At 42.3% G+C, this 72,089-nt stretch overlaps 3 protein-coding genes across 4 annotated transcripts in view; all 3 read right to left on the reverse strand.

Annotated features, from left to right (window-relative positions):
* LOC138958792 (uncharacterized) overlaps positions 1 to 5,709 on the reverse strand; it is a 20,096-nt gene extending 14,387 nt beyond the window's left edge. The window contains exons 1-5 of one of the 2 annotated variants that reach the window (XM_070330082.1): positions 5,468 to 5,709; positions 3,555 to 3,617; positions 2,202 to 2,332; positions 1,026 to 1,235; positions 667 to 829 (exon numbers count right to left, since the gene is read on the reverse strand). In XM_070330082.1, coding sequence (XP_070186183.1) covers positions 667 to 829; positions 1,026 to 1,235; positions 2,202 to 2,332; positions 3,555 to 3,617; positions 5,468 to 5,585 — 685 coding nt within the window. In that variant the 5' untranslated portion in view covers positions 5,586 to 5,709. The remainder of the gene's footprint in view (positions 1 to 666; positions 830 to 1,025; positions 1,236 to 2,201; positions 2,333 to 3,554; positions 3,618 to 5,467) is intronic. The other variant, XM_070330080.1, reaches the window with a different exon arrangement.
* A 7,354-nt stretch (positions 5,710 to 13,063) lies between these two features.
* Positions 13,064 to 59,682, reverse strand: LOC138958785 (WD repeat-containing protein on Y chromosome-like). The gene is made up of 15 exons (XM_070330074.1): positions 58,156 to 59,682; positions 50,501 to 50,781; positions 45,614 to 45,839; positions 42,446 to 42,739; positions 38,389 to 38,707; positions 36,107 to 36,397; positions 35,460 to 35,717; positions 34,974 to 35,067; positions 32,785 to 33,095; positions 32,105 to 32,347; positions 29,483 to 29,668; positions 24,969 to 25,199; positions 21,963 to 22,199; positions 17,747 to 17,854; positions 13,064 to 17,303 (listed from the first exon to the last, which is right to left on the reverse strand). Exons 1-15 carry the CDS (start codon positions 58,551 to 58,553, stop codon positions 15,789 to 15,791), a joined length of 4,992 nt encoding a protein of 1,663 aa, XP_070186175.1. The 5' UTR covers positions 58,554 to 59,682; the 3' UTR covers positions 13,064 to 15,788.
* Positions 59,683 to 62,416: 2,734 nt separating this feature from the next.
* Positions 62,417 to 72,089, reverse strand: part of LOC138958788 (choline O-acetyltransferase-like) — a 72,943-nt gene continuing 63,270 nt past the window's right edge. The window contains exons 10-14 of the mRNA XM_070330076.1: positions 68,314 to 68,436; positions 67,621 to 67,759; positions 66,862 to 66,924; positions 64,777 to 64,917; positions 62,417 to 64,106 (exon numbers count right to left, since the gene is read on the reverse strand). Of these exons, the coding sequence (XP_070186177.1) occupies positions 63,888 to 64,106; positions 64,777 to 64,917; positions 66,862 to 66,924; positions 67,621 to 67,759; positions 68,314 to 68,436 (685 nt within the window). The 3' untranslated portion in view covers positions 62,417 to 63,887. The remainder of the gene's footprint in view (positions 64,107 to 64,776; positions 64,918 to 66,861; positions 66,925 to 67,620; positions 67,760 to 68,313; positions 68,437 to 72,089) is intronic.

Here is a 72,089-nt window from a genome sequence, read left to right on the forward strand (position 1 = left end):
AATATGAGCATTAAAGAATAATTTCCTGGCTTCCAAATTCAGAAAGTGCTTGATTCTAGATAATAGATAGACCTTCTTGGACACTTGTTTAGACAGTTGTTCGATGTGGTGTGACCAAGACAGGTTGTTATCAATGGTCACTCCCAAAACTTTATGATGGTCGACTTTTTCAACAAGTTTATTATTAACCGTTAGATCGTGAAATATTGTGGTTATGTTCTGGCGTTTTTGCCTAGTTGTTATTATCATGCTTTTTGTTTTTTGGGGGTTAAGGGACATGTGATTTAGCTCAGTCCATTCACTCAACTGGTTTAAACTTTCTTGCAGTGTTTCTGATAAACGACTTAAATTAGTGTTACTAGAATGTATGGTTGTGTCATCTGCAAAAAGTTCACAGAGAGAGAGAGAGAGAGAGAGAGAGAGAGAGAGAGAGAGAGAGAGAGAGAGAGAGAGAGAGAGAGAGAGAGAGAGAGAGAGAGAGAGAGAGAGAGAGAGAGAGAGGTTGGTTGGTTGGTTGGTTGTTAGTTTTTCATGTCCCTTCAATCTATATGGATATATTTGAGAACGGTTCAATTTTGTTTCCTTTCTCAGTTATACAGATAGACAGACACAAAACCAGAAAAAAAACTAGACATAAGCTACTATTTCTGATTCATTTTGTCTAACCTGAATCACACTGTTTTTCCCATTTCTGGCAAGGACAGGGGATAGCATACACAGTCTGTTTCACGTTGGGTTCGATGGTAGTGAAAGGGAAGGCGCCTGTCTTTGCCAGCTCCCGTCCCACTGCTGCGTTGAAAAAAGTACTTTTCCCTGCTGATGGCTTGCCCTGTACCAACAATGTCAGATTACTGTGGTCTTTACAGACAGGTAATTGACTGTAGTGTTTGTTAGGATGCTACTTTTGCTGGGCGCTTTGAAATTGTATAAGATTTGCATCATAAAAATACCTGTATTATAAAATGCACCATAAAATACCCTTATCATTAACTAAATTATGATTTAAATTAATGCGCTGAACACACCACAAGGCCAATGACAAAGTTCCACCTTCCACCACTGGCCTTGGTGTCTAGCACTGGTTTGAAAGGCTCCTGATCCACATCGGCTTCTTCCCCCCCCTGACATTCATCCTCTGCTGGCTGATCTTCGCTTAAGTGAGTGTGCTCGTTGATCCATGACTGAGCTTCCTCCACCAAGCTGTACACCATCGCCATGCCCACAAGGTCTTCAGCCTAGAGAAAACAATGTGATTATAAGATCAAAATATGAGCCTGATTTTAGTACAAGTTGAAAAACAATCTTGTTCATGAAAGGATAAAATGAATAGTCTTCTGTTTTCATCAACCAGAATTTCATTCACACACATGCATGCATGCACACAGGCACGCACGCATGCCATGCACACACACACACACACACAAACATATGCATGCACACATGCACGCATGCCACACACACACACACTTTAATACATATATGTATGTTTAATCATATGTGACCCGTTCTCACAAACGGGGGCCTAAGTCGCAGCGAGCCGTTCCGAGCTATCGGCTGGGAAAGGCAGTGAGAGCCTACTTGGGTGATTTTAATTTTTTTGCATTTCTGACCTCTTTTTACCCTAATCTTTCATATTCCGAAATATTTTGTTGAGTTTTATTATTTAAATGTGTTAATAAACTTAATTATGTCTTCAAAGACACAAATTCGCTCACAACACTATAATTAGGGAAGGAAAAAATCGCGATTTTCTCAAAATGGCATCCTTGAACATGGTCCGGTTGTAACTTACTTAACTTCCGCAATTTTTTTCACACAAACTTCTTTTTGGTATCAAATTAAAGCTTATTAAATGCAGTTTCCAGTGATATGCATAACTCCAAATATCCAAATTCCGACTTAGGCCCCCTTTTGTGAGAACGGGTCACATGCATGGCTTCTACTATAACATGATGAACTATCATAATGAGGGTATAGTCAATTGTTCATCATTATGATTTCAGCTAAAACATACACATTACAGCAATTTGCCAGCAGGATTATGATTTATGGGCTTGCGCCTCACCCCATGTACTCGTATTCTGACATAAAAACACACATTCGACCACCATAATGAACTTGCACTTTTTATGTACTGTAGTTAGAAACTGTATGGAAATGAAGCAGATTTATGAAAGCTAGCGTTTAAACATTTGAGTCACCTGCTCCTGAAGATGGTCAAGCAAAGCTTTGCACTGGGCGGGGGCCAAAGCCTGTGAGTTCATTGGAATCTCTATTACAGGGGACACAGCTGGGTACTCATCTGGAAATGTGAAGCGAAGCCAAATTGGACCTGTATAAAAATAGGTTAAGAAATAAGCAATACAAAAATCTAAGTGTACTGTACAGTGGTATCTGTGATGTGAGGCCCCACCAATGATCAACAGGCCACCTCTTTTTATTTAGAGGTATAAACGCATTAATTTCCCATTTGATTTTGAGATAATAAAGTTTTTTATTCTGTTTTTTTCTAATAAAGGTTATTTTCTGTTGTTCGTTGATTATTATCGTTACCAAAATATACCTAAAGACAAGGGCAGAGGTCTGCTACGGAGGGACACTTTGGGCCAGTCCAAAGTGTGTGTACCTTTAGACTGAGAGTGAGAGTGTACTTTTATCGCATACAATACAATACAATACAATACAATACAATAACTTTATTAATCTCTTAATATGAAAAAAAAGGCTAAGATGATTTGTTCGATCTGTACATCAATCTATCTCCCTCAATTCTTCTTCTTCGTTGATGGGCAGAAACTCCCACATTCACTCGATGTTTTTGCACGAGTGGGTTTTTATGTGCATGACCGTTTTGACCCCGCCACTCAGGCAGCCATACGCAGCTTTTGAATGAATCTCCCCTCGATCACTAATCAACATCTTAATTCCCTACCCAAAGAGTCTCAAGTATTTCCTTTTTGGGAATCAGACTAAAAAAATGATCAAGATAATGAATCCTAGCCATGGAGGAAAAATGGGAAGGAAGATGTCGACGTCAAACAACATTTTCTTTTAGTTTGACGGGAGCAATGGCTTGGTAGTAAGAAGCCTTCCTCCAAAGCAGAAGGTCGTGGGTTCGAATTCCGGAGGCTTCTGGTGGGTTAAGGTGGAGATTTTTCAAATCTCCCAGATCAACTTATATGCAGACCTGTTAGTGCTATATATAGTGCCTAGTATCCCCCTTCGTGTGTATACACGCAAGTACAAGACCAAGTGCTCACGGAAAAGATCCTGTAATCCACATCAGTTGGTGGGTTATACTTATAGAAACACGAAAATACCCAGCATGCTTCCTCCAAAAGCGGCGTATGGCTGCCTAAGTGGCGGGGTAAAAACAGTCATACAGTCACGTAAAAATCCACTCGTGCAAAAACACGAGCGTACGTGGGAGTTTTAGCTCGCAAACGCAGAAGATGAAGAAGAAGAAGTCTTTCAGTTTAAAAAAAATCACTTTAAGTACAATAACAAGTAAGTTTGCCACAAGAATGACAATAGAATAAAATATATATACGCACTTTTTCGTTCCACCTCCACATTGGCCAGCTTGACCATAAAGCAGGTTGGGTGCTTCTTGATATCTGGAGAAAAAGTCATGTTGTTACAAAGCAAAATGTCAAGATTTAGGGTAACAACAAATACACACACTGACACATCACTTACCACCGGCTCAGTTCCAGCTGACTGGAAGGACGCGCACGTCACTCCGATCTTCAAAAAGGGAGAGAAGTACAATCCAGCCAATTACAGGCCGGTGTCTCTCACCTGCGTGGCGTGCAAGCTCATGGAGCACATCGTGGTGAGCGCCATGCTGCAACATTTTGACAACAACGACGTCCTCGACGATAATCAACACGGCTTTCGTCGAAGTCGGTCCTGCGAGACTCAGCTCCTGGACTTCACCGAAGAGCTCACGAGCAACCTGGAGAGTGGGAAGCAGACGGACGTGTTGATCATGGATCTGGCGAAAGCATTTGATCGCGTCAACCACAGTCTGCTTACCCACAAACTCCGAAACTTCGGTGTCCGAGGAGCTGTACTTGCTTGGATCGAGAACTTTCTCCATCAAAGACGTCAGGCCGTGGTGGTGAACGGCAGTCGCTCCTCGTTTGGCAGCGTCCGCTCAGGGGTGCCGCAGGGCTCGGTGCTGGGGCCGACGCTATTCTTAGCGTACATTAACGACCTCCCGGAGAGACTGACGGCACTAGCGCGCCTGTTTGCGGATGACACTGCAGTGTACAGGGTGGTGACTAGCGTAAATAACCAGGCCCAGCTACAACAAGACCTCCATCGCCTAGCCGAGTGGGGGAAGAACTGGGACATGCAGTTCCACCCTGCAAAGTGCAACACCCTGCCTGTTACGAGGAGCAGACGCCCACTACAGCCCTCTTACCAGCTCCACGGGCATACGCTGGAGACAGTGAAGGCGGTCAAGTACCTGGGTGTGACCATTCAGAGTGACCTGTGCTGGGACGACCATATCAACAACATCGTCAGCAAGGCAAACAAGACCCTGGGGTTCCTGCGGCGCAATCTGAAGATCTCATCAAGATCCGTGAAAGAGCAGGCGTACAAGGCCTTTGTCAGGCCTATCCTGGAGTACGCCTCGTCAGTATGGGACCCGCACACCCAGAAGAACATCGACAAGCTGGAGGCCGTCCAGAGACGAGCTGCCCGATTCGTCTGCAACCGCTACCACAACACGTCAAGTGTCAGCCGGATGCTGGACTCCCTTGGGTGGCAGTCTCTGGGGGAGCGCAGGAAGCTTGCCCGCCTATCGATGCTCTACAAGATCACGAACAGCATCGTCCACTGTCCGGGCATCAAGTCGAAGCTGGCCCCCTTACCACCACGCCAGCGAAGAGGCCATTGCCAGCAGTTCGGCCTCATCACCTGCCGCACTCAGTATCGGAGTGCCGCTTTTCTACCCAGCACAGTGAAGGACTGGAACTCTCTACCAGCAGCTGTCGTCGAGGCCCGCACTGTCGACACCTTTGTGTCGCGCGCCTCGCACTAAACCAGCAGCCACTGTGACTCATGTCCCCTCCCCCCATACTCCCCAACCTGTGAATTTTAATGGACTTTTGGATGCTGGAGACGCTGCTTTATTGGACTTGCGCAACATCCCATCAAGTGCCGAAATAATCACTACTGTTGATTGTGGGCAGTAATGGAAAGACAAGACAAGACATTCGTAATGTTAAACACACACACACACACACGCACGCGTGCGCACACACACACACACACACACAAACACACACACATACACACACTCTCACACACACACTCACACAAACACACAGAGACAGAGTCTTCGATTTACCCTGTACGAGTAGTACTAGAGACAGGCACAAGGACTAACAGTAACAATAACACTAACAGAAGTACACACACACAATCTCCGACGAAGAACACCCGTCCATCTTACCTGCAAAATCTTCATCATATATGGCCTGCAATGCCTGAATCTCGTCTTCTTGTTCTTCAGAAGACATATTCCTCGATGTGCTAAACTGCTCCAATGCGTCCATGTCTCGATAACACATCAAAATTGTTCATCGCATCGACATCCAGTACATAAAAGAACCACGTCGAGATGTTTACATGATGATTGTGAAAGCGGAAATGCAACTCGAAATCGAGAGTTACCTCTCTTGGGCCGTAAAGTAACAACCTCTGATCAGGCATTCAAACTTCCCTCTTCTTCCTCTGCCTCCCTCAATCTAAGACAGTCATTCATGGCCAAACAGACAGAGAGACAGGCAGACAAACAGTCAGAGGCACACACACACATACAAACACTGGCGGCCGGTGTGACGTTTTCATCTTTCGCCGTGTTGATATTTCGCTTCTCGGCCTCGTTGATCTAGTATAAACTCTACACTGAACAAAAAAACACCCTTCGATAGTACTGATGAGCGACCTTGTGTAACTTTTATTTAACTTAGAAATTTGATTCATCCTATAATGTTTCCTTCTTACTCAAGGGACGTAACCACTCAGTACACGTTTTCGAAGAATTCGATTTTGGGGTTGAAATCTATTAAATTTTACATTTTCTTCACATGCAAGAATTAAACTGACATGCTTTTCGTCCTTAAATAATTTCACTTCTTAATTTTACCAGGAAACAACATTTCAGTCTTGAGTAGGCCCCCAAATGATATGTCGAGGGGGAAATATGTACACAGGCGAAAGATGAAATCGTGACAGGCCGGCACACACACGCAAACCGTATCGTGACACTGACAGTGACACACAATGATGCGCACAGGCACACTCAACACACACACCCACAACGTATAACAGACGGGGAATCGAGATGAGGCCGTGGTGTAGCCTGTGTATATATACCCATACTAGAGGATAGCGAGACAGAGACAGACAGCGTGGCCAAATGTAACCGAGTGCCAAAACACCACAATCATATTTGAAGCCGGCGAAGTCCACTCAAACGGGATTGAGACATAAATAACTGTTATGCCGGCGGCTTCTGGAAGGAGACCTGAATATTCAGTCACTCCAATGCTGCCACTGAGACCACATCACACACACTCGGAACTCTACAATCCACAGGTGTTGCCCACACGACACAAACACACACACACACACACGGCACACACACACACACACACACACACACACACACACACACACACACACACACACACACACACACACACACACACACACACAGAAGCCGTATATATATATATATATGTATATCTATATATATCTATAAATATAGTAGAGATAGGTGACTGTATTTTTCGCGTGGCTATAAATTGATTCGACCTTTTCACTTTGACAGTAAAAGAACAAGTTCCGGGTGCAAGGGAAGCGTTCTGGACAGCGCAGTGACATTCTAAAAATAGTAACGTAGTAACGGGAATATGGATTGACGCCACACGAAGGAAGGGAGATAAACGCTGAAAACTGACAGTGGAGAAGATAAAGAGAAAAACCCCTGAATCGGTTCAGCGCTGCGCGCTGCGGAGAGCACGTGTTGAAATATCTCATGTCGAGTCACATCGCTGTTGACGACGCCAAATGTAATCGAGTGCCGAAACACCACAAAGTTTGAAGGCGAAGTCCACTCAAACGGGATTGAGATTTAACTGTTATGCGGCTTCTGGAAGGAAGGCCTGAACATTTCAGACCCACACCAATGCCGCCAGACCACATCACAAACAGAACTCTACAATCCACAGGTGTTGCCCACACACACACACACACACAGAGAAGCCGTATATATATATATATATGTATATGTATATCTATAAATATATAGAGATAGGTGACAGTGTATTTTTCGCGTGGCTATAAATTGATTCGACCTTTTCACTTTGACAGTAAGAACAACTTCCGGGTGCAAGGGAAGCGTTCTGGACAGCGCAGTGACATTCTAAACTAGTAACGTAGTAACGGGAATATGGATTGAAGCCACACGAAGGAAGGGAGATAAACGCAAAACACTGGAGAAGATAAGGAAGAGTTACTGGGAATGGTGAAATGAAGAGAAAAACCAAAATCGGTTCAGCGCTGCGCGCTGAGAGCACGTGTTGAAATATTTCAGTCGGCGATGAGGTTGTGTCCGGGGTGTAGCTGAATACGGTGTCCAAATTTGAAAAAGATCCACCGAGAACTTTGGCGTTGTGATGTGGTCTAGCGGCTTTGGTGTGTCGGTATGGGGGCCCGGGTAGCTCAGGTGGAACCAAAATCGGTTCAGCGCTGCGCGCTGAGAGCACGTGTTGAAATATCTCATCGATGAGGTTGTGTCCGGGGTCTCTCTGAATAAGCCCACCAAATTTGAAGCTGATCCATCGAGAACTTTGGCCGTGCATCGCGCACAGACACACAGACACACAGACACTAATCGTATATATCTATATATATATACGACTAGTGTCTGTCTGTCTGTCTGTTCGCGATGCACGGCCAAAGTTCTCGGTGGATCTTTTTCAAATTTGGACACCGTATTCAGCTACATCCCGGACACAACCTCATCGATGAGATATTTCAACACGTGCTCTCAGCGCGCAGCGCTGTGCGCGCTGAACCGATTTTGTGTTTTTTTGTCCGGATCCACTACCAGTAACTCTTCCTTATCTTCTCCAGTGTTTTCAGCCGCGATTATCTCCCTTCCTCCGTGTGGCGTCAATCCATATTCCCGTTACTACGTTACTATTTTTAGAAGGTCACTGCACGTTATTATTTTTAGAAGATCTCCAGTGTTTTGCGCGTTTATCTCCTTTCCTTCGCGCGCCGGCGAAGCCTGGTATTCGGCTCTACTTCTTCCCGGCGAAGCGGGTAATCATCGAGTGTATAGATATATATATATATATATATAATACTCAGGACTAGATTACCTTGCGATACGTCCCCCACAAAGGGACTTTGCTCTGTAAATCTCGGTCCCCCTTGAGGAGGGTCTGATGCTCCCAATAGGCTGTCTGTGAAGGGATACTTACTTCTTTCTCTATCTCTGCTAAGAGATTTTAACAAATCTCGGAAGAAAGTCTCTGCTGACTTTCAATTGTTTCTTTCACAATTTCTGATGTTTTATAATGTGGTCACCGTGAAAGTTGCATCGCCTTTAAAGCGATCCAATTGAATAAAGCAGAAAACTTCTTCTTTACCAAGTCCTGTGTTGAACAGCAGTGAAAAGTTGACCGCTTTTCCTGTTTAACCTTTTCAAAATTAGATCTAACTTGTTCGCGTATCCATTTCTGGATCTGCAGGCTGGTACAGAGTTACCTCCCTTTAGGCTTTTTCAAATTTCCCTTGTTTTAACCTAATTTCTTGGTTAAAACTTGTCTAAATTTCTAAATTCTTTCTTAATAAGTATCAATTCTACACTTTGGCCTTAAATCAAAGTGTTTCCCTTCACAGATATCCTCTTGGGGTTGTCAGATGAGGGTAGTCTCCCATGCCAACAGAAGCTACCATTCAGAGAATGGTTTGCTTCTTAGTTGGATACCATGGGTTGACAACTCTCGCCATCAGTACCACCTAACCACTGATGAGACACAATAGTGTCGAAACACGTGTCTGGTCTAGGTACAAATACAATGGTCCTCCTCAGGACTAGATTACCTTGCGATACGTCCCCCACAAAGGGACTTTGCTCTGTAAATCTCGGTCCCCCTTGAGGAGGGTCTGATGCTCCCAATAGGCTGTCTGTGAAGGGATACTTACTTCTTTCTCTATCTCTGCTAAGAGATTTTAACAAATCTCGGAAGAAAGTCTCCAGGGGCGGACCTAGTTGTGGATAAGGGGGGGGTTCCAAATTGGAGCAGGGGTCCAGGGGCCGCTCAGGCCCCGGTGGGGTCCATGGGCAAAGCCCTGGTGGGGGGTCTGGGGGGCAAAGCCCCCCAGATGCTGAAGGAATTTTATTTGTGTAGGTCAATCGGAGGCCTCTCGTGGAAGATAACAAGGTAAAAAACAACAACGGATGGGGGGTGGGGGGGGGTTCCGGGCACCCAGGAACCCCCCCTAGGTCCGCCCCTGGTCTCTGCTGACTTTCAATTGTTTCTTTCACAATTTCTGATGTTTTATATATATATATATGTGTGTGTGTGTATGTGTGTGTGTGTGTGTATAGGGCGATTCAAAGAAAGAGCACACTGATGTTTGCCATTTGACCTCTTTCACAAACAAAAAATATCAAAGCAGATATCGTACCACTGCTGCCGCTTCGTCACCCCGCATTTTTAAAGCACAGCCCGCGTAACACGCACACAGAAAGCACACAGACGCCCGCCGCACACACGCACCGCGCCCGCCGGCACACACACACATACAACCGCACACCGTCACACACACACATTCACAAACACACTCCGGCACAAACACACAAACAAACACTCTGAGGCACACAAACTTGAACGAACAGGCACTCTGTGCCGGACACACACACACACACACACGCACACACACACACACACACACACACACACACACACACGGACACAATTACTTGAAATAATTCTTTTTAATGTATAATTTAAGACTAGTCACAGAATAATATTAACAAAACGTGGCTTCAAAAATAAAATAAAGTCTACAAAAGCAGCAACAGTTCTTCACAAAATTACATGGGTATAATAAACTTAAAATGTGTTGCAAAAACAGCAACAGAAAAAAAGATGTTGCAAACCGTAATACGTGAATAAGTTTGAAGTATAATTGAGAACATTTGCTTAGTAATTGAAAAATCCACCCAAAATAGTAAAAACATACAATATTTAAGTTCTCTTGTCGTACGTCATCCTTGAATAACAGATAACAAGTCGCGTGAGGCGAAATTACAACATTTAGTCAAGCTGTCGAAGTAACAGAATGAAACTGAACTCACTGTATTTTTACAGCAAGAGCGTATACTCGTAGCATCGTCAGTCCACCGCTCGATACACAGGCAGTGAAATTGGCAAGAAGAGAGGGGTAGTAGTTGCGCTGGGAAGGATAGCACGCTTTTCTTTATCTCTATTCTTTTTAACTTTCTGATCGTGTTTTTAATCCAAACATATCACATTTATATGTTTTTGGAATCAGGAACCCACAAGAAATACTGAGATGAAATTGTTTTTAAATCGATTTCGGAAATTTTATTTTAATAATAATTTTTATATTTTTAATTTTCAGAGCTTGTTTTTAATCCGAATATAACATATTTATATGTTTTTGGAATCAGAAAATGATGAAGAATAAGATAAACGTAAATATGGATCGTTTTAAAAAGAATTTTTTTTTTTTTTTTACAATTTTCATATTTTTAATGACCAAAGTCATTAATTCATTTTTAAGCCACCAAACTGAAATGCAATACCGAAGTCCGGCCTTCGACGAAGATTGCTGGGCCAAAATTTCAATCAATTTTATTGAAAAATGAGGGTGTGACAGTGCCGCCTCAACTTTTTACAAAAAGCCGGATATGACGTCATCAAAGGTATTTATCGAAAAAAAGAAAAAAACGTCCGGGGATATCATTCCCAGGAACTTTCATGTCAAATTTCATAATGATCGGTCCAGTAGTTTGGTCTGAATCGCTCTACACACACACATAGACAGACAGACACACACACACACACACACATACACCACAACCCTCGTCTCGATTCCCCCCTCTACGTTAAAACATTTTGTCAAAACTTGACTAAATGTAAAAAGGATTAATTTATCCAAACTTGGCGACCGATCTAAGAACCAAAATTATGTTTTCAGTCAGTTTAGCTCCATACACTCTGTAGAGTACAGCACGGTGAATAGAGTACTACCCACTGCTTTCCAATACTGACTGTCCTTGAAAAAGCTGGAGCCTCATTCGGTAACTTCACAGAAAAATGACAGAAACGAATCAATCGTTTCATCGCAACGATTACCAAACGATAATAGGTCAACCTCTTCCGCGTCCGGTAAAAATTCTATCTAGCTGACCGCTTCAAATCAAAAGAAAAAAATCGCAATGCTTACAAAAATGATAGCTTATTATTTTGTTCCGCCTTCGTAGAACATACTGCAGTCGACCGCTTCAAATGGAGAGACAAAACATGCAAAATAATTGTTTAAACTATAAAACGGAAACATGTACAACCCTACACGCATCAGTCGGAAGTGACGTCAAACTCAACATTGACTTCAATCAATCAATCAATGAGGCTTATATCGCGCATATTCCGTGGGTACAGTTCTAGGCGCTCTGCAGTGATGCCGTGTGAGATGAAATTTTATACGGCCAGTAATTGCAGCCATTTCGGCGCATATTTACCTTTCACGGCCTATTATTCCAAGTCACACGGGTATAGGTAGACAATTATTAACTGTGCCTAAGCAATTTTTGCCAGGAAAGACCCTTTTGTCAATCGTGGGATCTTTAACGTGCACACCCAATGTAGTGTACACGGGGGGGGGGAGGAGTTCGGACACCGAAGAGAGTCAGCACACAAATTTGACTCTGAAATAAATTTACGCCGAACCTGGGATCGAACTCACGCTGACAGCGGCCAACTGAATACAAATCCAGCGCGCTACCAACAGAGCTATATCCCCGCCCCCTTAATCGAGACGCTTCCCGAGGGAAGGCAAAGCGAAGGAACCCGTCATCACAGTCCGGCGTCAGAACAGTTTTTACATTTGGAAGCTTAAAGTTAATTAATGAGTCTGGTCATTAAAACCTCATAGTTCTAATTAAAGGGAAAATTTTAATAATTGATCCAAAAAGGATTGCATTGTTTTCCTTTCCTCCGCGGAGACGAGCTTGACCCGTCTCGGTATTCGGGCATGGCTTGGTGGTCGCAGTATCAAAAAATAAATATGTAAAGGAAAAAGAACCTACGGGTTACATCAAAACATGCATATATACAAGCGCCAATCCTTGTAAAATTTATCTCGTGTACCATTCATAGCTGCGTTGTACTTTTCCCAAATAAATCTTTGCTTAAAATTTCTATTAAATGTCTGAAAATGAGGGATCTTTTTGTTCATTTTGGAAATATATATATGTGATGTTTGGCACAAATTACTAACACATCAAAAACTTTATCGGTGACTACATTGTTCGCCACTCCAAATAGAACCAGTTCTTTGGACAGTGTTATATTGTCACAAAGGGTGCAGTTCGCCTTTAACCAATGTACAAATTCTATCCAAAAAGTCTGCACTTTATCACACTCCCCAAACATATGTATAAGGGTTTCTTCATCTCTACCGCAAAATGTACACAATGACGTATCCACAATTTTTCGCAAAAATAACCGTTCTGTCGGCACAATTCTGTACAATAATCGGTACTGGAACCATCTCAGACAGGTATCCTTTGTTGTTTTAAAGACATGTTGAAAAATAACCTTCTTATCTAACAAACAGTTTACGGATTCAGACCATTTTTCAATACATTTGGGACCGTAACATGTTCAGTCAATTGTTGGTAAATAAATTGTGTCTTACCTTGACAAATACATTTCCACACAATGGGCTCTGTCATAATAAAATGTTGATCAAATTCTAAGCCGATTTTTCTCTGATATTTTTTAACAGCCTGAATTACACCTCCATACAATACAAAATCTCCTCGCACATTCGGATATTTCATTTTGAACGCATTATAGGATAAATATCCATTTTGCCCAAGGACTACTACACACTTGTAGTAGTCCTTGAATTTGCCCCAAAATATGACCAATCTAAGTATCATAATATAGTCTGACGTTTTCACCAATATATCTTCCTTTCAAAAAGCCTTTTTGATTCTTCTTCTTCGTTCATGGGCTTAGACTCCCACGTTCACTCATGTTTTTAGCACGAGTGGATTTTTACGTGTATGACCGTTTTTACCCCGCCATTCAGGCAGCATACGCCGATTTCGGGGGAGGCATTCTGGGTATTTTCATGTTTCTATAACCCACCGAACTCTGACATGGATTACAGGATCTTTTCCGTGCGCACTTGGTCTTGTGCTTGCGTGTACACACGAAGGGGGTTAAGTCACTAACAGGTCTGCACATAAGTTGACCTGGGAGATCGGAAAAATCTCCACTCTTAACCCACCAGGCGGCAGCGACCGGTATTCGAACTCACGACCTCCCGATTAGGAGGCCGACGTCTTACCACAGCGCCACTGCGCCCGTCAGCCTTTTTGATCATCATGAATCAAATTTGGCAAAACACGTTTAAACCGTTCTGCAATGCATGCTGATGCAATCTTATAAACTGTATTTAACAAAGTAATTGGTCTCCAAGTTTTCAAAAGTTTTTTTTTCCCCTTTGGAATACATACTATAACTCCCTGTCTCTGAGTCACAGACATTTCTCCTTTCTCAAATCCACAACTGATGGACCGCAACATAAATTTTCCTAAATCCGAATAAAAAAAACCTTAACAAATTCCGCAGTATACCCGTCTGATCCTGGGCCTTTGTCGTTTTTTAATTGTTTCACAGCTTTGAGTAACTCACAGTGAGTTAGTCTACCTTCTATTTGTTTACTTTCATAAAAAAAAGTCTGTGCTTCTTTTACAATCAAAGCATTGTCATGGATAACTTCACCATTATCTTTCTGCAAGAAGCACATGGACTTCTGGACAAACTGTCTTTTCTACAAATTACAAAAATATTTGGTATTTTTTTTCCCCTTCTCCAATCCACTTAGCACGGGATCTAATTATCATACCATCCACTTTTTTTCTGCCTTATTTGAATTAACTCCTGTCGTGTTTGCTCTAAAAGTTGTATATTATACTCTGTCAAATTACTTTCCAAAGTGTAAATTTGAGAAAGAAGATCTTTTTCCCCCTGTTATTTTCCTTTTTTTTTATATGAGGAATATGACATGCATCTACCTCTTATTTCCATCAATAACATCTAAAAAAACAACTGATCATCAATCAATAACTGTAAATCATCATCGTCAATCAAATCAATATTGTCCAAGTTATAAACAGGTAATGCATATTGTATCTTTACATCAACAATAACCTTCTTCACTATATTTACTAATTCCATATCTGTCAACAGTGAATTGTTAAACTTCCAAAAAGGTCTATCACGTTTAACAACATCAGTTCTAAAACTTACACCAACAATTGAGTGACCAGAATAATAACCTGGTGTAATATCAGCTTTCACAAACTCAAAACCTAGCTGTTCTGACACAAGAAAATAATCAAGTCTGCTTCGCTGTAAACTATGAAACCGCCTCCATGTATACCGTCTCAAATGTGCGTATAAGGCTCTATATAATGTCAATGAGATCATACTGCTCCATAAAGTCAACAACTTTTCTCCTACTATTAACTTTATAAGATTTGGCCGGGTAGTTTGTATCAATATCGGGGTTTATAACAACATTCCAGTCGCCTCCAATGATAATTAACTCATTATCCATCTGCACAATGTTCTCAAACAGTTTATCAAAAAAGACAGGACAATCAGCATTACTTGGGCCATAAACATTTCCAAGCGTCAGACGTTTTTTCAGAAACTCAATATCAATCAAAACATACCTTCCATCATCATCTTTAACCATATTATGAATCTTGTAATCAAAGTTGTTTTTAAACGGCGTGGTTTAGAAAACAGTGTGTCACAAACAAAGGAGCAGTCATGAGGATATAGTTGTGTACTGTAGAATAATATAACAATTTACAACAAGGCGTAAAGTGGCGACTGGGTATATCAGTACTTTGGAAGAGGATGTCGTGTTAATATGCAAATTTCTAAAAACTCTATCAGAACATGAATAAAAATCAATCCTGACAAAGTGTATGGAATATAACCATTGTGCGACAATCATGTCAAGGTCACCTCAATAAATATAATAAATACAACCAAAAAAAGATATAGAGAGCTCCATCGAAGAGTAAAGCGAAAAATCACTCTTTGGACAAGAGAAGACATGAGAGAACATCATCAACTTCAATGTCAAAGTGTGGGCACGCACATTGTAAAAAGAAGGCATTAGGTCGACAGATTGACAGAATGTTTTATATCGCTTCACGCGACTTGTTCTTCGTTATTCTTGGGGAAAACCACCAAAAAAACACACTCATACAGGCGTCAGTCACTTGTGACGTCAAACTCGACATTGAATCAACGCTTACTGTGGGCAGGTAAAGCGAAACGAAACCGTCACTACTCTAGTGCCTCTAGAAAAATTCATTTGTCTTTTTCCTTGGGAAAAACGAAACAAAACATCCCTCACTCATCCCAAGTGACGTCAAACTCGACAGTCACTAGTGACGTCAAACCAAGGACTCAATCGTGACGCTTGCTGAGGGCAGGCAACGCGAACGAGCCCATCATCAGCCCGGTGCCTCTAAACAGTTGTTCTTTCTTTTTTCTCTCGGGACAAATAACGGTCAGTTTAGAGATACTGGGCAAGGACTCAGGAAGGCTGCTAGCACTGCTTTCCGTCAGAAACGCCCCAACTTGGTTTACGGCGCAAGACGAACCGATGGGTGGAAAACGACTTATTAGTTCTTCGCTCTTTCCCGACGAGGCACTGCTGCTCTTTTCGGCACTCGTTGTCTCGGAGGTTCTCGAGTCTGTTGGGGTTTCTTCTTCATCGTCGTCTTCTTTTTTGCTGGTGCTTTCGTCGTCATCTTTGCTCGTCGCAGTAGATACGTCAGAAGGGTCGGAAGTGAGGTCACGCTGCGTCGCGATGACATCATCCGTGTCCAGTGTGACCTCGAATCCGATCTTTACCTTGTCACCGCCACCGTTGTGCCGGGTACGTTTGCGACTAAATTCGCCTTTAGTAGAACTTGATAGAGGTAAAGCTCCTCCTTCCAGCAAAGGTGCATTCGTTTCCGAAATTTGCGGCAGTACGCAGTCGGTGCGAGAACTTTGTTGCCGACTGAGCTTTTCGCTGAAAGAGTTCTTTCTGTTACCCGTTGCTTCTGCAGACGTCTTGACCCAAAAAAGGTTCTCCCTCTCGACTGCGCGAAGGAGGTCGCCGTCGTTCACGTCGTCGTCGTCGTTGTTGTTGTTGACGGTTGAAACCCTCTTCGGATTTTGAGGGTCTGTGGCTTTGTCGTGTTGTGTCTGTGGATAACTTCTTTTGAGGTCTGGTTTGTCATCACTCATGAGCGTAGAGGTCGGCTTTGGAAATCCTGCACGAGCAGTGTTGTCGTTTTTAATCCGCAGAAGTTTCTTCTTTGCACGTGAAGCTTCGTGAGGCCCGCCATCAAAATCATCGACGTTGTTTCGCGTCGATTTTGTTGAGGGATTGTTCACACAGGCTGCTTCGGCGAAGCCAGCCCTAATGTTGTGGGTCGAGTTTTTCAAAGGATTCTCAGTACACGTGGCTCCGGCGAATCCAGCTTTATTGTTGTGGGTCGAGTTTTTCAAAGGATTCTCAGCACACGTGGCTCCGGCGAATCCAGCTTTATTGTTGTGGGTCGAGTTTTTCAAAGGATTCTCGGTACACGTGGCTCTGGCGAATCCAGCTTTATTGTTGTCGGTAGAGTTTTTCAAAGGATTCTCATCGAATCCAGCCCTATTGTTCTGGGTGGCGTTGTGGTTCCGGATACTTTCAACAGACAATCTGATAGAGGTCCTTTGTGATCGAGAGGGACTGGAGAGGCAATCCACGCTGAGCTTACCAGCATGGCCTGCAATGTTTGAACCCGAGACAGAATTCTGCGCCGTCTGCCCAGCTCCGATAGGACAGGATCCAATTGACTTTTTGAAAACGCTTCGACGGTTCCTTCCTGGACACTGCTTGGAACACTTAGATTGCTTGGCCAGGTTTCTGTACATCTGCGCCTCCTGGAGGAGAGAAAAAAGAGACAGTACTTAGATAAGATGATTTTTGTGTGCTCAGGACGAGGACTATTCTGATGATTACTCATCCTGTTGAAAACGAAATAAAACGTGTGTTTTTTCTCTACTGACTGACTAACGCACAGGCCAAAATCATTCATTTGACCATCGACATCCTTGTAGAAAGAGTGTTGACGGATGTTGCATGAAATCACACACACACACACACACACACATCACACACACACACACACACACACACACACACACACACACACACAACCACACACACACACACGAAAGTGAGACAAAGATAGAGAGAGAGAGAGAGAGAGAGAGAGAGAGAGAGAGAGAGAGAGAGAGAGAGAGAGAGAGAGAGAGAGAGAGAGAGAGAGAGAGAGAGAGAGAGAGAGAGAGAGGGAGAGAGAGGGAGAGACAGAGTACAGCACCTCCTCTTCTTCTTTGTGTCGTTTCTCCATGTCTATGATAATCTGAGGTGTAGGGATGGCAGTCATTTTGCTCATGTCACTAATCTGAACCTGACGGTATGCAGCGATCTGAAAAGAAATCTTCACACTTCATACGGAGTAACCAAGAATTACAGAGCGCGCATTACAAATGTAAAAAATAAAAGGGATATAAGCGCTCTTATAAAAAAAAGACAGCAACAGTAAGCAAGACTTATGCGGAACGACTCTCCCCCAACCGAGTGATTATTATACTCCAATTGTTTTTAGTGACTGTTAGCCTCTTTCTCATTTGTTTTTTTTAGAGTGATTGAGATATTAAAACAAACAAACAAACAAACGCACAAACAAACGGGAAAAACAACCCGATCTTGAACAAACACAAACTAACTTAAAACAAGCCTTAACTATGCAACATCTTGACAAATGAACTTTGAAGATCATCAAAACCTACAAGTGTGTGAAATTTGGTGTCTTTAGCTTCGCAAACATCAGAGAAATCCGCAAAAATAAGTTTTTATGAACCGAACATGAGCCCACTTTGACCCCAACATTTGACAAGGTCAACCAAACTGGGATCATGTCGGGAGATCTCTTGAACGCAAAATTATATTCTTTTAAACCAAAACCAATAATCGACAACTTTTCATCAGGAGTGGGGGGACATGTATCATTAAAAAAAAGAAGTTTGTTTGCCTCAACAACAACAAGTCGCGTAAGGCGAAATTACTACATTTAGTCAAGCTGTGGAACTCACAGAATGAAACTGAACGTAGTCCGCCGCTAGTGCAAAAGGCAGTGAAAGTGACGAGCCTGTTTGGCGCGGCAGCGGTTGCGCTGTGCTTCATAGCACGCTTTACTGTACCTCTCTTCGTTTTAACTTTCTGAGCGTGTTTTTAATCCAAACATATCATATCTATATGTTTTTGGAATCAGGAACCGACAGGGAATAAGATGAAATAGTTTTTGAATCGATTTCGGAAATTTAATTTTGATCATAATTTTTATATTTTTAATTTTCAGAGATTGTTTTTAATCCAAATATAACATATGTATATGTTTTTGGAATCAGAAAATGACGAAGAATAAGATAAAATTATTTTTGGATCGTTTAATAAAAAAATAATTTTAATTACAAGTTTCCGATTTTTAATGACCAAACTCACTCATTAGTTTTTAAGCTACCAAGCTGAAATGCAATACCAAACCCCGGCCTTCGTCGAAGATTGATTTACCAAAATTTCAATGAATTTAATTGAAAAATGAGGGTGTGACAGTGCCGCCTCAACTTTTACAAAGAGCCGGATATGACGTCATCAAAGGTATTTATCGAAAAAAAAAAAAATTCCGGGGATATCATACACAGGAACTCTCATGTCAAATTTCATAAAGATCGGCCCAGTAGTTTAGTCTGAATCGCTCTACACACACACACAGACACAGACACAGACACACACACACACACACACACACACACACACACACACACATACACTACGACCCTCGTCTCGATTCCCTCCTCTATGTTAAAACATTTAGTCAAAATTGACTAAATGTAAAAAGTAGCATTTATTTGCTATAGTGCTTATCTTAGTTATATACCTTAGTGTCCAAAGTTTTATGAAGATGAGTTGATACACACCAGAGACACGGCTTAGACATGCCGTCTACGCCATACTACCCTTTGAACATTGAGTTTGTTCTTTAAATTAGATTTGCAGATAATCGTACCGTGACCTTGAACTTCACTCGAAATCACTTTCATTTGCAAAAGTCACCAAACTTTGAAACCATCAAAGTGTAAGCACCTCATACTGACGGAAATTGTGGGCCACTTGAACCTGGTAAGGCTTATTTTATTTTACCTCACGAAGGACGAGTTAAAAAATCTAACGTGAAAACGACTCGCCCAGAGCAAAGCGTAACACGGGGGCGGGAATGGTCAGAATACAAAAGTGAGCGAGAGTTACGAGAAGCAAAACTCCTACCTAACACATGTAATGCTGGGGCGGATTACATCATTTTCAAGGGGGGGGGGGGTTGGGTTCCAAATCTATTTTAGAGACAGATCGACGACGCGAAGCGCCCGAACCTACTAGGGGAAAATGTTGAAAAAAACAAGGAGAATGGAGCAATCTGAGCCAAGAAACTTCCCCTAATACACCTTCCAAAAGTTAATTTAAGAAGACAAATTTGGATCAAAACAAGGAAAATTGACCGATCAGGTGCAACCTGGGCCAATTAATTACCCAACTACCTTCTAAAATCGTCATTTAGACGACAAAGACCGGCTCCTAGGGGGGTCCGGGGACATGCCCCACCGAAACATTTGAATAAAAACAAGGAAAATGGAGCAACCTGGTGCAGTCTGAGCCTTTAGTTTGTCTTTATTTTCAAATTTCTTCATTTTTTTAATTTTTTTTATTATCTTTATTTCTTTTTTTTTTCTTTCTTTTCTTCGTTTAAAAAAAATTGGGCTGGGGGGAGGGGGGTGGTGGTTCTAGGAACCCCGGAAACCGGCCCCCTGGATCCGCCCCTGTAATGTATGGAATTGAAGACATAGAGGGGAATAAGCCAGCCACAGCCTCATGTCCCACGTCCACATTTATATTAAAATATGGACCACCTTCTGTTCTGACAACTAACGGCGCTAGAGCGCTCAAAAAAGTTTTATTCGCTGTATTCACCCTCTCTGGATAACTTGCACATGTCAAAACAGTTGCAGAAACAGAAATCTCAAAACCGTTAGGCTTTTTCATTTTTGGCAGCGTTCACTCTAAATTTGCCGCATAAAACGGACTCGTTTCTGTCCACAGCCAAAGCTTTTATCACACAAAAATAGCTATATATGACAGCTAAAACCGTATTTGTTACATTTTAGCAGTGTTGACCCTGAGTTTCCACTGCAAACAACAAATAATAGCAAAATCTCAAAGTATGTGCGAGTCCCCATAATAAGGACCACCTTCAACAAATCGAAGAAAATAAAAGCTAAAGGTTATTTTCATTAATTCATTAAGAAGCTTGCTGGAAATAACCTATAACTAGCCCTCGAGATTTAAAAAAAATGCAACAAAAAGTCTTCTTTTCGTGGAAGTTGATAATTTCATTTATTTTCACTCTGTTTTTGATAAGCTTCTTTAGTTTCTTGGTGTGCTTCAAATAATGCTCTCATCAACCCGAAACAGATAAATCTAGAGCATATCTTAATTAGGCTGACTTGAACACTAAGTTGTATCATGTTATTTTGAAATATAGGGGGCTTTTTACAGTGATTCGTGAAGGCCGCTTCACTGGTCCATATTAGGCGCCCAGGCTCCTAATATGGACCCCTTTGTTATTTTTTCTGTATTTAATTTTTGCTGAATGTCTATCAAAGCTATTTTACTCTAATTAGGCCTAACGGTTAACATAAGAGAGAAGGACTACCAAACACAAAATGAAATTTCTTCGCAAGAAAACAAGCTAGTTATCAGCATGAAACAAAAAGTGGTCCTTCCCCTACTAGCACATTTTCTTTTCATTTCCATTTGTCTATTATAACATTGCTGGGGAACTGTAATGTCTTTTCATTCCAACGGAAAGCAAGCATCAACAAGAATCGCGCTACTCTGCCCTGGTGTGTGCGTGTTTAGGTGTAACCAGCCACCTACATTTATGGCAGAATGACAGTGGCGACACGGGGATGGAACATGGATGGTTGGATACAGCCAGAGAGTGTAAGGACAATGATAAGGATATCCTCATCCTTTCACTCTCTGACGTTTCCGACCCTGGCCTAGATTCGAACCTGTAAACCAAGGAGCACGAGCCCAGTGCTCTACCACCTGAACTACCAGACCAAGAACAATGACCTCACAATAAAATAACTTCCCCAGAACAAAACAACATGGGAACAAAAACGCTGAGAATACAAAGGGGAAGGAGAGAAACGAGCAACATGTCTCCTAGCTAGAGCACAAACTGTGTGGAAATAACAGAAGAGAGATATTTAAGTTTTACGCCTTCACCGCAAAGACATTAGGGGCATGTGAGACTGGAAAACCCGGATTTACATAAAGATAAATAAAAATAAAAATAAAAGTATGAAATAAATAAAAAATAAACATAAATTAAAATGCGGAGGGGGCGGGGGGTGGTGGTGGTGGAAATAACAGAAATGCGATTCAACAGATTTATAAGCAAAAATGCCACCCACCTGTCCAAAGTCCTCCCTCATGTTGATCTTGGGCGTGTATGACAGGTGGCGGTGGTGGAGACAGGGCTTGAAGGCCATGCCGAGGTACTGACTCTTCTTGGGGTCCCTCCAGGTGAACTTGACCACGCTGCTCAGCCTGAGGTGCTCGGGGAGAGCGCTCTCGTCCCTGTCCACCATGACGGGCTGAGCCAGCCACGCCTTGTCGTCTTCTTCGCCGTCCTCTGCAGTCTGCCCTTCCTGGTGACATCAACAGTAGTACAGTGAACAACTAAATGCAGACCTGGGAACCCCTGATTTGCACTGAAAGTATTCTAAAAAAAAATTGATGTATTTTCAGAACAATGAGTGTACTCCACACAGCACTGATTCGAGCTTCGATGATTTAAACATGCTTCGCGCGCGTCAGTTTGTTGCACTGTTAGTTAAGTTTACCAATACATTAAAAACAAATGCTTTTTTTTCAAAGTTATCATTAAAAAATACACAGGTACCTCCGAAAATAAACAGGAATTACACGAAAGCTGAAAAACGGGTGTGTCAAAATACTGGATCGGCTTCCGTATGCGCTTGTGAAGAAAGTAGTCAGGGGATTTTTTGGGTCGTATTTTTTTCCACTGACCGTACTAATCGTATTAATTTTTAGACAATCAAGCGTACCGAATACGGCAAAATCGTATGGGTTCTCAGGTCTGAACATGTATATTCATTTTTAAGGCAGTCCTTAATTGAGCCTGATGTCGACTTTTCGCGAAGTCTTCTTACCGAAAACTCAGTGCGGCCAGCTGCGCAAAGTATATGTGACCCTCCACCACGAAATGAGTCGCATGTCACCTCGCGCGTTTCTGCGCTAGGCTTAATATAAGTCAGGGGAGTGTCTGGTAACAGTGTGAGGGTCACCTTAGTCACAGGCTTATAACTCAGTTTTTTCTCTTTTCTAAAACGGTTTTTATCACTGGATAGAGCAAAAACAACTCTTTAGGAAAATGTAAAAATAAGAAAATCATGCAAAGGTGACATGCGACTCATTCGGTGGTGGAAGGTCACATATATACTTCGCGTAATCCACTTGAAATAGGACATCTGTTATGAAAACCTCATCCCCTTTCCTCCTTCCCACCCCTCAATCCTCTCTCCCACCGACCCCTCTCCCCCCCCCCCCCTCCCCTCCCACGCCCAACACTGAACTAAAGCGCCTAAAACACAAAGCATAGCTATACTCAATTGATCAAACAAGGCTTAAGCACATACTGCCCTCCTACCTGAACTTAAGTTCCCCATTCTGATACATCATTTTAGCAAGTTGTTTCAATATTTTCCTTTGGCTAAATTCAGATTTTTTTTTTAAATTAAAAAAACAAACATTTTTTTGATTTTTTTATATTTTTGTTATAACTTATTCAGCCACAAATATAAACATATTCTACATACATAAAAAGCAAATACGCCTACAAAACCGCTCCAGTCCAACCATATTCCGCGTACACAATCATTACTTCCATCCCCATTTTGATCGCAACAACAGACTTCCAGATATATAGCACGATCATAATTATGTGTTCTCTGTTTGCATGTTTGTCCAGTGTCTTGTCCCCACATAAAGCATATTAACTCTACCTGTCCCAAGATAGGCCAAATGGTTCAAAGAGGACGTTAAAACTAATTATCATCATCATCATCGTAATCCACTTCGCCCAGTTAATAACAGGCTTTACCGCGAGCATACTAACAGACTAAAAGAACAGAGCGACAACGAGACAAGAAACAACACAATCAAGGCTATTTAACCAGGTTTTTAAAAACAAATAAATAAATGGATTCTTTCGACAAGGCAAACTGCATTGTGGGCACAGTTTGTGCCGGATTTTAAGTCTCCAACCTCGACCCTCGCAAACCAGCTCTGTTATTCATCTTCATGCGCCAATGACCGATGCCTGGAATACACCCTGGTCTTCCACAGTCTACCGTCCCCTCCTCGTCTAAATCAAAGCAACAACTACAGCAGAAAAACCGCGACACTCTCTACCCTGTAACCATTCCACAACCTACAATTTTTAATACTGAATAATCCTTCATCACCCTCTTCTCCTCCGGGACGTTCCCTCGGACACATTTAAAACAAAAAAAATGATTTGTAAAAATTTGTTTTAAAGCAGTTCAACAATTTTTAAACAGGATTTAAAGTGTGAAAAATATGAGTGTGTGTGTGTGTGTGTGCGTTTGTGCGTGCGCACATGTGTGTGTGTGTGTGTGTGTATGTGTGTGTGTGTGTGTGTGTGTGTGTATGTGTGTGTGTGTGTGTGTGTGTGTGTGTAAGTGTGTGTGCGTTTTTAGAACCTTCTTCACTTCACTGTGATAGACTCAAAATACAAACCGTTTTAAACACGGAGACCACCATGACAACTTGGAAAGGAAACGCAACTAAATCAGCCCCGGAAACCGAAATAGATTGAAGTGGCAAAAAAACAACGACAAAACAACAACAACAACAACAACAACAACAACAACAACTTCTTCTTATTCTACGTTCGTGGGCTGAAACTCCCACGTACACTAGTGGGTTTTTTGCACGAGTGGAATTTTACGTGTATGACCGTTTTTTACCCCGCCATTTAGGCAGCCATACGCCGTTTTCGGAGGAAGCATGCTAGGTATTTTCGTGTTTCTATAACCCACCGAACTCTGACATGGATTACAGGATCTTTTTCGTGCGCACTTGGTCTTGTGCTTGCGTGTACACACGGGGGTGTTCGGACACCGAGGAGAGTCTGCACACAAAGTTGACTCTGAGAAATAAATCTCTCGCCGAACGTGGGGGCGAACTCACGCTGACAGCGGCCAGCTGCATACAAATCCAGCGCGCTACCGACTGAGCTACATCCCCGCCCGCCGCACAACAACAACAACAACAACAACAACAACAACAACAACAACAACAACAACAACAACAACAACAACAACAACAACAACAACAACAACAACAACAACAACGACGACCAAGCAACCAACCTTCTTCTCCACCATCTTCTTCTGTTGCTCCAGGTAGTTCCTGATGAGGCGCACAGCGCGATCCCAGGCGGGCACCCTCCCACCCTTGATGACCCGAAACGTTCTGGCCGAAGCGTTGCGGCGGATATCTTTGGGAAGTGGCCGGAGAGGGGACTTCTCAGAGGACGGCAGCTTGACCCAAGGAGCACCGCAATGTCCCACGAAACTACCAGTGATGGTCCATACCCGTACCTGTATAATGGAGATTGATGTTTGTTCTGTCGGGGTTGGAGTTTGAGCTATTTATATATTAAAGCCTCACTCCGCCTCAAATGATGTTTACAGATAAGCGCATCTAACCTCATGGAACACACTTGCACTAGCGTTTAACATAATTAAATGACACACTTTGTTTGAATGGCTATTTAGCATGCGTAAACCACACACCAGTTCTCGTGGTTTATTCCACCGCTGAGCTATCGTGGACCCTTGTGACCCACTTCCCCTTTTTCACGTGATGAATTAAGTCGTCAGTGTGTGGTTTCATTGCGACTCGCTGTATCTGCAATAGCACATTATTGTGTACCTCTGAATCTAAAATGCAACAAACGACTGCGTGTGGCACGAACTGCTCATGAGCGGTGGCGGTTGACCGATCAAAGAAACTGGCGACATACAAAAAATTCGTCTGCTTGGGCGAACACAACCAGCACGACACGCTTCCGGGCTCCCTTTTTTCAAACTTTCAAAACTTCGAATTGTACTGATCTCGTCTTGATGAAAACAAGAATTCTTTTATGGTTTAAGAATGTTTGTTTCACATGCCTGTCAATTTATTATTTAGATTTTATAAGTTAGTTCTTGTGCCAAAACGAGGCGTCCGATTTGTTTCAAAGTAAATCCGGCTGGCCACGCAAAAAACATTCTTTGTAAAATGCTCGCTCTTTATGGAGGGCACCTAGGATGTTCTCTGCATGGCGGTAAGTGTTTGTATACAACTCGCCTGTGTTCACTTTCAAGTGAATAACTATCGTTCTGATATCCTTTTAAAGTGAAGCTAAAGAAACCTGGTATCGGCACTGCTGTGCATCTCCTATGATCTCAATGGTATCAAGGCACGCCTTTGCCGCGACAAGGTTTGCCGATACCGGCACTTGTCTTGTCTAGACAGTGACGTCATTCATAGATGACGCCAATCATAAATGACGTTTGTCAAGGGAACTTATGCTTTCAAGTGTTGCTGCTTCCAGTGACAGGAAGGTATAGAGATTGATCATTGTATACAATCAATTTATCATTGTATACACAAATTACACAAACGTCATCTTGTGAGGGACCAAAAAATATTGAAACTCTCGGATGATTTTTTTGTGTGGTATCAACCTCGACCTACGGTCTCGGTTGATACCACAAAAAAATCATCCTCGAGTTTCAATATTTTTCGGTCCCTCACTCGATGACGTTGTGTAATCTCTATAAACGGAAGGGTGTTTGTACTGTGTGTAAAAGCCTGACAGTGTCCGTGGAACAGAAACGGATGGTTTTCGGGAAGCGGAGTACGTGGGCCTTTAATCTTTTTTTTTTTTTTTCGCTTTATAGCTTTAACCCCTCGTCGCTGGGACTCGGTGTCGGTTTTCTCCTACAGCGGAAAAATAGCAGCAACTAGTGTCGCGCTACCCAGGTGTGTGCGTGCATGGATGACACCGGCCGCATGCCCTTCCATACGGGTAGGGACTAAAAACCGTGTACACTGCTGTGTACATACCGAGCAGTCTCTTGCTGAGTACATACCGAGCAGTCTCTTGCTGTGTACATACCGAGCTGTCTCTTGCTGTGTACATACCGAGCAGTCTCTTGCTGTGTACATACCGAGCAGTCTCTTGCTGTGTACATACCGAGCAGTCTCTTGCTGTGTACATACCGAGCAGTCTCTTGCTGTGTACATACCGAGCAGTCTCTTGCTGTGTACATACCGAGCAGTCTCTTGCTGTGTACATACCAAGCAGTCTCTTGCTGTGTACATACCGAGCGGTCTCTTGCTGTGTACATACCGAGCGGTCTCTTGCTGTGTACATACCGAGCATGCAGTCTCTTGCTGTGTACATACCGAGCAGTCCCTTGATGTGTACATACCGAGCAGTCTCTTGCTGTGTACATACCGAGCAGTCCCTTGATGTGTACATACTGAGCAGTCTCTTGCTGTGTACATACCGAGCAGTCTCTTGTTGTGTACATACCGAGCAGTCGCTTGCTGTGTACATACCGAGCAGTCTCTTGCTGTGTACATACCGAGCAGTCTCTTGTTATGTACATACCGAGCAGTCCCTTGTTGTGTACATACCGAGCAGTCTCTTGCTGTGTACATACCGAGCAGTCTCTTGCTGTGTACATACCGAGCAGTCTCTTGCTGTGTACATACCGAGCAGTCTCTTGCTGTGTACATACCGAGCAATCTCTTGCTGTGTACATACCGAGCAGTCTTTTGATGTGTATATACCAAGCAGTCTCTTGCTGTGTACATACCGAGCAGTCTCTTGCTGTGTACATACCGAGCAGTCTCTTGCTGTGTACACACCGAGCAGTCTTTTGCTATGTACATACCGAGCAGTCTTTTGCTATGTACATACCGAGCAGTCTCTTGCTGTGTACATACCGAGCAGTCTCTTGTTGTGAACATACCGAGCAGTCTCTTGCTGTGTACATACCGAGCAGTCTCTTGCTGTGTACATACCAAGCAGTCTCTTGCTGTGAACATACCGAGCAGTCTCTTGCTGTGTACATACCGAGCAGTCTCTTGCTGTGTACATACCGAGCAGTCTCTTGCTGTGTACATACCAAGCAGTCTCTTGCTGTGTACATACCGAGCGGTCTCTTGCTGTGTACATACCGAGCAGTCTCTTGCTGTGTACATACGGAGCAGTCTCTTGCTGTGTACATACCGAGCAGTCTTTTGCTGTGTACATACCGAGCAGTCTCTTGCTGTGTACATACCGAGCAGTCTCTTGCTGTGTACATACCGAGTAGTCTCTTGTTGTGTACATACTAATCAGTCTCTTGCTGTGTACATACCGAGCAGTCGCTTGCTGTGTACATACCGAGCAGTCTCTTGCTGTGTACATACCGAGCAGTCTCTTGTTGTGTACATACCGAGCAGTCTCTTGCTGTGTACATACCGAGCAGTCTCTTGCTGTGTACATACCGAGCAATCTCTTGCTGTGTACATACCGAGCAGTCTTTTGATGTGTACATACCGAGCAGTCTCTTGCTGTGTACATACCGAGCAGTCTCTGCTGTGTACATACCGAGCAGTCTCTTGTTGTGTATATACCAAGCAGTCTCTTGCTGTGTACATACCGAGCAGTCTCTTGCTGTGTACATACCGAGCAGTCTCTTGCTGTGTACACACCGAGCAGTCTTTTGCTATGTACATACCGAGCAGTCTCTTGCTGTGTACATACCGAGCAGTCTCTTGTTGTGAACATACCGAGCAGTCTCTTGCTGTGTACATACCAAGCAGTCTCTTGCTGTGAACATACCGAGCAGTCTCTTGCTGTGTATATACCGAGCAGTCTCTTGTTGTGTACATACCGAGCAGTCTCTTGCTGTGTACATACCGATGAGTCTGTTGCTGTGTACATACCGAGCAGTCTCTTGCTGTGTACATACCGAGCAGTCTCTTGCTGTGTACATACCGAGCGGTCTCTTGCTGTGTACATACCGAGCAGTCTCTTGCTGTGTACATACCGAGCAGTCTCTTGCTGTGTACATACCGAGCAGTCTCTTGCTGTGTACATACCGAGCAGTCTCTTGCTGTGTACATACCGAGCAGTCTCTTGCTGTGTACATACCGAGTAGTCTCTTGTTGTGTACATACTAATCAGTCTCTTGCTGTGTACATACCGAGTAGTCTCTTGTTGTGTACATACCGAGCAGTCTCTAGTTGTGTACATACCGAGCAGTCTCTTGTTGTGTACATACCGAGCAGTCGCTTGCTGTGTACATACCGAGCAGTCTCTTGCTGTGTACATACCGAGCAGTCTTTTGCTGTGTACATACCGAGCAGTCTCTTGCTGTGTACATACCGAGCAGTCTCTTGCTGTGTACATACCGAGCAGTCTCTTGCTGTGTACATACCGAGCAGTCCCTTGCTGTGTACATACCGAGCAGTCTCTTGCTGTGTACATACCGAGCAGTCTCTTGCTGTGTACGTACCGAGCGGTCTCTTGCTGTGTACATACCGAGCGGTCTTTTGCTGTGTACATACCGAGCAGTCTCTTGCTGTGTACACACCGAGCAGTTCCTTGATTGTACATACCACAGGCACTCGTCACGAGGTGGGCGGGGCCTATGTCTTGGATGTCACTTGTGATGGACGGCCGTCTTTTCTTATGGTTTATAGTAGTAGTCTTGAGAGCGCACAGGCCCCGCCCACTTTGATCCCGACCCGCTCGTGACGAGTGCCTGTGGTACATACCATAGATGTGTATCTATACATATCTCTGTACATACCGAGTGGCCTCTTTCTGTGTACATACCGAGCAGTCCTTGCTGCCTGTAATGATGAGCATACCGTCGTCGACGTACGTCAGTGCAGTTATGGCCTGCATGTGGGCGTGGAAGACGTTCAGCAGCTTCGGTGTCTTCAGGGACGACTCTGGGTTCGACTCCGGCGGCGGGCGTCGCTTGTGGTACCTGACGCAGCGTTCAAATCCTTCTGAGGCCTGTGGGTCAAAGGCACAGTCCTTCCCGTGTTAAGGATTCTGCTGACCGCTCATCTTTTATAGGAGATGAGGCCATCCTTCCACTTGAACACATACTAATAATAAACAGCCTGGGTGCGTTCTGTGCAGAGTGGGACATTTGTTTCTTTAATAAAGCTACTGGTGGCTTTATGTACAAAAAGAAAAACAAGTCGCGTAAGGCGAAATTACTACATTTAGTCAAGCTGTGGAACTCACAGAATGAAACTGAACGTAGTCCGCCGCTAGTGCAAAAGGCAGTGAAAGTGACGAGCCTGTTTGGCGCGGCAGCGGTTGCGCTGTGCTTCATAGCACGCTTTACTGTACCTCTCTTCGTTTTAACTTTCTGAGCGTGTTTTTAATCCAAACATATCATATCTATATGTTTTTGGAATCAGGAACCGACAAGGAATAAGATGAAATAGTTTTTAAAACGATTTCGGAAATTTAATTTTAATCATAATTTTTATATTTTTAATTTTCAGAGCTTGTTTTTAATCCAAATATAACATATTTATATGTTTTTGGAATCAGAAAATGATGAAGAATAAGATGAACGTAAATTTGGATCGTTTTATAAAAAATGTTTTTTTTTACAATTTTCAGATTTTTAATGACCAAAGTCATTAATTAATTTTTAAGCCACCAAACTGAAATGCAATACCGAAGTCCGGCCTTTGTCGAAGATTGCTTGGCCAAAATTTCAATCAATTTGATTGAAAAATGAGGGTGTGACAGTGCCGCCTCAACTTTTACAAAAAGCCGGATATGACGTCATGAAATACATTTATCGCAAAAAAGAAAAAAACGTCCGGGGATATCATTCCCAGGAACTCTCATGTCAAATTTCATAAAGATCGGTCCAGTAGTTTAGTCTGAATCGCTCTACACACACACACAGACAGACACACACACACACACACACATACACCACGACCCTCGTCTCGATTCCCCCTCTATGTTAAAACAAGTCGCGTAAGGCGAAAATACAACATTTAGTCAAGTAGCTGTCGAACTCACAGAATGAAACTGAACGCAATGCCATTTTTCAGCAAGACCGAATACTCGTAGCATCGTCAGTCCACCGCGCACGGCAAAGGCAGTGAAATTGACAAGAAGAGCGGGGTAGTACTTGCGCTGAGAAGGATAGCACGCTTTTCTGTACCTCTCTTCGTTTTAACTTTCTGAGCGTGTTTTTAATCCAAACATATCATATCTATATGTTTTTGGAATCAGGAACCGACAAGGAATAAGATGAAAGTGTTTTTAAATTGATTTCGAAAATTTAATTTTGATAATAATTTTTATATTTTTAATTTTCAGAGCTTGTTTTTAATCCAAATATAACATATGTATATGTTTTTGGAATCAGAAAATGATGGAGAATAAGATGAACGTAAATTTGGATCGTTTAATACAATTTTGTTTTTTAACAATTTTCAGATTTTTAATGACCAAAATCATTAATTAATTTTTAAGCCACCAAGCTGAAATGCAATACCGAAGTCCGGGCTTCGTCGAAGATTACTTGACCCAAATTTCAATCAATTTGGTTGAAAAATGAGGGCGTGACAGTGCCGCCTCAACTTTCACGAAAAGCCGGATATGACGTCATTAAAGACATTTATTGAAAAAATGGAAAAAAACGTATGGGGATTTCATACTCAGGAACTCTCATGTTAAATTTCATAAAGATCGGTCCAGTAGTTTAGTCTGAATCGCTCTACACACACACACAGACAGACAGACACACACACACACATACACCACGACCCTCGTCTCGATTCCCCCTCTATGTTAAAACATTTAGTCAAAACTTGACTAAATGTAAAAAGACAAAAAAAAGACATGAACGAATTTTAACTCTGCGCGGGAAAAAAGGAGGATGTTGATTGATGGTATAGGTCCACGTGGAGGGAAGGGTGTTTTCCGGTGTGAAACCCCGGCCGGTAGATCTGAGATAATGAGCCGCCGGTAGGGCTGTGCCTTTAAAAACAAAACACTCCAAAGAGAGAGAGAGAGAGAGAGTGAGAGAGAGAGAGAGAGAGAGAGAGAGAGAGAGAGAGAGAGAGAGAGAGAGAGAGAGAGAGAGATGATGATGATGATGATGTAACTTTATTTTTCAAGGATAGAGGTTTAAGGCGACGCCTTTTCTTACAACCGGTCCTTACTTCTAATACAAATGTCTAATAAATGATAAACAATGAGAGAGAAAGAGAGAGAGAGAGAGAGAGAGAGAGAGAGAGAGAGAGAGAGAGAGAGAGAGAGAGAGAGAGAGAGAGACAGACAGACAGACAGAGAGTTGGACATACAAACACACACGCACAGACACAAAACACACTCACACAGACAGGCAGGCAAGCAGACAAGCAGACAAACAGCCAATCAGCCAGACATAGTTCCCTGACATTATCTAACCGCATCTCTAAGGAAAGGTGAGCGGAGGAAGATGAACATTTTAATGAAGCGGTCCCTCCGATCCGCCTTGACTTCCTCGGACACGAGTTTTGCAGCAGGATGGCAAAAAGGGAATAAGTCCCAGACCTTGACATAACCCATAGTGTCCCCCGTCAAGAGGAACTCATTCTGCGTGTCCGTTGTCATCGCCTTGACCGACTCTCCCAACTGCTCCGTGGCCAGGAACTGTCCCTTCAGCCCGCCCTGGCAGTGGACAGTGAGAAAGAAAATTGAACTGAACTAAACTAAACTGAACTGAACTGAACTAAATTTTATTTTACAATGATTAACATTTAAGGCTAGGCCTTTTCTTACAATCTGTAAGAGTGTGAGAGAGAGAGAGAGAGAGAGAGAGAGAGAGAGAGAGAGAGAGAGAGAGAGAGAGAGAGAGAGAGAGAGAGAGAGAGAGAGAGAGAGAGCGCGCAGTACTAATCTCCTCGTCCACTCGTTGGTCAGCTAGTTTATCAGTCAGTTAGTTACTTTGTTTGTTAATTTTTTTGTTAGCGAATCAGTTTGTCAGCCGTGTTGTCAACAACAACAACAACAACAACAACAACAACAACAACAACAACAACAACAACAACAACAACAACAACAACAACAACAACAACAACACGACAGAAAAGTCTCCCGCCTCTAACCTTTGGGTTGAGCGACCAGGCCCTGATCCAGCCCTCAGACCCTGCGGTAATGATATTCGCCGTGTTGAGATCCAGATGCTTGCGTGTCTTCAGATTCAGCAGAATATCCACCGAGCTCTCGTAGGCCCTGAAGTGATTGGCGCTCTCTTGCATGGAGACCTCGTGGCCCTTGAACACGTCAAAGATGAGGTCTGACGCAGACCTCTTCAGCTCCCTCGGTTTGGTAATGATGCGAAGAATCTGCCCTGTGAGGGGGTTGGCAAGCAACACCTTGTCCTCACCGATCCGTATGCCCTTAATGAATGAATGATCTGGAGACAATTTCATCAACATGTTTGTCACTTTACAAGCACACCCATCTGCCCTGTGATGGGGTTGGCAAGCAACACCTTGTCCTCACCACCGATCCGTATGCCCTTCATGATGGAATGATCTGGAGACAATTTCATCAAAATGTTTGTCACTTTACAAGCACACCCATCTGCCCTGTGATGGGGTTGGCAAGCATCACCTTGTCATCGCCAATCCGTATGCACTTCATGATGGAATGATCTGGAGACAATTTCATCAAAATGTTTGTCACTTTACAAGCACACCCATCTGCCCTGTGATGGGGTTGGCAAGCATCACCTTGTCCTCACCACCGATCCGTATGCCCTTCATGATGGAATGATCTGGAGACAATTTCATCAAAATGTTTGTCACTTTACAAGCACACCCATCTGCCCTGTGATGGGGTTGGCAAGCATCACCTTGTCATCGCCGATCCGTATGCCCTTCATGATGGAATGATCTGGAGACAGTTTTATCAAAATGTTTGTCACTTTACAACAACATCCTGTACGCAGATAAATCGATATTTTCTGCAAAATCGAATGGACGGTGAATTTGAAAGTGAAACAAGTTTTTTTCTCCTCAAAATGTTGCTGATCATCTGTTTGCCCTCGCCGATCCGTATGCCCCGCATGACGGAAGGATCTGGAGAGAGTTTCATCAAAATGTTTGTCATCTGACCCGAACATCTGGTACGCTTTGCAAGATAGAATAAACTGTGAATATGAAAATCCTATGAGGATGACAGTCGCTTGTTCATTTCAATGCTTTTTATTCTCTCAGGTGCCAGGAGATTGGTTCCGAATAACTGTCACTTACTCCATTACACATGTCGTATGCATTTAGAGCGCTTACTTCCCTTTGTTTATCAGATCTATGAAAATCATAATTTCTTTTTTTTAGATGTCTTGCTGGTCCGTTCTTTATGTGCCTCACAGGATAAACAAGTCTGAAAATGTGGAAACCTGGCACATGTTGATCATCATCGTCTTATCATATTTTTCTTGGCCACTATCGTCTTATCTCAAGATCTGGTATGCAAACAAGATGAAACAAACTCCACATCCTAGATTTTAACATGACTGGAATGAGTTTGAAATTGATCATAACAATATCCAGGTGGGGCCTCACTATATGAAGCGTTCGCAGCTTCGTTTCGAAGTTACATGTTACCAGTATTCCTTCTCTTGATACATGCATGAGTAAATCTCAGCCATTCAATAAATTGTACAGTTAGAAACCAAACTAACAATTCTTAGCATATATCAAACAAAAACACAGACATTATCAACACAATTACAATCAAACCTGTCTGTTACGACCACTCAAGGAACCGACCAGAATTGGTCGCAAGAGAGAGGTGGTAGCTATCAAAAGATGAATTATATAAGACTGAAACTCGCCGACGACCCTTCTTGGTCAGTGGGTGCTCGTTGTGGGCAGGTGGTCGTTAGGGTCATAAGGAAGATGATGAGAGGAACGAGGAAAAGAAAAAGAAAGAAGAAGAAAGAAGACGAAAAAGAGGGCGGGAGAGAGGGAAGAGGGCGAAGCGGTGGTAGCTATCAAAAGATGAATTATATAAGACTGAAACTCGCCGACGACCCTTCTTGGTCAGTGGGTGCTCGTTGTGGGCAGGTGGTCGTTAGGGTCATAAGGAAGATGATGAGAGGAACGAGGAAAAGAAAAAGAAAGAAGAAGAAAGAAGACGAAAAAGAGGGCGGGAGAGAGGGAAGAGGGCGAAGCGGTGGAACAAAAGAAGAGACGGAAGAGGAGAAAAAGATTGAGGACGAAGAAGAATCGAGAGGTGGTCGCTACAGCAGGTTCGGCTGTAATAAGACATTTCCATTTTGTCTCACCCTCATTCTCAATGAAGATTTCACTTGTCTCAGGAGATTCAAGCTTTAACAGTTCACTTTCTGTAGGTCCCAGGGTCACTGCATCGACCTCATCCTGCAAAAGGGTCAAGTAGAAACTCATTACTAATTATGATCTGTTGTATTGAGCTAAAACACTGAAAAACAACGCAGTGAAAGGAGGTGAATTAAGTGAAGGATAGGATAAGTGGTAGTAATATTTGTGGCAGTAGTTTATAGTAGCAACTGTAATAGTGGTGGTAGTGGAAGTAATGGTAGTAATAGTTGTGGCAGTAGTTTATAGTGGCAACTGTAATAGTGGTGGTGGTGGAAGTAATGGTAGTAATAAGTAGCTGTATCAGCAAGTTAAGGATGACGAGAGAGACAGAGAATTGTTTCGCGTTGTCACTACAGCTTAATCTAGGATTATCAGAACCTTTCTGAAAAAAGAATGATCAGGCCTTCCAAGCAACAGCCAAGTTCACCCACCTGGGTAGTCATCAAGGGAATGGGAAACATTGCTACCCCTGGGTTGAGCCGACACCTGCCGTGGCCAGTATCACGAGTCAACACTATGATGTCGCCATCGTACGATCCGGTAGCGATGAGGCCTCCTTTCAGAAGAGTCATGCAGTTGACGTCCTCTTTGTGGTAATTCTTGAAGAACTTAAGGTTCTGCTTGGAGCTCTTCTGGTCCAGGTCCAGCAAGAAGATCTGCCTGCACCAGCCCGTGGCAAAAATCACGTTCTGTAGAGTCAAAAAGGGACAAAGGTTTTAGCAGAATGTTAAACTAAAGTGGATTACAACCATTTAAAGACGCCGTCCTTCCGTTATAAACCATGCGGCTTACCATCTTAGATTTTGCCAGGCTTTTACATTGAATAAGACCACCCCTCCACTAAGAAACATACCAGGATTGAAAAACCTGACATATTTTTTTGTATCGAATGGGATTGTTTTATGATTTAATTTTTGTACTGACACTTGTGTCAATCAGCGAAATTAATTCATCCGAAAATCCCACAATGCACAGGCAGCAGTCAGGATTCTGATATATGTTGACACAAAAACCGAAAAGAGAAGATAATTGCTGTGAAATCAGCAAGAAGATCCCCAGCAGCTCTGTTAAATCCTACCCTGTCGACAGCCAGGCCCGACACAAGGTTATTATCAGGCAGCTCGTAGTTTGCCAACAGCACGCCAGACGAGAAGTTCCACAGGTTGACTGTGCCGTCGTTCGCCCCCGTCACGACGCAGCGCTCAGAACCGTCCAAGGTCATGGCCGTGACCTCTAACCTCTTGGTGGCCGATGCCCAGGGAACGTCCTTGAAGTTTGTGCGGGAACTGTAGTGTTGGAACTCCAGCACGTGCCTACCCGTGTGCAGGTCCCACACACTGATAACGGCATTGGCGCAGGCTGTGATGACCTGTGAATCGTGGGACAAAAAAGAGAGCAGGTTTGAAAGTGAAAGGGTGGTAAAAACCACTATCGCAGAAGGGATCCAGAAAAAAATCGGATTTAATACTACTACTACCACTGATAAGCTTAACTAAACAGTGACCCGTGCCCTCCGCGCTTTACATATAACTATGAATAAAAACACACGAATAACATTTTCGTAAGTATGTCTTTACGTCTTACAATCTTCCTCCGATTGACCTATTTAAAGCTTTACTGAAGCACATATAACAAAACTTTCTTATTCCTTTCCCTTCTTCTTTGCCCTTTTGTATACCTCATCAAAAGCGTTGCTCTTGCACATATAACAGAGCTTCACCATTATCTTTACTTATTCTTTCACCCCTTTGCATACCTCATCAAAAGCGTTGCAGCAGCACGTATAACAGAACTTTGCCATTCTCTTTCCTTATTCTTTCATCCCTTTGCATACCTCATCAAAAGCGTTGCTGCAGCACGTATAACAGAACTTTACCATTCTCTTTCCTTGTTCTTTCATCCCTTTGCATACCTCCTCCAGAGCGTTGCTGCAGCACATATATAACAGAACTTTACCATTCTCTTTCCTTATTCTTTCATGTTATATGTTTTTGAAGTCTTATATCGCGCGCGTATCTCCAGACTCGGACTCAAGGCGCAGGGATCTATTTATGCCGTGCGAGATGGAATTTTTACACAATACATCACGCATTCACATCGACCAGCAGATCGCAACCATTTCGGCGCATATCCTACTTTTCACGGCCTATTATTCCAAGTCACACGGGTATTTTGGTGGACATTTTTTATCTATGCCTATACAATTTTGCCAGGAAAGACCCTTTTGTCAATCGTGGGATCTTTAACGTGCACACCCCAAATGTAGTGTACACGAAGGGACCTCGGTTTTTCGTCTCATCACCTAGGTTAGGAAAGGGGGGAGAAAATTGCTAACGCCCAGGGTCGAACTCGCAACCTCTCGCTTCCGAGCGCAAGTGCGTTACAACTCGGCCACCCAGTCCCTTTGCATACCTCCTCGAAAGCGTTGCATCAGCACGTATATTACAGAACTTTGCCATTCTCTTTTCTTATTCTTTCATCCCTTTGCATACCTCATCAAAAGCGTTGCTGCAGCACGTATAACAGAACTTTGCCATTCTCTTTCCTTATTCTTTCATCCCTTTGCATACCTCCTCGAAAGCGTTGCTGCAGCACGTATAACAGAACTTTACCATTCTCTTTCCTTATTCTTTCATCCCTTTGCATACGTCCCCGCAAGCGTTGCTGCAGCACGTATATAACAGAACTTTGCCATTCTCTTTCCTTATTCTTTCATCCCTTTGCATACCTCCTCGAAAGCGTTGCTGCAGCACATATATAACAGAACTTTGCCATTCTCTTTCCTTATTCTTTCATCCCTTTCCATACCTCCTCGAAAGCGTTGCTGCAGCACGTATATAACAGAACTTTGCCATTCTCTTTCCTTATTCTTTCATCCCTTTGCATACCTCCTCGAAAGCGTTGCTGCAGCAAATATATAACAGAACTTTGCCATTCTCTTTCCTTATTCTTTCATCCCTTTGCATACCTAGCGTTGCTGCAGCACATATATAACATAACTTTGCCATTCTCTTTCCTTATTCTTTCATCCCTTTGCATACCTTCTCCAGAGCATTGCTGCAGCACGTATATTACAGAACTTTACCATTCTCTTTCCTTATTCTTTCATCCCTTTGCATACCTCCTCCAGAGCGTTGCTGCAGCATGTATATTACAGAACTTTACCATTCTCTTTCCTTATTCTTTCATCCCTTTGCATACCTCCTCCAGAGCGTTGCTGCAGCCCGTATATTACAGAACTTTACCATTCTCTTTCCTCATTCTTTCATCCCTTTGCATACCTCCTCCAGAGCGCTGCTGCGGCACATATAACAGGACTAGTACCATTCTCTTTCCTTATTCTTTCGCCCCTTTGCATACCTCATCGAAAGTGCTGCTGTAGCATACAGCGACGATGGGGAAGTCGTGAGCGCTGACCTCAGCCATGTCGGGAGGATTCACCCTCTTGATTGTCATGCCGACAGTGAGGGTTCCGACGATTATCTGACACCTTTCGCGGTTGAAGAAGAAGCCCTCGATGGTGTTTGGGCCCATGATGGAGAGGGAGGGCCCGCTGAAGGCCTGGATGACGGAGCCCTCTTTGTAGTCAAAGATCTTGATGGCGTGACTCTTGTCCAAGCTGATGACGTGCTGAGTTTTCAAGTTGAGCACCACGTGGTCAACTGGCGCCAAGTGGCCTCTGTGGACAACGGCAAAGTTGCTCATCAATGATATAATTATAAATATAATTATTTCGTTAAAGACGGTCCTTAATTGAGCCCGAAGTCGACTTCGCGAAGACTACGTGAAGTCTTTTTACATTTAGTCAAGTTTTGACTAAATGTTTTAACGTAGAGGGGGGAATCGAGACGAGGGTTGTGGTGTATGTGTGTGTGTCTGTCTGTCTGTGCGTGTGTGTGTGTAGAGCGATTCAGACCAAACTACTGGACAGATCTTTATGAAATTTGACATGAAAGTTTCTGGGAATGATATCCCCAGATCTTGTTTTCTTTTTTTCAATAAATACTTTTGATGACGTCATATCCGGCTTTTTGTAAAAGTTGAGGCGGCACTGTCACACCCTCATTTTTCAATCAAATTGATTGATAATTTGGCCCAGCAATCTTCGACGAAGGCCGGACTTCGGTATTGCATTTCAGCTTGGTGGCTTAAAAATTAATTAATGACTTTGGTCATTAAAAATCTGAAAATTGTAAAAAAAAAAAAAAAGTTTTAAAACGATCCAAATTTAGGTTCATCTTATTCTTCGTCATTTTCTGATTCCAAAAACATATAAATATGTTATATTCGGATTAAAAACAAGCTCTGAAAATTAAAAATATAAAAATTATTATTAAAATAAAATTTCCTAAATCGATTTAAAAACAATTTCATCTTATTCCTTGTGGGTTCCTGATTCCAAAAACATATAGATATGATATGTTTGGATTAAAAACACGCTCAGAAAGTTAAAAAGAATAGAGATAAAGAAAAGCGTGCTATCCTTCTCAGCGCAACTACTACCCCGCTCTTCTTGTCAATTTCACTGCCTGTGCATCGAGCGGTGGACTGACGATGCTACGAGTATACGCTCTTGCTGTAAAAATGCATTGCGTTCAGTTTCATTCTGTGAGTTCGACAGCTTGACTAAATGTTGTAATTTCGCTTTACGCGACTTGGTTTTTTTTTTTCTCACTAAAACTCAGTGCTAAAGTTCCATGCCGCGAGCTTCTCGAAGTATACTTCGCGTAGTCGACTTCGCCCAGTTGATTTGAGGCTTCACATTCTGTTATCAAGATTAGTCTCAAACGTTATTTCACAAACAACAAGAAAAGCAAACGCTTGCACACGACTCACCTTCGTTACCCCTGCTGAACCCCTTGAGGACGCCCTCACTACCTATGACCCCATCCCCCCAAAAACAACAACAACAAACAAAGAAAACAACAACAGTTTCAGCTTCATAAAATAATGTTAAAGAGAACTCCTTAAGTGACCTGTTTCAATCCATTTACTTATTCAACCCTAAGAATATTTCACATATTGAAACTGGCACAACCCACAACCTCCTCCCCACCACCATCACCAGCCTGCAAGGAATGGCTGGGGTTTGTTCACTGGAGGTCCATTGACTGACTAAGCCATGAATCAATCAGTCATTTTGCACACCAATCAGTCAAGAAAAAACCACCCTTTCCTTCCACCACAGGACTGCCGCAAAATTCAATTCAATTCTTCATTTTCTTGTTTATTTTCCAATGGTCTTACATGAAGAAGAATAACAGGTCTGAGGACACAATAAGAAACAGAAAAGTTCAAAACAACTTGATGGACAGAAAATCAACTTTTTTGATTAACTCCACAGACAATGTCTGTCTTTCCTCTCACACACTCACTAGATTGGCACATTGACTAGAATGGCACTTAAGGGGTTACATTGGCACACTGTAAAAGTATATTAATCTTGACCAGAATGGCACTTCAGGGTTAGATTGGCACATAATTTGATAAAAGAACATTTCATTTCAATTTGACAAGATATCCACATTGAATGTCTGAGTATCTTCTTTCTTTCTCTCTCATTCGCAGACACCACCACCACTTGCCCGTCGCGATATAACCTTCGTGGTTGAAAACGACGTAAAACACAAAATAACAAGAAGGGCAAAGCCCATATGACTCACATGCTTGACCTTGACCTTTACATGACCCTAGCAATGACATCATACACTAAGAACTGCTTTACACATTTTTCCTACCAAAATACATGTGACCTTGACCCAAGGTCAAGGTCATCCAAGGTCATGCAACACAAAGCTGTTAATTCAAGACATAGGAAGTACAATGGTGCTTATTGGCTCTTTCTACCATGAGATATGGTCACTTTTAGTGGTTCACTACCTTATTTTGGTCACATTTCATAAGGGCCAAAGTGACCTTGACCTTGATCATATGTGACCAAATGTGTCTCATGATGAAAGCATAACATGTGCCCCACATAATGTTTAAGTTTGAAACAGTTATCTTCCATAGTTCAGGGTCAAGGTCACTTCAAAATATGTATACAATCCAACTTTGAAGAGCTCCTGTGACCTTGACCTTGAAGCAAGGTAAACCAAACTGGTATCAAAAGATGGGGCTTACTTTGCCCTATATATCATATATAGGTGAGGTATTGAATCTCAAAAACATCAGAGAAAATGGGAAAAATGGGAAAAATAGCTGTTTTTTAGACAACATTTATGGTCCCTGCGACCTTGACCTTGAAGCAAGGTCAAGATGCTATGTATGTTTTTTGGGGCCTTGTCATCATACACCATCTTGCCAAATTTGGTACTGATAGACTGAATAGTGTCCAAGAAATATCCAACGTTAAAGTTTTCCGGACGGACGGGGGGGACGGACGGACGGACGACTCGGGTGAGTACATAGACTCACTTTTGCTTCGCATGTGAGTCAAAAACAGGATAGTGCTTTGGCTTATTGTTGTGAATGATGTGGTGGCAGACATTCACTGACGATTTAACAATTTGCAACTGTGAGCAGGCTGAGGCATTGCAGTAACCCCTCCAACTCCAACTTTCGTCTGCTCGCAAAGTCTTGCGGCGCTCCCAGTCTTGCTGCGAGTCCTTTTGATCACGATTTTTGCCAAAATAAGACGAGCTGACTGACTCTGCTGCTTGTCTGTCGGTCAATTGACGGATTCAGACCCATGTGTGTCGGTCTTTTCCAAATTTAACATGGCAAAAGACCGATGACTGACGCCCTAGCCAATCCCTGCCTCCGCGTGTTCTGTTTACATCGTAGTTGTCTTGAAATATGCGAAAACCGTTCATTTCAGTACTGAACTGATGGTGTCGTTTGCTACATATATACGAGTAGGACAGTCTATTGAATCAGTCGACTTCCAAATGCTGCTTTGTCCAGCTCGAAATCTGTCAGAAAAAAACCCATCTTTTTTTTAGCAGCGGGAAATTTTAGGGTCAAGCATCATTATTTGGTAATGTGGAGACGATAAGCTACATGCCACTAACACCGCAGATGAAAAGAATCTTCGCAAGTCGAAAGAAGAGGCACGACTCTGTGGCACAGGCGCATGAAATCTGTCAGAAAAAAACACTTCTGCTTTTAGCCGTGGAAAATTTAGTGTCAAGCATCATTTGGTAATGTGGAGAAGATAAGCTACATGTCACTTACACAGAGGATGAGAAGAATTTTCTCAAATCAAAAGAAGGGGCACAGCCTCGCTTTGGCAAAGGGCGGAAGAATACGCTCCCTGGAAAAGTTAGCGCACTCCAAGAGTGAGCTAACAGTTTAAAGCGCATTGTCATTAGCCAATCAACTGTTTCACATCAGTCATGTGACACCAGTACTTACTGACAATTATTATTATTATTATTATTATTATCATTATTGTTATATGAACGAAGCTAATTACTTGAGGGTGTTGATGGGCCTGTTGGGCATGAAAATGTTCCACACGCGGACCTGACAGTCCAGGCTCCCCGTGACGACAAGGTGGATGACGTAGTTGAAGTCGAAACAGAGAACAGACGTATAACTCTGGTAGAAGCGGGTCTCTACCTTGCCGCGCCAGTCGGTGTAGCACAGCGATTTGTTGGTGTGGCTGGAGCTACTCGAGAGGAAGGCTCTGGTCTCCGCGATGTAGCGGATTTCGGTCACCCAGTCGTCGTGTACCCCTGGTACTTTGTGTAGATGTACGGAAGGGAACCTATAGAATAGGAATACATGCAGTCAAAGCGGATGGAAATTCAGTCAAAGACGACATTCGAAGTACATAGTATTCTTGTTCTTCTTTGTGGGCTTCAACTACTACGTGTAGAGCTGGATAAAAGAGGGGGGGGGGGGGGGGGGTGGATTCCGGATTCATTCGTCGTGTACACCTGGCAATTTCATTAGTCAGATAGTAGGAAACCCCCCCCCCAAAAAAAAAGACACATAGACTGCTGAATGAAAACGAATGACGGGTTTGATACTGGTTTTCTTCTGATGGAAAACATATCCCATCGTTGTGCACACTTGTCACTTTGTGTACAGGCACATTAGTGGGACCAAGAAGGGAGACAGGCATGATGGCACTTCGAAATTGATGCAGCATCCCTTCGACCACAATCATATCAAGCACAAGCATAATATAATAATGTTTGTTCCTTAATCTGCTTATGATTCTACACATACTACGATAATTGCCGAACATTTACCAACCACCTACAAAACAAGCACTCCAAGATCAAACGGCTGATCAACGAACCAACGTGACTGTCACCATGCAATCAACCAACCAACAACGCTGTCACGATTTAGTGACATGGATTGAGAAAGGAACACTCTGTGGGGTGCCTTTCTCAAATTGTGATGGAAAGCGCCTGTGCTTTTGGGCAACGGGCTGTGTTTGGCTAACAGAGCGTAGCTGAGCACGGGGATTTCGTTTTGCATGGGTTTCACGTGGGTGATTTTGCTGTCTGGGCAAAATCGGCTGTGACTGAACTGGATAATGTGACACGGGGAGTCAGTGATGTTTTCAATGTGTTTTGGGGAAGACTTGCAGGGCCGGACTACCGGGGGGGTTATGGGGGTTGCGCAACCCCCCCCCCCCCAGCCTAAACATGTACCTTACTTATTTAATTTTTTTTTTATTATTGCTTATTTTATGCGGTTTCATGCAAGGAGCGACCATTTTCCTATCTCAGAATATGACCTACCCATCAGCTTCAGGGGGCTTCGCCCCCTGACCCCCACAACGAGGGGGGGGGGGGGGGGGTTCTAGGGTTTCCGGACCCCCCCCCCCAGCCAAAAAATAAAAATATTGAATGAGGCATGCATTTCTTTATTTTACATTGAGTTTCAATTTTTGGGGTATTAATCAGTGACAAAATCTGCTGCCTGAAACTGGTAATGATCATCCTCAGAATGCACCAGATTGCACCATTTTGCATCCTTTTTTCAAAATTTTCCGGGGGGGCATGCCCCCGGACCCCCCTAGCAAGCTAGGCGCTTTGCGCCGTCGGCTCGGCGCTTCGCGCCTTCACACCCATATCTTCACAATATACTTTTGAAAAAAACCCACCATAAAATGAACTGATCCGCCCCTGCCGCCAGGGGGGACATCCCCCTGGGCCACCACTGGCAACCCCCCCCCTCCTCTTCGCCTAGTCCGGCCCTGACTTGAAACGTCCCCACTTTGGCATTGAGCATGATAGGAGTCAGTTGTTTCCTCTTCTTGAGAGTTGGCGGTTTGCCAACACGTGGTGATATATTTTTTTTTTATGTCAACTGCCTGCTCTGCGCGTCCAGGAAGGCTCTTAGGGAGAAGTGACTGCTTTTCGCTGCTTACATGTTTCTGACGACGAGGTTGTCAGGTGTTTTCTTGGCTGAGCGTTGGAGAACTTCGACGCATAAAGTAATTCAGCGCAAGAGGGGTATAGCAAGAAATTCGTCGACGGACGGAAGCTATACCAAAGGAAGCGGATTCGCTTAAAGGAGAGCTACCTGCATAGGCTGTTGAGGTAATAAATCGTTATTTAACGCTGTTGACGAGTCTGTGTTTGTGGAATGAAATACTCTCTGTTGTTCTTTCCAGGTTAATAGCGCATAATTTGCTCTTTGTGACGCTAAAATAATAATCTGTATATGGTTTTTGCAGATATGGAGAGAAGGAAGGAAAATAGCTGATTTGTTGTTTTAAAAGTTCGATTGTGCAGGCCACGTGCTCGATGAAGTGTGTAAAGGTGACATGATTGAAGGTGGAGGGTGAAGGGTTGCGTGGCATGTTTAGTGCACCGATGCTTTTTGTTGCAGCCGGTTTTCCTACTCATCGGTACCTACATATTAGAGCTGTATGCTGTAACCTGGTGTCGCGGAGCTGTATGCTGTAACCTGGTGTCGCGGTGCTGTATGCTGTTGCTGCTGCTGGGATAACCGGTGAGGTCGAGGCCGTCAACGTCTGCAGGGGTCTTCCGGCAGGCAGTGACGTCACCTACACGATACCCGTTGTCTTCAGCAGCTGAGTGAGGCGCCTGATTTCCCCACGATTCCCTGCTTCGTTCCACGCCAGCCGGCACTCCAATCAACGATGCAGTTGTGGGGAAGGACTATTTACGGGTCGCCCACTCCGTAACGAAAAGCTAAGTGCACCATGCCATTGCGCCTTTAACCACCAAGTCACGCGTCTTTAACCACCAAGTCACCTTGTGTATTTGTGATTTTATTTGAGTGGTGACGACGTGGGGTGTGACAACTGCATTTAACCAGCGCTTTTTACAGACAGCTATTATTCCTATCTATACACGGGATCAGCGTGTTATTATCATTTTCTAAACTTTAACTGGCATTTTTGTCAGTGACCTATTTTTACGTTTTGAACGTAAAAACATCTTTTGGAGTGAAGTCTCGAGGGAGGTGGCGAGATAGTATATAAACAGGCGTCTGAAACTTATACTTTTGTTGATTCTATCTATTTGTATGACTGCGAGAGTGGATCGTGGTGTGGTTAGTTAGTTAGCAGTAACTAACCGTTCATAATCACCTTCTGTGATCTGTGAAACGTGACAACGCGACCGACGAACGAAACCAACATTTTGCTCACTTGTGCTTCAGAAGGTCAGCATACACCACCCTGTTGATGATCTCTCGGTTGTCGTCCTTGTCGAAGATGCCTCCCAGGCGCTTGACGTTCAGCTCCAGGGCGTGGATGTCCCCCGCCACGTCCCCCCAGAGGAGCAGCATGAAGGTGCGTGAGTGGAGGTCCGGCCAGTAGTCCATGCACGTGATGCAGTTGTAGATCGACACGATGGTGTACTTCTCTTTTAAACCTGAGAAATAGAGACATAGGGGCATATATCTGATATACCTGAGGAACAGAGACATAGAGGCATATTTGTGATATACCTGAGGAACAGAGACATTGGGGCATATATGTGATATACCATAGGAACAGAGATATAGGGGCATATATCTGATATACCTTAGGAACAGACATAGGGGCATGTATCTGATATACCCGAGGAACAGACATAGAGGCATGTATCTGATATACCCGAGGAACAGAGACATAGGGGCATACATCTGATATACCTTAGGTACAGAGACATAGGGGCATGTATCTGATATATACCTTAGGTACAGAGACATAGTAGTCACCTGGCTGGCTATAGTGGAAAGGTTACTTTTGGTGGTCACATTAGATATTATGTTTTTTGGAAAGTTCGTTTTATTTGCAGCCACAGTTCGGTAAACGACAAATGGCTAAACCCAACCACCTAAGAATGAGAAGCGTTTTTGTAACATGACCAATATTCTGCAAAAATGCAGCCATGACGCAGGGGGTAGGTTACAAAAAACCGTCATGTACCGCTTGACTGCATACGGATATAAGCAAATTATACCTTAAACGAAAGCTAAAGATTTTTGCCATCAGACAGCAAGTAAAATGCCTAATTCGTATACACAGTTTTTTTTTTAACAACATCTGTATAACATGCGGACGACAAAACAGGAAATGCCATTTTCTCAATCGATATGTATAGCTAACTGAACGCCTGGTTGAAACCGCAATCAAAAACATCTTGAAAATTGTTTATTCTCACAGCTAGAATTATTTTACATCAACAATTGTTAATTTACCGAGGAAAACAACAGTCACATAAGATACATAATGGATGATTTTGAATCAACTCCGAAAACCGAACCGGATCGAAGCAAAAAAGAGTTTACACATACACAGGCTTGAAAAAGGATAATTTGGTTCAATCTGTTAGATTTTTACCCATAACGTTAAAGATCAGCCTAATATAAAAGGAAAGTGATCATTGTAAAAGGATTTTGCTATCGCAAAATAATTCAACTTCCGGTTTTACCACATGGCGTCCATAATATTATCAATTTATTACATAGCGTGCATTTGTCAGAAATTATACTAAATGTTAGAAGCGATCTTAAAGTGAAAGTAACGTTTAATAAAAGTATGCGCATTTATTTATTGATTGATATATGACTAAAATAATGGACATGTAATTTAAACGTACAAAACGACATTTTGTACACTACCTCTCTAAAAAAAACGCGACTATGACCGACCGATATGTATGTGTAAATTAGGTCATTGTTAGTGATGAAAACGGGTTTTCTTTAAAAGATAACACGCAAACTGTGAAGTTCAAGCCCATAAATGATTTTAGTACGACTTCTTCAAAACAGGTCTGTTTTTCACTCCACCAGTTTCAGTTTTAATAAAATATATGTATAGCTCTCATTTTCAAAAAAAACTTATCTGCAATTCACTTAACCAAATACACAATGAACCCAGAAGGTATTAGAGTGAGACACTTTACAGTGAAATATGTTATGATTCCCCTTATTTAAAAAAAATATGCATTTTAATTGGCAGACACGATTCACGTCGTTGGTACGTGTCCTCTGGTGAGGCAACCGTTAGCATTTTTTGTCGTAAAAATTGACATTTTTAAACATAAATCATGGACAAAAAACTAATTCTACAAAAAGTGCAGGTTTTCTTGGTATAGTCAGTTAAAGCATCTTAAAATTCAAGAAATTGTGCAATTACGTGTATGTATTTGAAATGGCAGAAAATATTGAATGAAAGTGATTTTTGACTGATTGAAACCCTACCCCCACTAACAAAATGTGCCCTGAGATTAGGGGTGTTAGTTTAAGATGAATGAATAATGGCTATGGTTTTCCCCTAAAGTATTCGAAACCTAAACATATACATAGGCAAGATGTTCTATATTAACACAATTAACTTTTTAAACATATACATATGCTTAGTACACGATACTTCAGGTTTTTCTACCGGATGACTTATACATATAGGGGGTAAACACCTTATCGTAGAAAAAGCTTTATTTTCAAAAAGTGCAAGTAATTATTAAAAATCATACATAATATTTATATATTGGAGTTAATTTTCCTTCGAAAGTCATTTGTTTCAAGTGGCAGACAATGTCAGTTGGAGAGTTACATGTACGTAAAGTGTATAACTGTTGTCTGTGATTAGTGCATTGTGTACACATTGGCACCATTTGATCCTAAATGCTAAACGATGTCGTGATCATACCACAGTTTTAGGATAATTTACATCGCATCGATTACTAAATTGATGGTAGAATTTCACTGATAAATTCTATTTCCGGTAGCGTCAGTGCCGTTATCTGAGATAGTAACGTTTTACATGGTTTCACGTTCAGTGGTGAACGTAACGTGTGGTTTAACAAAATTACTTGCACATACAATAGTGAAGTCTGTCTATGTGTCTTTGTTTGTGTGTTTGTCTATGTCTGTCTGTGTGTTCGTCTGTTTGTCTCTCCCTCTGTCTGTCTATCTCTTTCTCTCTGTGTCTGTGTCTGTCTGTCTGTGTGTCTCTCTCACTCTCTCTCTCTCTCTCTCTCTCTCTCTCTCTCTCTCTCTCTCTCTCTCTCTCTCTCTCTCTCTCTCCGCTGCGAGGTAGGTGCACTTAAAGAGAAAGCAATACAGAAAGAAATGCATTTCTCTACCAAGAATGAAGTTTGTCTGTCTGTGTGTTTGTGTGCGTGTGTTTTTGGTTGCGTAAGTGTTTCTCTATAAGCATCTCTACGTCTTTGTTTGCGTACATAAGTGCGTGCGTGCATGTGTGGGGGTTTCTGTGTCGGTTTGTCTCACTGTGTGTATGTCTGTCATTTTGTCGGTATGTTTGTATGTCTGTGTGTGTGTGTGTGTGTGTGTGTGTGTGTGTGTGTGTGTGTGTGTGTGAGTGAGTGTGTATGTGTGTGCGCGCGCGCGTGTGTGTGTGTGTGTGTGTATGAGTGCGTGCGTGCGTGTGTGTATGTGTGTGTGTGTGAGTGTGTGCGTGTGTGTGTGTGTGATTGCAATTATTCCTCTTTTTTACATTTGGTCAAGTTTTGACTAAATGTTTTAACGTAGAGCGGGGAATCGAGACGAGGGTCGTGGTGTATGTGCGTGTCTGTGTCTGTGTGTGTGTAGAGCGATTTAGACCAAACTACTGGACCGATCTTTATGAAATGTTACATGAGAGTTCCTGGGTATGATATTCCCAGACGTTGTTGTTTTTTTGGATAAATGTCTTTGATGACGTCATGTCCGGCTTTTCGTGAAAGTTGAGGCGGCACTGTCACGCTCTCATTTTTCAACCAAATTGGTTGAAATTTTGGTCAAGTAATTTTCGACAAAGCCCAGACTTCGGTATTGCATTTCAGTTTGGTGGCTTAAAAATTAATTGATGACTTTGGTCATTACAAATCTGAAAATTGTAAAATAAATTTTTTTTTGTTTTATAAAACGATCCAAATTTACGTTCATCGTATTGTCCATCATTTTCTGATTCCAAAAACATATAAATATGTTATATTTGGATTAAAAACAAGCTCTAAAAATTAAACATTTAAAAATTATTATCAAAATTAAATTTTCGAAATCAATTTAAAAACACTTTCATCTTATTCCTTGTCGGTTCCTGATTCCAAAAACATATAGATATGATATGTTTGGATTAAAAACACGCTCAGAAAGTTAAAACGAAGAGAGGTACAGAAAAGCGTGCTATCCTTCTCAGCGCAACTACCACCCCGCTCTTCTTGTCAATTTCACAAAAACAAACAGATAATGACGTCATTTGAAGTGGCACAAACGTGTAGATGAATGCCTTCCCTTTCGAATGATTTACAGTTATATAATTTCTGTCAAGCGGTTTAAGTTTTATGTCCGTTTTATGAACCCAACCCTCAAAACAAGAATAGTAACGCCAAAGAAGGAAAACATACACACAAACCAACGTTTTTCTCACCGGTGGTTTGGAATATTGCCCCAAAACTTTCGATTTAGTGTTGTGGTGTTAAAATCTATCAGAAAAAAGTGTTTGCTAACGTGACGCCAAAAAGTAACCAAAACGGTCCTTAGCCGACTGATTATAGGGGCATATATCTAATATAACCGAGGAGTAGAGACATAGGGGCATATATCTGATATACATGAGGAACAGAGATTTAGGGGCATATATCTGATATACCTTAGGAACTGCAGTATAGCGAAGCGTATACAATTTAGTAGGTAGGGTTCCTCCCATTACAATTTGTGCATAAAAACAATACTAGAAGATCTAACGCTCTATGGAAGCCGCTCTCCAGTACTAATATATCATTCATCATTTTAATTGGGGCGGTTGTGGGATGGGGTGTGTGAGAGTGCTAGGGGCTTGCTTTGAAATAATACATTATGACGGTGATCAATCGAGCATTCTGAACAACCAAAGATTACAAACGTCTGTTATGAAACCAAGTTTGAACGGTTACTTCGCCAAAACGTATGAGAAAACGCCATTTACAGCCTAACTACCATGTTATGCACCCTGCAATTTTCGTGGGAACGCTAAAACACATCCACAAAATGCTCCGTCATAAATTGCAAACATCAACTTTTTTTTCAAATTCGACCCCTCATGCAACAGGATATACCCACGCACCCCTGGATCCCAGTTCATATATGGTGATCGTCCGGTCCGTGGAGGTGACTGCTATCATGGTGGAAGGGTGGAGCACCACCAGGTCGATGAATAACATAGCTTTGAGCACCCCCTTATTGCTGCCTATGAAATAGGAGTTCAAGAGGGTGAGGTTGATTGACCACATGGTCAGCGAGCCTTCGCGTCCAAGCATGAGGTACCGACCGCTGTTGTGGTTGATCTTCGTGGCATACAGGGGCAGTCGAGGAATGAAGCGGATGGCTATGATTTCGTCTCGTTGTCTGTGAAGAGGAATAGACAATCAGTCACACACACACACACACGCGCGCGCGCACGCACGCACGCACGCACGCACGCACGCACGCACGCACACACACACACACACACACACACACACACACACCCTGTCTCATAAATAAATTCACATTCTCCTTGCGAGCAAACAGACAGGCAGAGCCACCAGCTGACCAGCCACGCAATAACTCTGGGTGTGTGTAACCGTGTCTGCACGTCAAGGGAGATGTGTTAGGGAGGCCCACAGAGAAAATCCAAAATGGCGGCCACAGCCGTGATTTATTTTTACTTTTCTCTGAAGATTTAAAAGGCTAAATAAATATTTTGAAAACGTCAAACAACTTGCAAGGGTTTCTCCAGTTGTTGTTCTTTTGAATGATTGTTGGTATGTGAACGTGCTGTTTTTGGTTCATGAGTAAAACAAGTCCCGAACTTGCCCCAAAACGCTATCTCCCGCTACAGGGAAAAAGCTATTTTGACGTCGCGGCAAGCGAAACACTCGAAATCGTCACCCAAGTTCCAAGAGCGCGCGAAGAAAAACTATTTAAAGTACAATACTGAAATTTAGTGTGGCATAAGATCAACCCTTTGTTATGATGTATGTGAAAGAGCGACTTATCAAAATGTTATTAACGTCTTGAAAAAGGGTGGGTTCTGAACACAGTGTTTTACTTTTTACACAGATGTTTCTGGAAATCGCTCTTTTCTGTCAATAATTTTAAAAGGCCAATCTACCAGGACAATGTCTTATCTAATCAATGTGTTCATTACTTTAACCGGGCCAACCGATTGAAGTGAAGCAATATTTCAACTTTTGCGCCGTCCAAGGCCAAATCGCGTATGTTCTGAGATCTCGCAAGAAAAAAGTATTAGACGCAGTTTAATTACATTTTGCATACCATCAGATCAATCCTTTGTAATTATGTATTCCGCAGAGCGACTCATAATTATTATTACTATGTTGTGAATATAGTTGATTCTGAACACAGTGTTTTTGTTTTGACACAGGCGTTTTTGGAAATCGCTCTTTTCTCTCATTAATCTTAAAAGGCTAATCTACAAGAAGAACATCATTTCTCATCAATACGGGCTATACTTTGACCGGGCCAATCGATTGAAGTGAAGCGATTATCCAACGGCTGCGCCGCCGAAGGCTGAATCTAGTCATTTACAGAGTGATACAACTATTTGCATGACGTCGCGGCAAGCTGAAACACTCCAAATTATCGCCCCAGTTCCAAAGACTCGCAAAGGAAAGATATATGCTAACCAGATTCATGAAATTTTGCGTGCGATACAATCAATTTTCTGTTATTATAATTATGTTCAAAGGAGCAACTTACAAAATATATCATTACGTCGATGAAAGGGTTTATTCTGAACACAGTGTTTTCTTTTAAACACATGCGTTTTAGGAAGTCGCTCGATCTTTCTTCTCAGTGATCTCAAGAGATACATCTACCACTAAGTTTAGTACATTTTTTCTCATCAGTATGTGCTTTGGCTTGACCTTGACAAGCGATTGAAGTGAAAAAAACCCAAAGCTGATCAACTCTCGCAGTCATACAAAAGCTGAATCAGTTTGTTACGCAGTGTTCAGTATCAGAGTATGCACAGTGAAAAACTTGACGTCGCGACAAGCCGAAATTCGAAATTATCGCCTATTTTCCTCGAGCTCGCAAAGAAACTTGAACTTATTTTGAACAGAAAATATATTGTGTAGTGAAAGATCTCTGCAAAAGATCTATCCAGAAGTCTGTTCTCATCCTGATGTAGATTTGTTGGACTTCGCCTAGCGATTAAATTAAAACGCTTTTCAACTGTTTCGTCACCGCCGAAGGCTGAATCTAGGCATGCCGTGAAATGTCACAGGAAAATATATATGTTATAATTTTAGGTTTGTCAACTCCCCACCAAAGTTAGATCAACGAATTAGCAACATCTTTTACGAGCCTTCCAGCTGTGGTAATGATTTTTTTTCTCCGCGACGCGGCCTTGAATAGATCCATCAGTTATAGTGAACAGATCTAACAAGAACAGCAATTTTGCTTACATGACTCGCCTTCGCCACAAGTATTACAGGGCCGGACTACCGGGGGGGTTATGGGGATTGCGCAACCCCCCCCCCCCCCCCTAGCCTAAACATGTAGGCTACCTCACTTATTTAAAACAATTTTTATTATTGTTTATTTTATGCCGTTTCATGCAAGGAGCAACCATTTTCCTATCTCAGAATATGACCTACCCATCAGCTTCAGGGGGCTTCCCCCTGACCCCCACAACTTGAGGGGCTCTGCCCCTTGACCCCGCCATGGGGAACATCCCCCTGAACCACCATTGGCAACCCCCCCCCCCCCCCCCCCCCTTTCCTCTTAGCCTAGTCCGGCCCTGTATTATTATCAGAAACAGGCTATTCACGACACGCAGGACCCCGTGACCCAGCAAAATTAACAGACCCAAGGAGAAGGTTTGTTGGGGGACAATGAAATTCCGGTTTAAAACACGTGGACAAAACACGTAGCTACCTCACTGCAACATGGATTGCTTCACAGGACCGATCAGCACACAGAAGCCCTTTTCGCAGTAACCTAGCTGTAGATACTCGCTTTGCAAAGTAAATTCTCGGTAAAACGTTCTCTCACAAAACACACACACACACACAAACACACACACACACACAAACTCAAACACATACATTTTGATCCAGAATCACAAAGACAGACACATACACACATGCATACATACTCACGAACACAAACATACACACACACACATGAATACAGACAGACACACGTGCACATGGACACATATGTCTGCGCTCTCATTCCGTTAGTGCGAATTTGTTAATCGCTGTTGCTTCTGTGGCTGCAATATGTGGCTTCCAAGTCAAGCGTGCATCTTGGGTTACTCCAACAAAAGGTAGCGTTTCAACCTTAATCGGAAGGTCGAGGGTTCGAATCCCGGCCGCGGCCGCCTGGTGGGTTACGTGTGGAGATTTTTTCCATCTCCCAGGTTATGTGCAGACCTGCTAATGGCTTATTGTTTAAGACTTCAAAATATTAGCAAAGATCACTTTGACAGTGTTACAAAGGGTTGTTTGGCAAAAGCTCATTCGCACGGAACCGACGTGATGATTTCTTTGAAAAACAGGTGCTATTTGTGGCCAAATGTCTAAGTGATCTTTGCTAAAAAAATGTTTAGTCTTAAACGCTTTGGCGAATAATTCTAATTAAATTGTGTTGTTGAGAAATGAATTTCCTCCAAAAATGTCTTTACCTTGTTAAAAAAATATTCATTTTTACGATTTTCTCAGCATGTTGAAGAGACACGTTTGCCTGCAATCACGACTCGCTTGACCCCTACCCTGTATAACACAATTTATGAACAAGTAAAAGATAAAAACGATTAAATACTATGCATTTGTCGTAGAGCCAGTAAAATATCCTCTACGAATCTGTTTTTCGTTTTGATTTATCTTATCTGGTTCACATTTTACGACAATTTGAAAATGACGAAAAATCACTCGCAACAATGGGCGCGAATGAGTTGCGTTTCTTTCGCCGGGGATTGTACACGCAAGCACAAGACTAAGTGCGCACGGAAAAGATCCTGTAATCCATGTCAGAGTTCGGTGGGTTATAGGAACACGAACATATCCAGCATGCTTCCTCCGAAAGCGGCGTATGGCTGCCTAAATGGCGGGGTAAAAACGGCCATACACGTAAAAACCCACTTGTGCAAAAACATGAGTGAACGTGGGAGTTTTAGCCCATGAACGCAGAAGAAGAAGAGAAGTATGGCGCTGAAGTACTGTATAATTTAGTAATATCTCGATGTCTTTTAGACTATGATCCGCACTGGGTTTTGTAGCACGAATTACCTGATCTGTAGGTACATCTCATTGAATGTGTAATGTCTGTTTAACGATAGCTTTAATACACTTAGTCACCTGGTGTTCTTCTTTGATCGCGATATGTTTGCAGAATTCATTTCTGTGCTACAATTTCGGTCTGTTCTGTTTCATCTTCATGCTTGTGTGTTTATTGATTGTATTGTTATAATGCTGAATTAATTTTCCGACGATTTTTGAAATTTAAAGTGTGACTGATGACTTGAAATGACTTTTATGGCGCTGAATTGTTTATTGTTCTTAATTGCTTCTCATAACTAATGATCTGACTTTTTGGCGCTAAATACCTGATGTTATATTTTAAATGTTTCTTTGTTCTGTTCTGCAATTGTATTTGTTACATTTCATTGATTAGACAATTTCTGTTTTGCTGTGAAAGTGTTTTTTTGAAAATCTGTTGTTTGTGTCATTATTGCATTGCTGGGGATTTTGTCATGCTGGATACCTAACCTTAATTGCACCGCAACAAGGATAACAGATATTGTGTGTGTGGGGGTGTATGAGAGAGAGAGAGAGAGAGAGAGAGAGAGAGAGAGAGAGACAGAGACAGAGACAGAGAGAGAGAGAGAGAGAGAGAGAGATTCACATACACACATAAGCATACATACGTACGTACGTACATATACTGTTCAAAAAAAGAAACGCATAGTTGCTACTTGCCAAATTTGTTTTATTTTTCGAAAAAATTAACAGAAAATCCAATATTTAGATTATTTGTTTGAAATTTGGTATGGACACAGTTGAATGCACACACAGTTCATTTGCATCTTCAAATCAATCAGTCAATCAATACGATTGGGTGCCGAGGCTGTCAAGTCAGTAGGGGGTGTGACTGCCTTGAGCAGCAACAACTGCCCGGCACCTTCTGGGCATGGACTGGATCAGATGCCGGATATCTTGCTGTGGGATGGTGTTCCACTCCTCCTGAAGTGCCTGCAATAGATCGCGGTGATTTGCCGGCGCTTCTTCTCGTCTGCGCACACGTCTGTCCAATTCATCCCAGAGGTGTTCTATCGGGTTCATGTCTGGCGACATGGATGGCCAGGGAAGCACCTGGACATGGTGGTCGGTGAGGAACTGGGTGGTGAGTCGTGCTGTGTGCGGGCGAGCGTTGTCCTGCTGGAATATGGCATCCTGGTCAGCCAGAAGAGGAAGGGCGTGTGGGCGCAGAATTTCCTCCACGTATCGCTGGGCAGTTATGCGCCCTTGGACGTGCACCAGGGTGCTCCTTCCAGCGGTATTGATCGCCCCCCACACCATGACGCCTCCACCACCATGAACGGGTGCCTCATCCACACAGTTGGGCGCGTAACGTTCGTTTACTCTCCGGTAGACCCTCCTCCGACCATCATGTCGCTGGAGCAGGAAGTAGGACTCGTCGCTGAACCACACGTGTCTCCAGTGATTCCGGACGGTCACGCGAAGGTGCTGGTTGCCCCACTGCACTCGGTTCTGGCGATGGCGGCGGGTGAGGACAGCTCCTCTGTGAGGTCTGCGAGCTCTCAAACCAGCTTCATGCAGGCGGTTCCGCACGGTCTGGTCCGATAATCGGTGTGGCCCGGGGAGAGCCTGGACAGAAGATGAGGCCGACAGGAAACGATTCCGGAGGTGGCGGAGCCGTATGAAGCGGTCGTGAGCAGCAGTTGTCGCCCTTGGTCTTCCCGCTCGTGGCAAGTCAGCAACGGAGCCAGTGGCTTGAAACCTGACCCACAGTCTACTGATGGTGCTCTGGGACACGTGGAAGTGCCTGGCGATTGCACTTTGACTTTGGCCTGCTTGTAAACGACCCAATGCAATTTGGCGGTCTTCTCTGCTCAATCGGGCCATCTTTCGTCGCTGAATTGTCGTCTGATTTCTTTGTGGCGAACAATCCGCTTTTATGGGTTTTGGAAGACATGGTGAGAGCTCAATATTCCCCGAGTTTCACGAGATTACACTGAAGCATGACGAGTGGTCATGCCAAATGAGCAATTTTGACATTGTAGCCACTGATAACGCATGCGTCACGTGCAGAGCTCACTTGTGGCAATGGACGAAAGGTCGACGACCAGATAAACATTTTCTGCAGTTTGGTGGATATCCTTGTAGCCATATAACTAAATTAACCAAATATTACAAGCTATGCGTTTCTTTTTTTGAACAGTATACATACATACATACATACACACATAAATACCTGCATACATGGATATGTACACACTTACATACACATAATTTGCTATATAATCGCGGATATACAGGTTAAGGAAGAAACGCACACATTTTCAGTCAGGCAGATTAAAATATAACGCATAACTGCAAACTTGTGCTGTAGTTAGTGTTTTCTTGTTTGGAAGTAAAATTATTATCATTCAATGTGTGGAAATATGCTAAAATGTGAGGTTACAAATGTTTTTAAAGATTGACATTGCGGAACATTAATACATTTTATAGTTTTTATTTTAAATTTATTATTTTTGAAAATATTGATTTTCAAGCTTATGTTGTAAAGTTTTGATTATACGGCATCAAAAGTATGACAGCTAGATTGTACATAAAGAGATCTTCAATTTGATATATCGTATGACATCTTTACCTGTAAAACCACTGAAGATTTGCTTGTTCGCGTTTTTTAAATTTCGTGTGATGACGTCAATATAGCCTAAAATTGCAATCGGCTATAAAACCCTTTTTATTGCATTTATTGGTTCAACTGTGATACATTTGTGGTTGCTGCAATCTCTTTTATAAAATAAAACAGAAAAGGTCATTTCTTTTTGCTTTTTTTAATTTGTCGCCCTGTACATAACTTCCCAGTTGTGAAAAAATCGCATATTTGCCTGACTTTACAGTCCAATACCTCCAAATGTATAATTCTAACAGGCTTCAAACTTTGCACAGCAATTCTATAAGTACTTTTACATTTCAAACCTGAACTATAAGAACATTGCTTAATTTTGAAGCAGTTTACAGCACTCTAAAAATGGCCTTCTGTGGTCTGTTTACGCTTACTGTCAGTGGGCCTCCCTAGATGTGTGCTTAGCTGTATGTGTGTGTGTGTGTGTGTGTGTGTGTGTGTGTGTGTTGTGTGTGTGCGCGCGCGCGTGTGTGTGCGACTGTATGTGCGTGTGTGAGTGTATGTGTGTACGTGTATGTGTGAGTGTGTGTGTATCACTGTATGTATGTGTGTGTGTGTGTGTGTGTGTGTGTGTGTGTGTGTGTGTGTGTGTGTGTGTGTGTGTGTGTGTGTGCTTACTTGGATGTGTGTTCGTGCACGCGTGTTTTTATGCGCGTGCATGTTGTATCTAAACATTGTCCAAGCAGAAAGACAGACGATAAAACGGACACACACACACAAACAAACAAACACACACACACACACACACACACACACACACACACACACACACACATAACAATACAATACAATACAATACAATACAATACAACCAAAAACACATACAATCCCTACTTAATTTGGGTGAAGTGCATTTTGTCCTGAAACAAAGGTTTGATGTCACTCTGCACCATGCTGGCTCGGAGACTGGCGGTGTTGCTCAGGCTGGTGATGTACTGACCCCACGTCATCAACCCCTCATCCTTGGAGTCAACCTGGGAGTAAATCCTGTTCAGCTCGGAGTCTTTCAGACAGAACCCCGCCGTCCTCTTCATGGCTGCCATGAACTCTCGTCGCGTCAGCCCGAGGTCCTCACCGTGCCAGCGTTCGAGGAACTCATCGTGGAGGGCGTTCAGGAGTGTGAAGTCGAAGGCCCCCGTGTTCCTCGAGCGAACGTGTTTCACCACACTATATCGTTGTTCAGGCTCGCTGCTCTTCTGCCGTCGTTCTGAATGAGATGTGTCGTTATGCATTGTGGAGGCTTTTTGTTCGTTTGAAAGATGTCTTGATTCCTGTGAGTTCGTTAGTCGAAAGCTGTCTTTCCTCCTGTATGTTTACTCCTGTGTGCCTGTTTTACTGAGTTTTGCGCAAAACTACGCCCTTCCGTGTGCTTGCTTCTTGAAAGCTGTCATTTTGTGCGCCTCTTAGTGGAAAGCTTTCTTTAATTCTGTGTGCTTGTCAGTTGAAAGATCAGATGCCTTTCCTCCCGTGTGTTTGTGAGTTGAAAGATATCTTCACTTCTGTGTCCTTGTTTAATAGTGCAAAAATGTATTTATTACTCTCGTGCGCTTGTCAACTGAACGGCGTCTTTACCTCTGTGTGCTTGCTAATTTGACGAGGAATTAAAACCTCTGTGCTTTTTGGTTGAAAGCTGTCTTTTCTCCAGCGCGTTTGTTAGTTAAATGATAGTTTTACTTGTGTCTGCTTGGTAAAAATGAATACACTCCTGTGGACTTGTTGGTCAAAATCTGTCTTTTCTCCGGCTCGCTTGTTGGTTTAATTTTACTCCTGCGTGCATGCTTGCTAGTTGAAAGATCTAGTTGAAATATGGCTTCATACTTGTGTGCTTGTTAGTTAAAAGATGTCTTCACTCCCGTGCTAATTTGTGTGTGTGTGGTGAGTCTTGCACGGAACGACGACGACCCAACAAAAGATGTTATATGCTATCCTTGAAATGTTTTTTTGACTCCTGAATTGTCTTGTGCGTGAGAAATCTCGAATGAAGCGACGCCGTGGTAGCTGTAAGGCCTCGATATAGATGTCCTCTGCGAGCCTGAAAGATCTACAGCCCTGATTTTATTGTTACACCTGTCTGGGTCCTATGACCCAAGGCAGTCTTATTCTGTCATCCGACTGCACACATTCGTCTCTGAATGCCTAGTAAAGAACTCCATTTTGATGTACCGAGGAACCTTTCATTCTGGACCGAAAACACCTTTGCTCAGTTCCACCAGCGTCGAAAGAAATTCGGTGCTAATCTTCTTCTACAGAGAGTGGAAGCACTAGATCTACAGATTAAACCTTTTGAAGATTACACCATCTAACTCCTCGCGGTCGCTGAGACCTTCTCAGCAGAAGCACAGAAAGGAACCTAACCTCAGAAACGACACATGACACGGAAGAGGAAGGAAGTTGAGTATGACGTATGCATGATATGACGTCATGACATGCGACTGACCTCTGACCGCGAACCTGAATTCAATGAATACTAAACAGGTCAAAAACTCTTTTCGCTTAAATACCTTTTTCGGGGTTTTGTTTGTGTTTCTTATTCGTGTTTTTGTTTTGTTTTCACTAGCTGTACATGCGTAAACGGAATGTCTTCCTGAAGGCCGATAACAGTGTAAGAGCGGATATATGTTGTACCTGATTTTTTTATCGATTTTAATTAGCCCTGTGAGCAAATGTTTGTGTGTGTGTGTGTGTGCAAATGTATGTGTGTGTGCAAATGTGTGTGTGTGTGTGTGTGTGTGTGTGTGCTGTGTGTGTGCGCGTGTGTGTCACAGTGTGTGTGTGTTGCTTCGTTTTGTTTGTGTAGGTAAACGCAATGTTTAACTGAAAGGTTTCAAACAATCAAGCAAACAAGCAAACAACCAAGCGACCCAAAGACAAGAAATCAAAGAAGAAAAAATATTCCATGCTTTTATTCTGCATTTCAAGCATAATCTAACAGGTCATAGATAGCTAGATCAATCTTGTTTGTTCTACAAGGTGAGCGAATTCTAAAGTGTCACTGCCATACATATTACATATTTATTATCAACATAAATAGACAGGCATAACGGATCTGCAAAATATTAAAGCCACGTTAATAGTAATATATTGCCCTTTCCTGATCGCAAGGATCTACAATTTTCCATTTAGGAAATGGAATCATATTTTACACACTTGTTGACGATCACCGTCTAGTCTTTCAGCAATGCGTTATAAACATGTCCCATATTTTCGTATTCCAACAGCTTGGACCAACATGGTTTCCATCAGCTGCAAATACAGAACATTATGCAATACAAGCGCATACACACAATTTCATCAGTAGGCCTATACAAGGGTGTGTTGAAGAAGAAGAAGGATTCGCATGCTTCATTGTTAATACGCAGGCTGTAGGCCTACCCTACAGTAATATGTTTTATGTTGGTGTGTGTCTCAAAAGCCAAAAGGTTCTCTATTTTCTACCTCTCTTAAAACAGTGCCAGATAATTATAATGGCACAGAACTTCGCTTGTCAGTTCATGAGAAGTTATATCCGTGAATCAAACTTCATCTCCCATGTTCATCTCCCATGTGTGTGTATGTGCCGTGAGAGACTGCTTAGGATTTTTAGATCTGTTTTAGCGCAACTCTAAATTCTTAGTAAATGTGATACGGCTTAGTGTTATTAGTTTTAAGTGCAATCTTTAATTCTTAATAAATGTGATGTATTTTATGTCTGTGATCGCCTGACACTGCAGGGCAATTTTCCTTGTTTTTATGACAGTAAACTTTTGAGTCTTGAGTCTTGAGAACCGGAATGCTGTTGAACAGCTTCAAGACGGTAGCAAACAATGCTCATGAACAACGATGGCTGCATCAGGGTAGAACTCGTATTCACAGATTCATGTATGCTTCCAATAGCTAATTCCGTAATCTCTGCCTCGTGTGATGTGTAATCCTTTTGTAAAACGAACGCTCGTATAGACAATTTCAGTCACACCAAGTGCAAGTTCGCTCTCAAAAAGGAAAGATACTCGTATCAGTGTTTCTATCATATTTCTTTCGAAAGGGCATGTTATAACTGTTAAATCAGTAAGTTGAATGCAGTCGTTGTAAGCTAGTCATCAAAACGCGACTAAATCACAGAGTGGGGGCCAGTGTCACATCCTCCCCCCCCCCCCCCCCCCCCCACACCCCGCCTCCCTTTCCGCCGCCTTTGACTAGACTATACAGGGGGTACTTTAAACAACCGCAAATCCATTTTGGCAGTAACATATTGACTGAATGCGGTAAGATTATTAAGTACACCCGAACAAATATAAAGGTTAACAATCTGGGAATTATCTCAAGTGCAATCACATTCTGGAATTATTACACGCCACACTGTTATTGAAAAAGGTCAAACAGAATCACAGCTACAGTCAAATTACTGCTACGGGCAAAACGTCTACGACATGTGTGTGGGGCATAATTAAATGTTACGAGTAACAACATTCATCCTACAATACTGTTTCTGTTTGTCTCTCTGCAAAACTGTATAGTCTGCATCATGAAAACATCAGGAAAACAAGCATAAAACAAGATTATATCATATCACACAGTATCACACAATATGATATCAGCGGCAACGACAACAATATCACAAACTTTTCTCTTTGTGTGGAGTAAATCAAGCAACGCTCCTCAATGTATAAGTGAATTGGTAAACATGACAACCGATGAGACCAGTGTATGAGCTGTTGGAAAGATCACCAAAACATTAACATATCACCCATGCATATAAACATTTAACAGATTTGGTAAAGTATGCTAAAAAAAAACGTTCAAAAGAAATAGATCACACGTTGACTATCACGAATTCACATCTGTGTATTTTTCGACCCGCCATATAGCAAACAATGTTCATCCTTCTGTATAATCATCTTGCCAAGCTCTGGACGTTCTACCAGCTGTTCTTAGTGACACAAACTTTCAAGTTCTTTACAGACAGACAGACACACACACAGACAGACAGACACACAAACACACACACACACACACACACACACGCACGCGCACACACACACACACACACACACACACACACACACACATACATACACACACACACACACACACACACACACACACACACACACACGCGCGCGCGCGCGCACGCACACACTTCTCATCTTTCTAATCTGTGCTTCCGATGACTGATTTAAACCTCACCTTCAATATGACTCAAGCAAATCCTTCCCTACGAAACACACTTGATCTACTCTTCATTTCAGGGGTGTGTGTGTGCAAGGGGCTGTGGTGTAACAGTTTAACATTGTGCAATCGTCATGCGAAACGTAATGACACTTCTACGGTATAGGCACTAGCTACAATCATCATCGCACAGCAAAATACTGAAGTACATCTGTGTAACTATTGGATTCGGTGTCATCGCGGGTCCATAATAAATAAGAATCGGCGCTGATGATTCGGACCCTTAAAACCTATAACAATCAGGGATCGGCGCTGATGATTCGGACACTCAAAACCTATAACAATCAAGGATCGGCGCTGATGATTCGGACACTCAAAACCTATAACAATCCAGAATCAGTGCTGATGATTCGGACACTCAAAACCTATAACAATCCAGAATCAGTGCTGATGATTCGGACACTTAAAACCTATAACAATCCAGAATCAGTGCTGATGATTCGGACCCTTAAAACCTATAACAATCAAGGATCAGTGCTGATGATTCGGACACTTAAAACCTATAACAATCCGGAATCAGTGCTGATGATTCGGACCCTTAAAACCAAAAACAATCCAGGATCAGTGCTGACGATTCGGACACTCAAAACCTATAACAATCCAGAATCAGTGCTGATGATTCGGACACTCAAAACCTATAACAATCCAGAATCAGTGCTGATGATTCGGACACTTAAAACCTATAACAATCCAGAATCAGTGCTGATGATTCGGACACTCAAAACCTATAACAATCCAGAATCAGTGGTGATGATTCGGACACTTAAAACCTATAACAATCCAGGATCAGTGCTGATGATTCGGACACTTATAACCAATAACAATCAATGATCGGCGCTTATGATTCGGACACTCAAAACCTATAACAACTCAGAATCAGTGCTGATGATTCGGACACTCAAAACCTATAACAATCCAGAATCAGTGCTGATGATTCGGACACTCAAAACCTATAACAACCCAGAATCAGTGCTGATGATTCGGACACTCAAAACCTATAACAATCAAGAATCAGTGCTGATGATTCGGACACTCAAAACCTATAACAATCCAGGATCAGTGCTGATGATTCGGACACTCAAAACCTATAACAATCCAGAATCAGTGCTGATGATTCGGACACTCAAAACCTATAACAATCCAGAATCAGTGCTGATGATTCGGACACTCAAAACCTATACCAACCCAGAATCAGTGCTGATGATTCGGACACTCAAAACCTAAAACAATCCAGGATCAGTGCTGATGATTCGGACACTCAAAACCCATAACAATCAAAGATCGGCGGTTTTGAGTCGGACCCTCAAAAATATAAGAATCCGGAAAGCTTACAGTTTTGACGCTTTTGTTTTACATTCTTGTCACGAGGTTGAAGGATGATTACCCTGAAGACATATTTCACGCATTTGCAGAAAACTGGATTCCAACGAGTGCGCGAACATTTGTGAGTCTGTGTCTGCGCAGTCGTAGAAAGAAGTGACGACAACGCAGATGTGTTCTGGGAAGGGGTTGTAGCATGTTCCGTAGCCATCGGGGACGACTGGGCCGTAACACATGAAAGAATCAGTGGTTGTTGGTACCTGAGAATAGAAAGACAAATATGGGTTTTATGGACCAGAGTTTGGATTATTGCCCTAAACATTCCCTTTGAATCCGTGATGTTAATTCAAGACAGCAGACTTTTGAAAGGCCAAACTTTGCTTGTTTCAGGTACAGCGAAGTCCTCATCTATTTACCCTTAAATGAGGCCTGACTGAAAGAATTCCAACATATGTGCTGTCCTTGAAACTGGAATTTATATTTAAAGTTAAAATCAAATACACGAACAAAGGTGGCGAGTTGGTTTATGCAACAGGGAAGGAGGGTGGAACAAACCAACCAACCGAGCAACCAATCAACCAACAAGTCAGCCAGTCAAACAACCAGTTCATCCACTTTTTATTAAACGATTGCCCAGATAAATTAAGCTACTAACCAACAAGTCAGCCAGCCAATCAACCAACCAATTCAACCACTCATCCACGTCTCCTGGATCTTTTATCCAACTGTACATAATGTGATGTTTGATATTCAAAATTCACTAAGCTACACATGTATAACGACGATGACGATGATGACGATCGACGACGACGACGACGACGACAATTATGTTAATGATTATGTGATGATTATGATGACGATGACGATCGACGATAAAGCTTCAATGGAAGACGATAAAATCAGTTTGGGGTCACCAAATCAAGGTCATACCTGGCTCGTCGACAGTTGGAAGTAGTTGATTCTGGTGAAAGACGGATCGCTGAAAAAAGGGAGAGAATGCAAGACGCCCAGTTCAGCGGCTGCCTCCCTTAGACCCAGAAGATGACAGTCGATGCCCTTGCCTAAAACTGTCTGTAACACAGGAGATTTTGAACGTGTTACGAGAAAAAAAAAATGACCACAAAATCAAATTTTAATTGCATGCTGATTGCCAACAAAACACAACGAGAAATATGCCGCAATATTCCACCAGTTTCATCATTCAGTCCTTGTAAATAACAACAACAACAACAACAACAACGACAACAACATTCCAAGGATATGATGAATACTAAAACAAGTAAATAGATTGTTTTGTGCCATCATAGTGACTTTATAAAGAGTTCCCGCAAAGCGTAAAGATAACTTATTATTGGTACCCAATTGTTTCTTCCAGACCATCACTTTCAGTCAGACAGGGCCGGACCCAGGGGGGGGGGGGGGGGGGGGAGTTCCAGGGACCCCCACCCCTGGAAAAAGCATGTACCTTGCTTTGAGTGTTTTTGTTTTTTTTCCGCTGATTTGTCCCCCCAAAAAAGGAGGGAACCCCCCCCCCCCTTACAACTCATTTGGTCCGGCCCTGGTCAGATACAATATTATAATACGCTTCCAATTTCACCCCCCTCTCTCTCTCTCTCTCCTCCTCATCCTCCTCTCTCTTCCCTTGTCCCATTTGGCTTTTTTTTTCTTGAAAAGTCTTTTTCAAAATCAGCCGTAGTCTAGAGAACCTACAGGGTTTCTTCCAGATCATCACTATCAGTCTGATACAATACGAATCCAATTTTACACCCCCCTCCACCCCTCCCACCTCCCAGGCTCTATCTTTCCCGCTTTCTCTGATTTCATCTTGTCCTAGTTGGCTCTTTTTCTTACAAAGTCTTCTTCAAAATCAGCCGTAGTCTAGAGAACCTACAGGGAAAGAATACATTTGTTTCAAGACGCCACTTCCACATATGGACATTATAGGCCCCCACTGCCAGTTTGAACAATCCTCTCGTGAGTCTGTCTCTGTCTCTGTTCTTGATAGACCAATTTCGTACAGCGATACATCACAGCCCCGCACTCGTTATTCACTTCAACTCGTGTGACAAGCAAAAAAAAAAAAGTCTCATATTTTCCGGGACAACAGGGAGTCGACCAGACTCGTACAGTGCGGATGGCTGCCCACAGACTCACGCGCAGAGATAGCCAGCACGAAATGGATGGGACACAACTCACGTCTGCGGTGTCGTGGAAGCAGAATTGCTTCCCCTTGATTTCCCAGCATCCCACGCGCCAGGGAACAGAGAAGGCCGTAGCTAGTTATTCCGCTTTGGGTGAATTATAGCGGGTTTTACGAAGAGGCGGCTACGAAAGATGGACTTTTTTGGATGAATCCAGGGGCCCGGAAAAGAGGGAGAGAAGGAACTCTCCTGGGAGGAAGACGGGAAGAGTCACTATCAGTCTTGTGAGCAGAGCAGACGTCAAGGCAGGCGCCATTTGTCATCGGCCATGTTCACTTGTCTGTTTTACTTCCTGCTTTAGTGTGTAGCTTCGCGTCAAACCCCTTGTTGAAGCTTAAAGAGAAAGTTTTTGCTGAAGCTTAAAATCAGACGCATTCATGTTGCGTGTTATTGCCCAGCCCTGTAGGCCAACAACTGGTTTCAGCTAAGAGCGTGACCTTTTTGGTAGACTGAACTCTCTTTTTGTTGGGCAGCTCCTCCTTCTATTGATATCAGGACAAAAAATAAAGCACACCACAGAAGCCATGCGTTTTAATGTTGTGGAAATTATAAAAACGCACGCTGATGTTACCGTTTTACATTTCTTGGCTATTTTTATCGCAAAGAGCAGCAGAACTACTTATTCCTGATTGATTTATAATCAAAGAGGGTGGCTACTTAAAGCATTTCTTGTCGATTAATTACCTTCTTTAGTGTAGTAAAATCTTTCTTCATAGATCTAGTTGTTCGAGCATAATTTATTCACATTGCAGTTCTGGAGGAGACTTCCATTTGTATGTGAAGCCTGAGTTTTGTGAATATATGAGAATCTTACCTCGATTTGGTATTTCTGTTGCCACTCTGCGGCTTCCTTAAACAGGGCATACTTCTCTTCCGTCTGAAAAGTAGAGAGAAATCATCACAAAGTTTTAATTTCCTTCCTCAACTTTGTAAATTCAGTAAGGAGGCGACTGAAAAAAAAATAACAAATCTTTATTCACCATGTCAAAGCATTTCATAAGATCAGTCATTTTTAGTTTTTAGGTTTTTTTTTGTTTTAGACCAGAATCAATCAATCAATCAATATGAGGCTTATATCGCGCGTATTCCGTGGGTACAGTTCTAAGCGCAGGGATTTATTTTTTTATTTTTTTATTTTTATTTTATGCAATTTATATCGCGCACATATTCAAGGCGCAGGGATTTATTTATGCCGTGTGAGATGGAATTATTTTTACACAATACATCACGCATTCACATCGACCAGCAGATCGCAGCCATTTTGGCGCATATCCTACTTTTCACGGCCTATTATTCCAAGTCACACGGGTATGACTTTCTAACTTTCAAAGGAGGACCATTTCTTATTTAACATTGTACTTGCATCATCATGTAGTGGGAATGACAATGTGCGCACTTTTCTCTTCTTGTTTGATGTCACGTTCTATCTGTTCCTGTCTGCATGTCCGTCCACCTCTCCCCTTGCTTTTGTGCCTACCTGTCTGTCTGTCTGTCTGTCTGTCTTTCTTTCTGTCTGACTGTCCTTCTTTCTTTAAGGGTACAGTCTTTGAGAAAACAGTTCTGCATAACTCACCGTAGCTTCCGTTTCTCCTAGCATGGCTTTAACCCATGCCTGTGCAGCTGGAGAGTTGGCACGGATGTTGTCCACTCGACCTTTGCGGAATCTCCGTATGGACGCACTCTCGTAGGTCATCGCCATACAGCCGTGTAACCTGGAATAACATTTTTTTCATTTTCATTGCTGTATTATTCCATTGATGGCAAATTCGGTCCACTTCCTTCGTGCGGAAAACAAGCAGCAACAAGGGGCTCACTACCCAGGTGTATGCGTGTTATCAGTAAACGGACTTTGGGTCATTATGTAAAATGACCCGTGTCTCTCCTGGTCTTGATTCAATCCCGTGACCCAAGGATCACAAGGCCAGTTCTGTATCAACCTAACCACCCACATACATGTATACATACTAAGCGCGTAAGTTACCTAATGTCTACCTCTGCAATTAATTTTGTTTAATATGTTGATGTTATCAAAAACCTCTGTAAATACGTACTTTTTCATGCATGTTATTGTGGATGTGTTTCAGCGTTTCACAATAGCAATAGGGTCCAATATTTAGACTCGAACAAGTATAATGCGACTCGTCTTCGACTCGTCGGCATTATACTTGTCTCGTCTAAAAATTAATATCGGACCCTATTGATACGCTGAAAACTCAATAGCTGTTAATATTACCCTCACGATATCTGCGTGTAGAGGAAATCTTACTTGTAATATGTCAGCTGCAGTGCTAGCTGAATATAGCCGTCTGGGCTGACTCCTTGACTTTTGGGGAAATTTCGGCCGTATTCATCAAAACGTAGAAGGCAGAAATCCAGGTTGTCAATCATTCTGAAAACAATCACTGATAAAATAAACGCAGCAGTGAAAACATATAGTTTTCTGCAGCAAGACGTCCGAGCTGTCAATCAGCCTAAAAACCAAACACACACCAGAAAATCCGTAACAATATTTTGTATACAGGCTTTTCTACAGAGAGAGAGAAAAACAAGTCGCGTAAGGCGAAAATACAATATTTAGTCAAGTAGCTGTCGAACTCACAGAATGAAACTGAACGCAATGCCATTTTTCAGCAAGACCGTATACTCGTAGCATCGTCAGTCTACCGCTCATGGCAAAGGCAGTGAAATTGACAAGAAGAGCGGGGTAGTAGTTGCGCTAAGAAGGATAGCACGCTTTTCTGTACCTCTGTTTGTTTTAACTTTCTGAGCGTGTTTTTAATCTAAACATATCATATGTATATGTTTTTGGAATCAGGAACCGACAAGGAATAAGATGAAAGTGTTTTTAAATTGATTTGGACAATTTAATTTTGATAATAATTTTTATATATTTAATTTTCAGAGCTTGTTTTTAATCCGAATATAACATATTTATATGTTTTTGGAATCAGCAAATGATGGAGAATAAGATAAACGTAAATTTGGATCGTTTTATAAATTTTTATTTTTTTTTACAATTTTCCGATTTTTAATGACCAAAGTCATTAATTAATTTTTAAGCCACCAAGCTGAAATGCAATACCGAACCCCGGGCTTCGTCGAAGATTACTTGACCAAAATTTCAACCAATTTGGTTGAAAAATGAGGGCGTGACAGTGCCGCCTCAACTTTCACGAAAAGCCGGATATGACGTCATCAAAGACATTTATCAAAAAAATGAAAAAAAACGTTCGGGGATTTCATACCCAGGAACTCTCATGTCAAATTTCATAAAGATCGGTCCAGTAGTTTAGTCTGAATCGCTCTACACACACACACACACACACACACGCACAGACACACACACATACACCACACCCTCGTTTCGATTCCCCCTCGATGTTAAAATATTTAGTCAAAACTTGACTAAATATAAAAAGACAAGACAAGACAATGGTTTATTTTCTTATAGGCCATTGGCCCCTGGAAAGGGGGTAATATATATACAGTGAACACTTTTCGTAAAGCTTGCAGCTAGGAAAAACATTATGCAATAAGACGTGTCTAAATCATATTTCACAAAGTAGATTTCGAACAGTTGGAAAGGAATCATTCATGTACGTGCTCATGGAACATTTTTCAGAGAGAGAGAGAGAGAGAGAGAGAGAGAGAGAGAGAGAGAGAGAGAGAGAGACAGACAGACAGACAGACAGACAGACAGACAGACAGACAGACAGACATAAAGACAGAGACGCGCCTTTGTCCTCGTGTTGCAAAATTTACTTCTACGTTGCGCTACATCCCCATCTACTGTTCAATCAACAGCAAAACGTTTAACTCATTCAGCAAAATGTTTATCTATTAACGAATATTCTGTCCATATCTCAAGCCATTATAGAACGAACAGACCTGACAGGAAATGATTGACCTTGAACACTCCTTGAAGTACATGCCCTAGACAGCAGGCTTTCAGAAAATGGCTCGAGGCCAAGTGTGCTAAAAACATGCAAATTTGAAACAATTTTCCCAAGCTTGTTTGCGCATCTGATGGGTCATGTCGGACACCGTGAAGGACTTGGTGAAAATAGTTTTTGCTCTCCTTTTTTTGGACGTAAAAACGACATTGATTTTTGTGTGTCCTGAAGGGCAAGAATTGCTCTCTTTTGCTCTCAGCGCGCACCCCACATGCCCGAGGAGGCGGATAACAGGACAGCGCTCCGCTCAGTTCTTGTCATCTCTTCTTCACCGTCTTCTCTACATCTCTGCTTTGTTTCTTTGCCTCCCCCCCTCCCCCATTTCTTTTTTATGTTTTGTTCGTCACCCCCTCTCTATTTCCCTAGGCGCTTTTGCCTCCCCCAAGTTTTCAAAACAAACCCAACAACAGCATAATTCTTGTCCATTACCCTTGGCGCTGTCGCTCACCATCAGTTTCAAAGAAACTCAAACACCATCACAATCCTTTTTACATTTAGTCAAGTTTTGACTAAATGTTTTAACGTAGAGGGGGGAATCGAGACGAGGGTCGTGGTGTATGTGTGTGTGTGTGTGTGTGTGTGTGTGTGTGTGTGTGTGTGTGTGTGTGTGTGTGTGTGTGTGTATAGAGCGATTCAGATTAAACTACTGGACCGATCTTTATGAAATTTGACATGAGAGTTCCTGGGTATGATATCCCCAGACGTTTTTTTTCATTTTTTCGATAAATGTCTTTGATGACGTCATATCCGGCTTTTTGTAAAAGTTGAGGCGGCACTGTCACACCCTCATTTTTCAATCAAATTGATTGAAATTTTGGCCAAGCAATCTTCGACGAAGCCCGGACTTCGGTATTGCATTTCAGTTTGGTGGCTTACAAATTTATTATTGACTTTGGTCATTAAAAATCTGAAAATTATAAAAAAAACAATTAAATTAAAACGATCCAAATTTACGTTCATCTTATTCTTCATCATTTCTTGATTTCAAAAACATATATATGTTATATTCGGATTAAAAACAAGCTCTGAAAATTAAAAATATAAAAACTATGATCAAAATTAAATTTCCGAAATCGATTTAAAAACAATTTCATCTTATTCCTTGTCAGTTCCTGATTCCAAAAACATATAGATATAATATGTTTGGATTAAAAACACGCTCAGAAAGTTAAAACGAAGAGAGGTACAGAAAAGAGTACTATGCAGCACAGCGAAACCACTACCACGCTAAACAGGCTCGTCAGTTTCACTGCGTTTTGCACGAGCGGCGGACTACTGTCATTGTGAAAAAATGCAGTGCGTTCAGTTTCATTCTGTGAGTTCCACAGCTTGACTAAATGTAGTAATTTCGCCTCAAGCGACTTGTTCATTTCTGTCTGTTAACTATTTGTATGTGTGGAATCGTGATGTTTACATTTAGTCAAGTTTTGACTAAATGTTTTAACATAGAGGTGGGAATCGAGACGAGGGTCGTGGTGTATGTGTGTGTGTCGGTGCGTGTGTGTGTGTGTGTGTGTGTGTGTGTGTGTAGAGCGATTCAGACCAAACTACTAGACCGATCTTTATGAACTTTTACATGAGAGTTCCTGGGAATGATATCCCCGGACACATTTTTCTTTTTTTCGATAAATACGTTTGATGACGTCATATCCGGCTTTTTGTAAAAGTTGAGGCGGCACTGTCACACCCTCATTTTTCAATCAAATTGATTAAAATTTTGGCCAAGCAATCTTCGACGAAGACCAGACTTCGGTATTGCATTTCAGCTTGGTGGCTTAAAAATTTATTAATGACTTTTTATTTTTTTATGAAACGATCCAAATTTACGTTCATCTTATTCTTCATTATTTTCTGATTCCAAAAAACATATAAATATGTTATATTTGAATTAAAAACAAGCTCTGAAAAATTAAATATATAAAAATTATGATCAAAATTAAATTTTCGAAATCAATTTAAAAACACTTTCTTCTTATTCCTTGTCGGTTCCTGATTCCAAAAACATAATAGATATGATATGTTTGGATTAAAAACACACTCAGAAAGTTAAAACAAAGAGAGGTACAGAAAAGCGTGCTATCCTTCTCAG

This window comes from Littorina saxatilis, linkage group LG2, assembly GCF_037325665.1.
Source record: "Littorina saxatilis isolate snail1 linkage group LG2, US_GU_Lsax_2.0, whole genome shotgun sequence".
NCBI lineage: Eukaryota > Metazoa > Mollusca > Gastropoda > Littorinimorpha > Littorinidae > Littorina > Littorina saxatilis.

Excerpts from the sequence above, each read along its gene's own strand:
- LOC138958785 (XM_070330074.1), bottom strand. The coding sequence starts at position 58,553 with ATGCATAACGACACATCTCATTCAGAACGACGGCAGAAGAGCAGCGAG. Across the intron at positions 38,708-42,445 it reads AGGCCCATCAACACCCTCAA|AGGCCACTTGGCGCCAGTTG; the intron begins GTAATTAGCTTC and ends CGTTGTCCACAG. Across the intron at positions 36,398-38,388 it reads ACAGCAGCACTTTCGATGAG|GTCATCACAGCCTGCGCCAA; the intron begins GTATGCAAAGGG and ends CACGATTCACAG.